This window comes from Macaca mulatta, chromosome 2 (assembly GCF_049350105.2).
Source record: "Macaca mulatta isolate MMU2019108-1 chromosome 2, T2T-MMU8v2.0, whole genome shotgun sequence".
NCBI classification, from domain to species: domain Eukaryota; kingdom Metazoa; phylum Chordata; class Mammalia; order Primates; family Cercopithecidae; genus Macaca; species Macaca mulatta.
The window spans coordinates 48,992,183-49,064,271 of NC_133407.1; positions in this window are offsets into that span (position 1 = coordinate 48,992,183).

Below are 72,089 nucleotides of genomic sequence, written 5' to 3' on the forward strand. Positions count from 1 at the left end.
TCAGGTTTAGCTAAAGAAAAACTTACTGAAATACAAAAATAGGTCTAAACTAATATAATTTTTTAAACTAAATCTGATAAATAATATACAATAATGTTGTTTTTGTCTGCCAGTCTGCTAAAGCTGCCATGAAATATTACCACGGACTGGGTGGCTTAACGAATCGAAATGTATTTCCTCACATTTCTGGAAGATGGAAGTCCAAGATGAAGTTGTTAGAGGGTTTGGTTTCTCCTGTGTCCTCTCTCCTTGGTTTGCAGATGACAGCCTTCCTGCTTATGATTTCACATGGCATTACTCTGACCTTGCACACTCCTGATGTCTCATCCTCTTCTTTTAAGGACAACAGTCTTATTGGAATAATGCTCCACCATTAGAAAATACTGAATTTAACTTTAATTACCACTTGAAAGGCCCTAGCTCCAATTATAGTCATACTGGGGCCAGGGCTTCTATCTTGGGGAGTATACAATTCGGTCCAAAACAGCACCTTTTATCAGAGTAAAATGCCTAAGCAGATATATTAACAAAAACCTCATTTTATTTTTTCCCAATTTTCAACCTTTAGAATATCAGTTGATTTATAGAGATAAATCATGATTTATTCAGTAAAAATCATAAATTCAGGATGTGTTAAGAATTACAAATATAGCTAAGAATGAAGATGTCAAAGCAGAAAATGAAAGTTCTAATTAATCAAGTATTTTTTATCAGGTTATATGAAAGAGTCAAGGAGTTAATAAAAATGTAAAAATCCATCATGTATTAAAATTTACAGGATATAAACATAAAATATACAATTAGTATTATGATAGTAGATACATCAAGGAAGATGAAAATAATTGACATAAACTAATGTATAGAAATGGCATAATCTACATTCATAACCCTTCAAAAAAAAGTATTGCACATATATATAAAAATGCTTTTCAAAGCATCCATGAAAGGGTATGAAATGGCCTCATAAGAACTGATTAAATCTGTATAACTTATTAACTCTTGAAGTTAATAATATTCAATCTAATTTAAACTCTTTACTAAATGTATAGTAGATTCTTTGCCCTTATGAGTTATTTTCCAATGAATAATATCCAAAATACAACTAACAAGTCGCAGTTTGTGACTCCTACAGATATGCATACAAAAAATAAACAAATAAATAAAAGATAAACAATATTTGACACTATAAACAATAAAATCATTTGGAGTTCAAAGATGAAATAAAACATGATGGACTAGAATGGTCAATAACAGTGCTTTAAAATGGTTAGATTTTAAGGTTACTGAGTGATGGATTGGAGTATTTATAACACTTTTACAAAAGAGAGGAACATAGTAAAGTTATCTAGTTTTTATTATATTTTATTTTATTAGCTCCCTTATAAGGAGACTAATTATTAGACTAGTGTAATTGGATCAATGTTTCAGAAAGTAAAATAATCAGGACTTTGAATACCTCATTTCAGAAGTCAAATTGTATCCTGAAGGAATGAACACGTTGAAAATTTTAGTAGAAAAATATCCACAATGAACACTTCATCGAGGATTATATATTCATTCCCTCTTTTTCTAATATCAATAGCCAATTTTTCCTAGGCAAACTACTGTTCCTGGACTCTTAGACCACTGATCCAAAGTAAATGTGGGGTTCATCTAATCTTCCAGGCTCCTGGTATGGGCATCAGTACCAATTATTGCATTGCAACTCCTTGACCCACAATGAACTCTGGAGGCAGACAAGGCCGGTATAAAAGAGTGCAGGGAAATTAATAGAGAATCTCATTCTCCTAGGCTTTCTCAGCTATGAAGATGAAAACGAACAGATTCCTGAGTCAGCAACACAACCTGCTTGAGAATGAGTTCAACACAGAACAGAGCATAACTGAGACATGGGAAAAACAGCTTTCGGGTAACAGATTTTTGAGCACCTTGATACATCTGAGCCTGAATACAATTTTGCCACAGAGATGAGTTATAGCAACTAATAAATTCTCTTTTGGGCTTTATGTCAGTTTTCAGAATGTTTTCTGACTCTTGCAACCAAAAGAGGTCTTATTAACTCACTAATAAAATGAACATGCAGGATTGTGTCAAAAAACAAAATCTGTAACTATGGAAAGGGAAGACCCTCCGTTACAAAGTGAGTATTACTCCAGTGATTTACCACTGAAAAAAGAAAGCACTTCCTCAGTGTGGCACTTTCCTGAGAGCGAATGAGGGGTAGAGTAGGAAAACCATGGAATAGAGAATTAGTTTAACAGACAGCATTGGAAAGCAAAATAAATGACTTCAGAAAATTACCACTAAACATGAGGCCTCAGCCATGAGTCCAGGAAAAGTGGTCAGCCATAAATTTGTGGTAGAAACATGTAGTTTACTGTTAAAAACATAGATTTTAAATGTAGCAAACATGATTAGAATCTAAAAGAAACCAAACAGACAAATGTCTTGAATAAATGTAAGTGTTTGGGAGGTAATGTCGTTTTTTGCACACAAAACAGAAGCATGAAATCTGTGGTTCAGAGCATGAAAGTGGATGCAATGACTTTACAAGAATTGATTAAATCTGGAAAACTAGTATTTTGCATCAAATATTTCTCCTATCCATTCTATAAACAAAGTACATAGAATTCACTCTAAGCTCAGCCTTTAAAAGGAGACTTTAAATGATAAATTTAAATTGAAAAATTATTGTCAAAGGAATTTTGAAAAAAAAAAAGATCAGGTAAACAGATTTCATGTGAGCATTTAACATGAAAGATTTTAACAAATTATCTTCCACTATGCTGCTGAAAATTTGCTATTTTGTCTAACACTAACCTAGGAAAGTAGGTAAGAACAACCCAATTTGGCCCTCAAAAAAGCATAACTTGTTAAAAGCAATGAGATTACAAAGTAGAAGCAAACAAATAGTAAGACAAGAATATAAATGCCACTGAATCTCTAGATAATTTGGTCCAATTTGAAGACTGAGCCAAACATATTTATATTGCTTAACTCTCTGGTTTAATTTAATTAGGACCAAAAAGAAAGAAGGAGAAGAATGGAAATAAATGGAGAAAAGAAGGAAAAAAGGGAAAGAAGGAGGGAAGAAAAGAAAAGAGAGGGAGTGGGAAAGGAAGGAAGGAAGGAAGGAAGGAAGGAAGGAAGGAAGGAAGGAAGGAAGGAAGGAAAGAAGGAAGGGACATTTCAATCCTTGCTTTGGAAAATCAAATATATTTATTTACTTGCAAAACCTCTGAGTGAGAAAGATGAGCTACATTAAAAGGTAATGGCGTCTTTAAGGACACTATCCCTTCGACAAGCATAGTAGAAAGGTATTTACTAAAGTAAGTTTTTCTCATTGCCTTCCACAGTACCCAGTGCCAGAAGTTTCATAAAAGTATACAAAGGTATGAATTGAAGTGGGCTCTGGAAAGTTTTAAAAATAAATTTAGCTCCCGTAGGGCTCAAAAAATCTAAATTTTTACATACATAATATGTATATTTACATGTGTGTATAGATTTAGATACATACATGTAAAGACACATATTACGGATGTAAAAATATCTATATATATACATATATGACTATACAGATACATATTATGTATACATACATATACATACACATACATAGATAGGTATATGTAAGTGCATACACATATTATGTATACATATATTTTTGTATACGTAAATATATACATTTTTGAACCCTATACATGTATATGCATATGCACACGTGTACATGCATGTATACATACACATATGTGTATGTATACATTCATACATACACATAATATGTATGTACATATGGATCAAAAAAAGAATCATAGCAATTTGTTCTAGAAGAACTAGAAATAGAAAATGAAAAACCTCAAATAAGGAAGTTCATCCAAAAATGGATATTTTTTGTAACATGAGAATTTTGAATAACTGAGACAAAGTGTCATGACAACTTATGTCATTGCTGAGGAATAAAGTTAGCATTTTGTTTATTTGTTTTTTTTCATTTTTAACATTTGCTTTGGTTTCTATTTTGCACATGCCAAATAAGGCAATGAGTTGGGGATGCCAGGAACAAGAAAGTGAAAAGAGAGTGCTCCCTAATCCAATCCCATCCATTTAGTTTTGAGCAGTCTAGAGATACCAGTCTTTTAAAGGAAGCTGAAAAAGTGGTATCATTTGGAATTTTAAAAGACAAAGGTTAAGGAGCAAATGGAGCTGCCCTTGACCAAGTCAACCACATAATTAAGAAGAGTGTTTTCCTTTCCGTTTCTGTGAGGAACATAACTTAGTTTGAACAAAGTGATTGTATAAGAAAATGCACTACTATATATGACTTCAAAGCTTTTGTGCTTTAGGAGTTTCCAAAAAGCTGAAACCTACACACACACACACACACACACACACAAACACACACACACACACACGCAAAAGAGAGAATTCTTACAAGGAAAAGATGCTCCCATGACAGGGATGAGTCATATCTCCCACCAAAAATAGTTTCTGGGAAGCGGAAAAGGAGGTCAGAGTGAAAGAATAAGGAGGACCCTACTTGATCACACTTTAGACATGGTAGAGACTCCCAGGAATAATTAATCAGTCCTTGAGTGAAGACCCCACAAGGATGCAGATGGGGACCACATGCAGCAAAATGTGGATATTAGTGGCATGGCCCAAAGCCAGTGAATCTCAGAAAAATGTCTATTTTTTAATAGCCATTAGTTAACAAATCACAGTAAAATGTATAGTTACGCTTTTCATAGGAAAAAAAGTATTAATGGAATCAGATATCTTTCACAAAGATTTGAACAAATGATAAACAACTAGAATGTACTGGAAAGAAACATTTGTTTTGGTACCGATATATATTAACAAACATAAGCATATTATTTATCTATTGTAGGTAACTGAAAAGTACAATCCATCCGTGCTTGCTTAAATTTAGTCTTCAGTAGATAGTTTACTTTCCTGACAACTCTGCATTTAGAAAAAGTTTGGCTTCTTTCAAAACTGCTGACATGCTCTCAACCATCAACAATATATCTTCTGTAGATAGTTATACCACAGACATAAATATAAATGTAGGCAAAAATAAAATGCCAACTCAGACATGCCTTGAGTTTTTTAGTATTTTTCTGATGTATTTCAATGTATTCATCTTCAGAGTAAATTTTCTTTCCATATTTTAACCTTCACAGTTAAAGTCGAACTTCCAAAAATATTGGACTTATGAAACAATTCACTCTAAGTGTGAATCATTTCTTGAAAAATTTTGATTAAACAGGAAATAAATTTTTAGGATTAAAATGAAACTCCTCCGCACATTTGACTCCCACTTTCTCCCCAAGGCAACAGTCGACTCAAGACCTTTTCTGTGTGTCAAGTCCAGCCAGAAATACAGATAGAGAAATCAGTAAGTAGCCAGGAGCTGTTTGAGCTTCAAAACTGTTCTACATGCACTGTGAAACTGCCCATTCAACAAGCTAGATAGAATCATTACGGGAAAGGACTATGGCATATTCTTATGCCCCCTTCAGTGTTAGAAAACTAGCCTCTAAGTTCCTTCCCTATTTTGGTGCAAATTTCAGGTATTCGGGATACCTTATCTCTAGTTAATAAAAAAAAATTGTTAATTAGACATAATCTGGTTAAAAGCATTTAAATAACTCTTAAGTAATACAAATATAGCTGACATTGTATCTTTACTTTTACCAGATCTATAAAAAAGAAGAGGAAACATACATGGTCTAAAGAAGGAGAAACAAGCTAAAGACGAGGAACAAAAATGACCATAGGAAGCCAGACTAGAGTAAGAAGAGACTGTCACTTTTAAAAGAGTTTCTCTATATTCCAGAAATGTGTATAGTACCTGTATATCCCTTTTGAGATTGTTTTGGAGAAATTGTTCCAACTAAATAAAAAATCAGTCAGAAATGGTTTGCAGAATATGGGGTGAAAATTTGGAATAACACGCCTGAGAATAACCAGAACGTATGTTGAAAAATATATTTAAAAATATGTTTGAGTTCATCAAAGAGATAATATGAGAAATAATTAAAGAGTTAAGATCAAGAAACAAAGGTAACCTAGATCAATGAACTCAGATTTCAGGGCCAATTCTCCCATCACAGCACCTGGCATTTCTAGCAGAGGTGTTTGAAAAGCAGAGCAACGAAACAGCCAAAATGATCTTGAAGCTACTCAGAGTAATTCTTCCACTCAGGAAAAAAAAAAAAAAAAAGCATATTTCCATGTCATTTAGAATAAAAACCACAATTCTTTGAATAGTCCACAAGGTTTAACATAAGGGTGATGTCTTAGACCTTTCAGCAGGTCACAAGACTGGGAACTTGGGAACTGGATTTGAGGGAAGGATAAAGTGGGAGAAAGCTATAGTAAAACGCATAGTCTTTGGGTTGAGACACAAAAGGTCTACTCCTAGGAATAAGGAGTAAAAAGTAAGAAATTGGCTGATCCTGGGAAGAACTGAAGAATTAAATCTACGTGACTCTACTGATTTCATCTGGGATGCTGGATTTCCTCACAGCCTTAGAGAGAAGCTGAGAATCAAACAAGTGAGCTTCATTCTCTACTTCTGGGAGTTGGATAATATGTATGTTAGTTCTGTTTACTCCATTCCCTATGTTTCTTTAGTCTTCTTCTGTACTTGCCTTTCTCTGATGTCTCAGTATTTCACATGATAGTTTCTAACCTGATATTTACCCATCTTTAATCTCAATTATTGTATTTTTCAGTTTTGAAATTTTAAAATTTTTTATAAAGTTTTTAGTTCCCTCTCAAACTTCTCAAGCTTGCCATGTATTTTAGACACGTATGAATACTTTTATTTTAAAATATTTGAGAACACCATTATCTGGATATACTATATGTTTATCTCTACATTTTTTCTCTCAATTTTAAAATATCGTAAACAAAAACTATGGAGATAAATTAAGGCATAGACCTAACATGACCATTATCGAGCCAAAAATTTAATAAGCATTACAAACCACCAGTATGAGAAATACAACCTAGGCACATTATATTAAGACTAATAAAAACTAATAACAAAGAAAAATCTTAAGGTCAGGCTGACAAAAAAGAAAACAAAACATATAACATTTTAACCTTGTGTAAACCTAAGAAGCTAATCCTTCACGAAACAAAAATTTGCAGAGCTAAAAGAGTAGGAGATTTTAATAGACCACTCTCATTTGCTCATAAAGCCAGCAGGCGTAAAAATCAGTAAGAATACAGACAACTTGAATAATATGCTGAAACGATTAGATCCAGTAACCATTGCCTATCACAATAATCCACTGAAGTAGGTACTAGTATTTATATCCCCTTATGTAGATGAAAAAAGTATGGCTTAGAGAGATTAAGGTGCTAGATTGATCAGCTAGTGAGTAGCAGAACTAAAATGCAAACATAAAGCTCATGTTCTTACATGCTGCACAATCCTGCCTCCTACAGAGACATGAATAAATAGTCACAAATATGTAGATTTACTTTATACTGCTTCAGAATGAAGAAATGTGAGACTGCTTTTTTTCCTAAGTACAGCCTTGACTTTGAACTCCCTCATAGCATGAAAGGAAGGTGCCTGCTTTTTCTACTCCCACTTATCCTTGAGATAACCACATACAAAGTCCTCCACAGAATGGAAGAAAGGTTTTACTTGGGGAAGTAAAAGAATATTTCACTAATACGGTGAAGTTGGTGTCTTGATCTGATTTCTGCTGCTGTAACAGAACACCACAGACTAGGTAATTTATAAAGAAAAGTTCATTTGGCCCACAGTTCTGAAGTCCGGAAAGTCCAAAGGTATGACAAAGGCTTCTTGCAAGGGTTTTCATTCTATATCATAACATGGCAGAAAAGCAAAAGAATTAAAGAGACCACAAAAGCAAGCTGAGCTCACTGTTATAACATCCCTCTCTTGCAAAAAAACAAACTTCCATAATAAACGCATTAATCCATTTATGAGGGCTCCACCCTCATGAACCTATCACCTCTTAAAGACCCAACCTCTTAATCATGTTACATTGGCAATTGAGTTTCCAACACTTGAGCTCATGGGGGACACATTCAAATCATAGCAGATGTATTAAATGTCTGTTTTATTAAAAGGTATTGCAGGAAACTAGAATTAACAGGCAAAAATCCAGAAGGCAGCAAAAACCAGGCAGTGTGGCTGAATCATTAGACCAGCAAGAGATGAGAAGAAACATACAAAGAAGGAAAAAAGAGAAAAGACTGGAAACATTAATTGGGGTCATACTGATATCATACGGAAAAGTTTGAACATTTTCCTATAAACATTGGTTCCCAAATTTTTCGTAAATTAGGAGTCCTTTTTTTCCCTTCAGAAATAATTGTGAGCTTAGTGTGCCTATATTGCTTGGGCAGCATCCTCTCCTTTGGGGAGCTAACCTTTCCACTTTCCATTGGAAAAACCAAGCGGACTTCATTCCTCCCATCCCCAGCTCCCAACCCCATATACATTCCATGAGTAAACAAATAAGCCAGACCCTTCTCTAGACTTTTTCTTTTATCTTTTCTTTCTTTCTTTCTTTCTTTTTTTTCAGCTGGAGCAGTAGTGAGGAAAAGTGCTCTCTTAAACTTGAATTAGAAGCTGTGAGGACAATGGAAGCTGCAACTCTTTGCAACCGTATTTCCAACCATATGAATAAAGTCTTCTCCACTAGGCCAGTGAAGACTGAGAAGCAGAGCTCAAATAAGGCAAGAGAGAGGCCTAAAGACCAAACCTGAGGGTTTAAGCCTCTAAATTCAGCCATTATATAGAAGTCCTTTCTTATCTATATTTGTGACAAAGTTTGGAAAACATATATGAGACATGTTGTTTTTCTGGTATAAATACAATGCTTGATATGCTTTCAAATTTCTGATATCCTTATAATAAAATTATTCTTCTTCATGGCATCAGTGGTCCATGTTTTGAAATAGAATAAATGGGAATCTAACAAAATTATAAAGTCAAATAAAATGGCTAGCTTTATTTCTAAGGCCAATATGTATTTTAACAAAGTAATTATGGTCCTTTTTATATGAATTCAGTATCATCTGACTTCACTCCTTTCCTCTCAATTTTTGTCAGAAAGATATTTATATATTTAACTTATTTGTTGGCACAGAGCTGTAAGGGATGTTTAACATAATTCTCAATTATCCTGTCAAAAAAGAACTGATTTAGTTCAACCGCATAGACACATATCTTAATAGAATTATTTTCAGTATGTTAAAAATTGAGAAGTTTTTTCAATAAAGCTAAAATCTATAGGGATGTGGTTGTAATTCACCCAGACCATTGCAAAATCATGTTTCATGTCAGTGTTTCATCTCCCTGCTATTCTAAGCAATTTTTTAAATTCAAAGTCAACATTCTGTGAAATTATTCATTTTGAGAATCAAAAGTCATCCCTTGTCAGATGCTTGGTTTCTCGGGAAACAAAATGTTGAAGTTCTTTGATTTTGCCATCTTTAATTTTCTAAAGTGGAGCAGATGTTCTCTGGATATAATAGAAATGTATCTAAGTGAATCTTTCCTTTCTAAATATAAACTTCCAGAAGTGTTTTTCTTTATGCGAAAAAAAATTTTGCCATAATTGTTTGTCATAAGTATGAGGATGAAACTTTGTCAACAAAGAGAAATTTGATTAAATAAAGATTTAAAGTGTTACTGTTGTTACTGTTGACGTTGTATTTGTGATTACTTTGAGCCTATACCTTTATATAATCATTATTATATCAAAGATCTGATGCTTAATTTTCTACGTTATTTATAAGAAGCCCTTGAGGACAATAAGCAAGATGACAAAAGATACAACATCAAGTCTCTGAGAAACCTGTTTCTTCAGAGATATTTATTTTGTCACCAAGTGCTATCAATTATCTTTACATCTTTCACAATTCCCCTTTCATATTTTGCTCCCTATCTGATTAAACTACCACTCCTATAGGTTTTCAGACATTTTCTATTTCACTGTCATCACTGCCACAGCAGCCTCATTACTCATCCTGCCTCTTCTCAACTTACTACATACCACAGCTAGATTCATCTTTCCCAACTACTGTTTTAACTGAATAAACTTTGCCACCACACAACATATTTCTAAAAATACAAATGATTGGCCAGACGCAGTGGCTCACGCCTGTAATCCTAGCAATTTGGGAGGCCGAGGCGGGTGGATCACCTGATGTTAGAAGTTTGAGACCAGTCTGGCCAACATGGTAAAACTCCCTCTCTACTAAAAATACAAAAAAAAAAAAAAAAAAAAAAACAATTAGCCAGGTGTGGTGGCATAAGCCTGTAATCCCAGCTTCTCGGGAGGCTGAGGCAGGAGAATCGCTCGAAACTCGGAGGCAGAGGTTGCAGTGAGCCAAGATCTCACCACTGCACTCCAGCCTGGGCAACAGAGCAAGATTCTGTCTCAAAATAAATAAATAAATAAAACAAAACAAAACAAAATCAAATTTCCTCCTAGTCTCTTATTTGAAGACTTCCTCTAAATCATGTCAGTTTGTCACTTCTAAAAGATACATGTCCTTTTCCAGTGCTTTCTTCTTTCTTATTCCCTTCTTTTGCCACCCAATTGCTAGCATCTCCACATATTGCATATCCAGCTATACTTTAGGGTTTAGGAAATATTAACATTCTGCAGGACATTTAATCTCACTCTCTCCAGCTTTTATTGGCCATAGCTTTCTCATTACAGACTTTAAAAAAATATTTTGTAAATATTTGTGTAAATATCTTTTATTATGTGGTAAGCTTTAAAATAATTCATTATAATTCTCATGGTATTAACACTTGTGTTCTATAAATATATCAAATTATTGAAACATTAAGAATAGATGATCTTTTAATCTATGCATTAAGCTACTAGGAGAAAATAAGGTTTCCAAGCCAAATGTCACAACTTAAACCTTAATTAATTAGCTTCAAAATTTTGCTTTCAGTAATTTCCAGAAGATACATATGTAATTTATCTTTAAAAAATATTATCCGAATGAATAGGTTTGTACAGATGTGCCAGAAAAAATTATTTTCATGGTCATAGACACATCTTGAATATTTCATTCCATTTATATGTCCCCATTTCAACTGTATGACTCAGAGAATTTGTTAAATCTATTTGCTATTTCTCTTACTTCTTTTAGGTCAGATGTAAATTACCAGATACCTTACAAACCCCTGACTGGCATTATCCAAATAATGTAAAATGGGAAATTTGAGTTTCATATTCAAAACACTGTCCTTTAGACCCCAATTCAATTACGCCTCCTCTCACCTTGGTAACTGAGAATTCCAGGTTTCCATTATCAAAAGTTCCTTTAGTTTACCTGTCACTGCAGATTCTGTCAACCGGCTGCAACTAAGGAACATTGGCAATACTGACAAAAATGGTTTCCAACAGCTAATACTAAAGGCATGGTTTTAAAAAATCTTTTTAAAGTCATTACAAAGCTGCCTTAATCCTTCTGGTGCAAGGTAGGATATAAATGATGTCATCTTATTTGTTTCCTTAGGGAAGGAATATATGCAGTTCATTTTTCCATAATTTGGAAAGTATATTACTTATTTATTTTCTCTTGTGGGGCTTTATCTTTCTTTGCTGGCAAAAAATAGTTGAAGATACAACTTTCTCTGTAGCATACAAATTATGAAATCTGTATTTCTTCCTACAAACAGTAAAATATGGTTCAATATCACGATAGCACAAAAATAAAAATACATATCAGTGAGATGGCAAAGAGTGTGAAATTCCTAGAGAGGTACTAAGAGCCTTTAGGAGGCCCAAATTCTATTGATTGAACCGTTTTCCAACCCTCACCAACGTTTTCTCCTGTGAATTAATTATGATGACTGGGCAACTGCAGCCCCATAGAGTAGTCACCTCCAACAAAATGCATCCAGGCTACAAAGCAGACAAGATCTCCTTAACTTTCCTCCAGACAGAAAAGTCTGCCTTCCCAGTCATTTTCTCCAATTAGAAGAAGTGGAAAAGCCTTTGGCTTAGGAGAGATTTATTCTAGAGTTCCTGAAGAAGATCACATGTGAAATGAGTATTTTTTAAAAAGACCAAAAAACAATTAATTTTGAGGAGTCTTAATAAATTTGATTGATATCTGAGACCTAACATCTTACAATCCAGCTGTCTGACAGGAAACAATAACTACCCATTTATCTATTCAATAAATATTTATTAAATGCCTAAAATGTTTCAGGTAATGTTCAGTGAAGAAAGCAGAGGATGGTTCCTGCTGACACAGAACTCAGTATTTAGCGGGAAAGATATTTTCGCATATTAACACATAATCCCCTCCATTATCTGGGACTCTTTCTCACATCTCAGATATTGACTTTTTTTACTGCCAGACACCTGTGTTCATTACATATCTCCCTCTTTCTCCTACTCTTACATCTTCTTAGTAATCAGCTTTCGTTGATCCTAACTCCTTAAGCTTACGCTGACAATTAGGAGACTCCATATCCCCTCATGAGATTGGCGGTACCTAGAACTAAATTTTAAAACAATACATACGCCTGTAGTCCCAGCTACTCGGGAGGCTGAGGCAGGAAAATCACTGAACCCGGGAAGCGGAGGTTGCAGTGAGCCAAGATCGCGCCATTGCATTCCAGCCTGGTGACAGAGAGAGACTCCGACTTAAAAACAAAAAAAACAACAACAAAAAAAGACAATACGTAATCTGTTTTCTGACTACATACACACATTTTAACTTGCGCTCTTGTCAAGGCAGGGCAACATAAGATGAGTTTAACTTTCAGTGGACCTTATACCAATAGTTCTGCATTTTTCTTGTCTCCTCCTTTTCTCTTTTTACTAAGGTCTCATTTATTTTCTATAAATGACTCAAGATTCTTTCCATTTTCCCTTGATGACAGAAGTCGTCTTTTCTCTGCCCTATCAGCCACTCTATACAAAGAGAAGAAATAATTTCCAGATGGAAACTGTGGCAGATTATGTTTTGTGCTTGTTTGCCAATCACACCACTTTGGTAACTAAATATATCCAAAGCCTATCAGCTTTCCTGAAAATTTAAAGCTAAAAAAAATAGACTCAACTCTAAAGTGAGGTTTGAGATTATGTACCAATGTATTGAAGAACTTTCAGCTCTCAGCCCAAGAACTCCCCAAAATATGAAGGGAAACAGAGCTCACTAGACGGAAACCTAAGAATGGCATAACTATACTGGGAAGTAGGCATGTTTTTTATTACACAAATGCGTTATTGATTTGGTGTACCGGTGCATGCCAGGCACTGACAAAATAAAGGTAAAAAGTTCTTGTAGTTTCATGTTCTAGTCTTAGAAACAACTGATAAATGTGTAAACATATACAAATACCTATATTCTCTGTTTCCAACTTTAAAGTGCATTGAGTTTGTAATGTTTAAATAACCTATGAATTGTAATTCCAGATAAGGACATAAAGAAAATTTTACCAACAAAAGGAGAAAAAATTAACACTACATATCTACTCTGTATCTGCATTAAGTGTTTCATTTAATCTTCCCATCAATAACAAAAATAATGATACCTGCTGATTAAAAAATTGTATGTTGGTTCTTTGAACTTTGTTGAAACTTATGTCAAGATCTAGAACCTGAACAATTTTTATAAATGTTTGTTTTCTAGGTTCACTTTACCTTAATGTTTTTGCTCAATGATTTGTAGTTTTGATAATATTTATATTATATTTATTATATTATAAACTTAACATATATGGAAAAACATTTTTAATGGTTGGTTACTTATAGGATGATCTATCAATGGGAATAATACATAAGAGTTATTAAACATCAAGTGAATTGGTCAGCTTCTCTTATAGTTTAGTTAATACTTGCTTTGTGTATTTCGTGGTTATCTCATTAAGTTCACATAAGTTTAGACTTTTCACCTGTGATCTTGGTTAAGTGAATTTAATTCCTTTGTCTCAGTTTCCTCCCCTATAAATTTGAGGTATTTGACTCTGCCAGGTGCCCAGAGCTACTATCATCCTAGATTCACTTTAAATTTTCTATTGGAGGTAGCTGAGGTCACGTAAATTAAGACCCAAAATCCAAATAAATGCTGTCTTATTATGGCTAAGAAATCTCCAAGTACACGTCTCCTCTGCCTTCAAGATCCTGTTCCACCAAGGACTCATGATCAGACGTATATATCTTCATAGTCTCTTGCTCTGCTTTTTTATCAGATTCACCCACTGAAGGTATGATATTTAAGAATTGTGGAAGTGTTTCCAATCTGAGTTTCCACTCTGCTCAGTTCCTAGGACTTTTTACACTGTCCTCTTCCTGGGAGACTATCAATAGCCCATCTCTATACCCCCTGATATTTGAAACTCACCAGCTCAGCTATTGACTAAGGCTATTTTTTTTAAAATTGTGACATATTTGTGTATACATACACACACGTATATATGTGAAGTTATTTTTTGCATTTCCCAAAAACTTCTTGGTGTGTGCTATACAAGGAGAGATTATTTTCTGAACAGCTAAGCTTCTATTCCCAAAAATGGAAGCTTTTTTACATTGTACCCTGCTATCTTCTTACTCTTATCTGCTGCACTGTAGGAAATGATTGATTGAAATTGATATAACTATACCTAAGCAGTAATTTATACATTAGAATCTTATACGTGCTTCATTATAACTTTCACATTGTCTTTTGTTTTCTAACAAGTTATAGTAACTTTTCTGTAATATTTTCTTTAGAAATAAAACATAACTACATTATCTCATTGGTATAATATTTCCTTGCCTCACGTAAGTTCCAATATAAAGTGAGCCTCTAACCAGATATTGTCTTTGACAAATATTTTGCTTATGCCATAAGTTTCCTAGTCACTAAAGTGTGTGTATGTGTGTGTGCATGTGTGTGTATAGGGACTTGTGGTACAATGGGGTGAAGAAGTTTGGAGATTTGTAATCTATGGAATCTCTACTTCATTTACATCTATACACACACACAAACACACATGCATACATATATACATAGATGGTGATGATAATGATGAAAACAATCATGGCACAACATTGGATGGAAATAATGCAAATGAAGAAAAAAATTGTTTTGCCCATAACACTTTGATAAATCATTAAAAAAATTTTCAGATGTCAGCGGAACTTCCCAATGGAATAAATAATAAATGTCCATACGGCTATTTGAGTCTTTCAGTAGGCCCATATAACTAAACACCAAAATGACATCTAATAATTTTTATTAGAATAATTTATAATGAATTATACATTATACAGTGAAGTCCTCCAGGTCTTTAAAGTTCACATATCTAATTTTCTGGATATTTAATATCACCAAATTTGTGTGTATGTATAGCTAGACAGACAGATATGTGTATACTGTATTTAAGTGCATACATACACACATAAATACACATGCATATGTTTTTAATTATATATTACTTTTTACATATATGTATCTTAATTGTTTTTATTTTATTATTTCTCTTGTTGCCACATCATTGACAATCATTTTTTTTTATTATTGGTACGCCAGATCATAATCCTACAGTTTTCATTAAGAACAACCAGATAACCATGATTTTTAGAATTCTAAATAAGCCAGATTAAATTTAGTGAGAAAATGTGAGGGCAGTATCTGAGTTTTATTGCGTGAAATAGGTGAACATCTCTTTGGTTATATGCAAGCCTCTATCACTTAAATTTTAGTTTTTGGAAAAACCTAAAAGTGTATTTGAATTCAATAGTAGCTTTAAAACACTATGTTTCTGCAAGTAGCAAATGACACACAGGAAAAGAAACAGAACAGCAAAAACCTTTTAATCAGCAAAATTTTCTGTTTACTGATAATTCATTGCCAGAAAGTAAAGTGTCCCTTGAAGATTAAGATAATAGTTATACATTGATAGATGTCAGTGGATAATGGAATTGTGTACTCTCATTACCATTGCTCAAGCTGCTAAACCTTTAGCCAAAAATAAACAAAATGACCTTTTGGTCATTTGTTAAATTGTAATGAAGGAAAAATTCTGTGAGAATTGTCTAAGACATTTCTTGGAATGGGGACATTTTCCCATTTTTCATTCCAAGATGTCAAAGCAATTAATCATTATTTTCCACAGCTGAGACATGCTTTAATACATTAAAGAGTTTTCTGTAGCAACAATTGACTGAAAAGTACTGAAGATATAAATAAAATGTAATTAATTTGGCAAAAAAAAAAGCCTGAAAATGTTTGGAGATGTTGGAGATATGACTTTTACCAGTTTAGAAGAACAGTGTAATTCTGGAGAGCAGAATGTTTGCTTATGAATTCCAGACTCTAACTTCTTACGCATTTATATCCAAGAAAATGTCAAGAAAAGAAAATCCAAGATTTATGTACGTTTCATTTTTGATATCACAAATTTTATCCATTTTTATGAAGTATCCCTCATAAAGTTTATCTTTTCATAACACTTAAAGCCCTCAATATAACTTTCCCCTAACTCATACAGATAAAATAAAATTCTACTTAGAAATATTTCCTCCTTGCCTCACTCCAGAAAGCCATGCTGGTGAGAGAGGAAAAGATTTTACAGATTTTCCAGGGATTGTGTTTAAAGTCACAGTTGAAAGGAAACAAACCTATTTTCCCTGCAACATTCTTCCAAGACATCCTAATTATTAACGTATCCTATGCATTGTCACTGATAAATGAGGCTAACTGCTCAAAAGGTTAATTTTTAGACCTTCTCTCATATTAAGATTTAAGGCAATAAATTATACATGTTATTTTAGCTTTAAACAAATGTTACATGGTACTATCTACATATAGTTCAAAATTGCTATTAATACAAATTTTAAATTTTTTTTCTAAAACCATTGGATGTATTTGATTATTCTGCACCATGTCTTATCAGAAAGAAAATAGCAAATGTATAAAAGCATTCATCTTAAAATCCTACGTTTTTATCCCATGAAATGTTCAACTAATATTGGAGTCTCAAAAATACTTGACTAGCTGTGATGGTTAATTCTGTGTCAACTTGATTGGATTGAAGGATTTAAAGTATTGTTTCTGGGTGTGTCTGTGAGAGGGTTGCCAGAGGAGATTAACATTTGAGTCAGTGGACTGGAAGAGGCAGACCCACCCTCAATTTGAGTGGGCACTATACAATTGGCCACCAGTGCAGCTGGAAAAAGCAGGCAGAAGAAGGTGGAATGAGCTGATTTGCCGAGTCTGGCTTTCATCTTTTCCCTGTGCTGGATGCTTTCTGCCCTTGAACATCAGACTCCAGGTTCTTTGGCTTTTGGACTCTTAGACTTACACCAGGGGTTTTCCAGGGGCTCTCAGGCCTTAGGCCACAGACTGCAGGCTGCGTTGTGGGCTTCCCTACTTCTGAGGTTTTGGGACTCAGACTGAGCCAGTCCTGGCTTCCTTGCTCCTCAGCTTGCAGATGGCCTATCATGGGACTTTACCTTGTGATCCTGTAGTCAATTCTCCTTAGTAAACTCCCTTTCATATATCCATATATCCTATTAGTTCTGTCCTTCTAGAGAACCTTGACTAACACACTGGCAAACTGCAAATGAACAGTAGGACAACTGAGGCAAATATTTAAAGTAGAGTTACTTAACAAATTCCTCATCAAGTAATTGCAGAGCTTGCAATTTAATCTAGAAGCAATGACTCAAAAACCATAATTTGCCAATCTACCACAATTCCACTTTAATTAGGTTAAAGAATGAAGGATCTCGTTTTGCATATAATATTTCTCATATTTTTATATTTTACTATATTCTGTCTATACTTTTATCAATATTAATTTTTTAGAACAGACTATTAATTTGAGATAACTTTGTTTAAGAGTTTTAATTTATACAACAAGCCAATCTAGGAAAGAGCTACCAGGCCAACATTTTAATTTTTAGATAACTGGGGACTGAGATAAGCAAGAATCAGAACATGATTAAACAATGTGAACGCTAATGCTTTCCTAAGTCACTTATAATATCTTTCTTCTAGCTTTTCCAAGTGTGTTCTAAGGAATCCATAAATACAGAACTTGTTCTGAATGTCAAGTAACTAAAACAAGGAGTCCTTTATCACTGAAGGGTTTGTAGAAGTTAGAGGAGAGAAATAAGCAGGCTGGATAAGTCAGGAATATTCTTGAAGATAATGAAGCTCTAGGAAAAAAAGAGTGAAATTAAATTTGGTGGACAAGGAGAATTCAGGACCACAATTCTGCATAGAACCCAATAGACTAAGAATATGGTGAGTAGACCTCTGTGGGTTGACTGGGTTAATCAAATGATATCCCAGATCCCAGAATGACACTTTCCCATCTAATATATTCCCTGAGTATATGTCAGTGGCCTTACATTTACTGGTCCTGATAATTAATTAAATAATATCAAATATATTCTTATAAATTCTACCCTTAAATGAGGTGGAACAAGATAAAGCAGGATTTCTACTTATTGTTTTTGAAAATTGTTTTTTAGTCACAAATTTCATACGCTCAAATCTTCTTATCTATTGCCCTACCCAAATAATTATCATTGTCATCAACTAGAAATATTAATAATTTATTAAGTTCTTTCAAAAAATAAGTATGAAGAATTGAAGAAAGAAAAGATAATAGATTGACTTTGTTTGAAGAGGTTACTTTGTTTTGTTTATTTCTGGATCAATGTTTTAAATGTTTTCTTAAGTAGAAAGGAAAATAACAGCAGGAGTTGGGCATACAAATTGTTCACATATGCATTAAAATTAACAAAACTTATATGAACTACATTAAAAATATGAAGCAATCACTCATTTGTGAATCCTTCATACAACAATTGTTTAATGAGTAACAACCATGTGTCAGGCACCATACTGAGCATCAATGATAGAACAAGAGTAGTTTCAGCCCTCCTCTGAGACCAGAAGCTCAGAGTCTAGTTCTGTGAGACAGAACAAATTTTCATGCAAGTAATTAAAATTTCACTAACTGGCTGAAGCAATAAAATCATTAATCATGTCATACAGCAAAAGCTTCAAGATATACAGTTAATCCTTTGGTCCTGTGGTGCATCAATTCAATGCTTTCACCAGCTTTTCCATTCTGCTCCACTACCCTTATGGCATTGGCTTTGGGACTCTTTTTTTTTTTTTTTTTTTTTGAGACGGAGTCTCACACTGTCACCAGAGCTGGAGTGCAGTGGCATGATCTCGGCTCACTGCAACCTCCACCTCCCAAGTTCAAGCAATTCTCCTGCCTCAAAGCAGCTGGGATTACAGGTGCCTGCCACCACGCCCAGCTAATTTTTTGTATTTTTAGTAGAGATTAAGTTTCACCATGTTGGCCAGGCTGGTTTCGAACTCCTGACCTCGTGATCTGCCCACATCAGCCTCCCAAAGTGCTGGGATTACAGGCGTGAGCCACGGCGCCTGGCCACGGGACTTCTTGCCATATTGTTGTATGGCTGTTGCAGAGGAGTAGCATGAGCTGGTTTTTCTCATTCGCCAGAATCTTTTATCTGAAAGCAAAATATTTTCCTTATTTCCATCTAATTTCCTAGAACTTGTCCTGTATTAGTACAGGGCAATTGGGAAAGCAAGTACCTTAATATGTAAGATGACTAGCTTTAACCTATCATGATTACTCTCCTGGGACTGTGCAAAATATTTTGTTTACAAAATCCTGGTTGTCTTAGAAAGGAAGAAAAAGGATAATGCCCATCCCCTACTCTACCTTAATTAACTTCTTGAAGAAGAGAAATTTTTCATTTTAGTGGTAGAAATTCATGGTGTTCTAAAATGGGGTGTTTCAAAGCTTCCAGAAAGTTGAGAATTGAGAAGCTGTGGTCTTATTTTAAAATTATATTCATTTATTTATTTTAAAATGTGCATAAAGCTAAGACTATATATGAAAAAAAATCTATCCCCTTTCTCAAAGTTTGAAAAGTACTTCATGTAATAAATTACATACTTGTGTTAATCTACTAAGCAAACCAATTGCAAAATATCCCAAAGCCAGTTCCTCTTGCTTTATCAGGAACACATTTTCATAGCTGGTTAGCAAAAAAGAGTGAGGCGCCATAGAAATATGTAGAACATTAGCTATAAAACAACAACAACAAAAAAAAATCCAAGAGAACACAATAGAAATACGTGGTATCAAAAGTGTATCTTTTTATTTTAATCTGTGTGAATAAATGGGTTAGCATTTGTCGTTAAAAAGTATGTATAAGGCCATGTACAACCATTCTTTAAGGATTTTCTGAAACTACATTCTCGTTTATTATATTACATGGGAGAATCTAATCATGCTACAGTAAGAAACAATGCTAATGTCCCAGTAGTTTAGCAAAATAAAACTTTATTTCTCATGCATATGAATTCTGCATTAGGTCCAACCAATTTTTCAGGGCCTCTGTGTTCTAAATGGATACTCAGCATTAAAAGCTGTTTCAAGCTGATGGCATCTCTGTGTGAACTCGTGCTACCCAGATGATGGTAGCACAGGAAGATAGCATGAAGAAATGACCACCAGCACTTAAACACTTCTTCCCAGAAGTTTACAAACATCCAATTCATTGAAGCAAATCACATGGCTTTGCTAGATTTCAAAGGGTTATGTACTCAAAAGAAATGGAAAACACACACAAAAAAACAAAAAAAAAAGAAAAGAAAAACACAAAATCTTCATGAACTTTTGTATTATCTAGGACGTTTAATTTAAAAAATTGTACAATCACATTTCTGAAGTTTCTATGACTTTTTTTTTCCATCTGACATTCTTGAGTTGAACCCAATACATGCCATATTTGAATGTAGAACTATGCATTAATTTAATTCAGTGCACATTGATTGAATACTTTTTAAGGCCCAGCCAGTGGGAAATCATATGTAGATTAACATCTCTGTAAAGTCTTCTCGTTCCACTTTCCTAAATTTTACTCATCTTTCAAGTCTCTTTTTGGGTCCTGTATACCTGAAGTGCATTATAGCACAATAATAAAAGCACAGATTCTAGATTCAGAAAAGCCTGGGTATGAATTCAAGTGCACTTATTAACTTAGTAACTGAATCATCTTTTAAAACATCTAAATCTGCTGGACCTCAATGTGCAGAATTATAGTATCTACCTCAGGAGATTGTTCTCAGGATTGAACAACATAAGTAGAACCTCAGAGACCATATTTATTTAATATGTCCTTTCTTTCAGGTACTGTACAAGAAGAATGCCATAAGTATCAGTGTCTGACAATTGTTAGCTATTATTTTCAATAAGATTATTTTTTATGATTTCCACTTTCTTAGCAGGCCTGCTGCTACTATGATGCAAAATTGTTTTCTTTTCTCATTGTCAGAATTCCAGAAATTGAAGATATGAAAAAAAAACCTCAATAGATTCTGTCCTCACTAATTTTGTCATTTATAAACTAAAATATTGTTTCAAGTTTAAAATAAAGGGTATGAAGCTTTTGTAAGACATCTAAAGTTAGCCAGGTGATAAACATTTGTGTGCAAATGTATGGTGGGATTTCATCTACACAATAGTAACAATTGTTCTTTAGATGCTTATTCATAAACTACCTTATGGTTTTCAAATATGCTCAAGTTTGTGAATATCATCATTAAAATTTAGATAAAGTTACTAAAAGATGGGTATCCTGTTCTGTTTATTATATATCTTTCAGCACCATATAATAGGTGCACACATATTTGACTAAGGATTTGTTCTATGTTCTAGTCAATAGCAGACTTTCAGGACTACTCTGTCAGTATGACCCTCCTACCATCAGGCTGTGCTGGCTCTGTAGGGCTAGCCAATATCCTTAAAATCCATATTTGGTGAAATCTAGTAAAATAATTGATCTAGATACAAATAATATTCCCCACAGTATTTCATTGGCTGATTCCAGCCAATTCCAGTTATCAATAGAAGCTCCAGAGTTCTGTGGCCCCAGAAATGGGAAGAAGGGGTGTAATCTTCACCCTCCCAAACTCAAAGAGATCCCTGAACTAAATGGGAACTGAAAAACTTTACAATATCAAAAAAGGATATCATGAAACTTTACAATATCAAAAAAGGATATCAACTTTGTTTCTTGGATCTTGATTCAAATCTTAGAACAGAATTTAAAAAAATGATACAGTCAGTGACATTTGTACACACTGTGGCCAGGGAAAGTGAAATCCTAGTTTTGTCCCAATAATCATTGATGATGAAGTGGTCAACTCATGGGGGAAAGTGAGAGTGCTGTTTAAAAGGCCAAATGAATGTGAGGCAGTCAAAAACCAGGCAATGTCTAATTCTGTCTGATTTGCTTTTAGATTTCTTCTTGTATAGCTATCAAACTAAAAGTATGTTAAAAAAAATTACCATTCTAACATAGTTGTTATTACTTCTTTTCAAATAATTTTGCTACCTTTGCCTTGGACTCTCCAGAACCGTCATTATGTGTAAAATAAATACAGTCCTTAATATTTCAATATCTCTAGCCTATCTATACTATGTCTGTGAGGTAAGCTGTTTCCTGATGATATGGTTCAGACATTAAAATGCACACTGACTTATAATCCCATGCCATTCACCAGGATTTGAAATGAACACAAAACCTTTTCAGTCTACCTTTCCCTTAGAGCAAGATCTAACTTCCTAATTCCAGAAGCATTTAAAAATTACACTGAAGAGGATAGAAATGTAAGTATGTGGAGAATGTGCAGATTCATTCAAATACAACAGGAATGTTTTCAAGCATATTTTAAATTTAATAGAGTTCCTATTCAAACTCAGTAAAATCATTTATGACTATTAAGCTGAATGCTAACATTATTGGTTCTACAAACAAATCCAAACCAATTTAGCAAAGAAACCTTACAGCAGGAGGGAAAAGGACTTACTGGGAAAATTTTAAATAGGTCAGTTTTACTGGAAAAATACTGAATAGAATAATCTACTTTTTTCCAGTAGGAAACAGGTCTTATAAATAGCCTAAATGGCTTTATGAAAGATAGAATATTCAGGCAAATGTATCTCCTTATACTTGCCCAAGAAACTAGCAAATCTTCAGTATAAACAGACCCAACAGAAAACATCCAATAGGTGCATTGTATCATTTTAACTGTCTCCCCAAACCACAGACATGTAACTATCCACAGTCAAACAGAGTAACTGAGAGCATTATTTCATATTTGTTTTACATTAAAAATGAACTGTTATAGTGGGCTTGTTCATAAACATTGTTCCTATTAAATACACACATATATGCTTAATATTTGGCAAAGTTAGCTTGTCTAATATATAAATGCAAACTTAATAAAGACCAAAATAACTGTTTTGTTTAATTTTTACTTTGTTATATATTTACTTATCTTTGCAAATTAAATATATCAAAAGTTATTTTACATTACCTTGAAGACATAGGTTATGGAACATTAACAATGGTTATACTGAACTGTCACCCCAAATCATATCGTTTAATTAAATGCATTACTTTTCATTCATTTCTCTCAAAATACCTGTGTATACTTTATATAGCTATCTAACAATTCACATAAATAACATGTCAGCCTTCATACAAAATTACTTATTGAATCAGTGGATGTTTTGACTTTCACACCACTTTCTGGTTCCCGAGATTATTACTCCTATCTTTGTTTTATTTGCGTTCTTCCTCTAATTATCTCCTCATCACTGGGACCCTCTTTGCTCTGTCCTCTGTTCTTTTCTCAGTCTATGTAGATTCTGTGACAGCTGTCACATTTCGGCTGTGGAATGATGACCTTTACACCAGTCTTCTGATCTCCACACCTCAAGAGCCAGCTGCATTGTAGATGTTTCCATTTAGGTGCCCCCCAAACACCTCTGGTCTCCACACATCCACAAAGAAGTCCTCATCTGCTTTCCCCACCCCACTCCCATTTGCCACCAGCATCATCACCCAATCAGGAACTCAACCCATATTTCATCCTTCCTTATTTTATCCCCACATTCAATTCATAACAAAGTCCACCTCTCTATCCTCCTAACATCTTTCTATCTCCTTTCCTACCCCATTTTCATCAATACCTCCTTCATTTAGGCATCATTATCATAGCCTTGAATATTTTCCTGCCATGATTAAAATCAATAAACAGTTCCCCAAAGGCTTTTTAAAACCATTTGTGTTACTACAATTGGCTCACAAGTTTTCCTCAAGATACACCCTACTTGTACTTCTAGCCTACTTTCCAGAAACAGCTCACTTCAATAATGCACATGAAGTCACTTGCTGATCCTCTACAAGGCAATTCTCTCTTGCCTGTCTTCCTGTGCTCATGCAGTCCTCTCTTCATGAACACCCTTCCCCATCTTCTTCTTGGCTAGAATAATTCTGACTCCTTCATTAAAAGGCAGGCTTGTAATAGATATCCTCTAATTAAGCATTTGTCTATCTTGTCCTACTAGAATTTTATGTCTTTGCTCTCGTATCTTTGTTTTCGGCCCTTACCCAAAGCAATTATTATGTAGTAAATATGTTCTTTTAATGCTAAAAAATTCTAACCAAGTAGTCTGACTTGAGCAAATTGTTTCACCTCCCTTTGCATCAGTTTCCTTACTGGTAAAATAAGGATATTTAATAACATCTGCCTTACAGTATCTTTGGGAGAAATAAACTCAGTTAATAGACATAAAGCATTTATAAACATACTTGGTACATAATAAGTTATAAATAGTTATTAAATATTATTATCATTATTGTAAGAATTATTGTTATTTCTTTGCTATTCCTATTCAGCCCCATCTTCTGGAGTTGTTCACTGAACACTTAGTGCATTGTTTTCCTTGCAGAACCTCCAACACTCTCCTGTGTGGCTTTCCTCTTTATAGCAGCACTAAACACCCTTAGTTTTCAGCAGCATTCAACACTCCTTTCTAGCATTCCTAACCACGTTCAACTTCCTTTCTACGCTCAACATACCACTCATTTGAATAAACACTTCAACACTACAGCATAGACGATAAGAAAGCAGCTTCTACAGCCAGACAGGTTGGGTCTGAGTTCTGGCTTCTCCATTTTTAACTTTTTAATGAAAAAAAGTTATTTAATTTCTCTGTGCCATAGCTTTATTTATCAAATAGGACTGAGAATAGTATTTACCTCATAAGATCACTGTAGGGTTAAATGAATTAGTAGTTTTTACTACTACTAAGTTTACTTAGAATATTACATGAGAATAGTATGCACTTAATAAATCATAGGAGTAATACATCCATTCAAGTGGCACAGCCCACTCTATCTGGAAACATCATTGCCTTATATACCTTTGGAATATGGTCACTTATGCCAAGTCACTCTTTCAAAACTACAACATCAGTAAAATATATACTTTTTGTCAGAATACAAGACCTGCAAGGGACATGAGAAATGGAACTTCCAAGGCCTTGTTTGATGAAGAAATAAGGGCACATATTTATTAGTTAGTTTGTCTTGTTTAACTGAGCTAGTTCATTAAGCTTCTATACCAATCCTCAATGTCTGATCTTTGAACAGTGCTGGCAAATTTTATTGCACACAGAGAGAACACTGGCCTTCTGATACATACCAGACCATCATTGCACATAGGAAATTGCTGGCCTTCTAGTGTCCATCAAACAATCATAGGTAATGCTGACCTTCCACTGGGCACCAGACTAATATAGCACAAAGGGAGAAAGGCCAATAGAGGGAAGTAGTTAAAAGCACAGAGCCTTGGCAACTCACCAAGTTCTCTGTGCCCACATTTCTTCTTCATACGGAGGATATCAGAAGTGTGGAACCAATAGCTTGTGGGAGTTAAAATAAACTAATATGAATAATAATACATATAAAGACTTTGAACCGCACTCTGCATGTAGTAGCAGTATTAAACTTTTCCTTTCTGTTATTGTAAACACATAGAGCTACATGAACATTACTAAAATTTATTTGTTATTACTTCAGTGTCACCACTGCATATCTTGTACTAAAATTCAAAATACCTCCTACCTTTCTTGAAGAACCATAGAAACTAGGAACCGATGCCCTTTCTACTCTAAATAATTTAAAAATAAGTCATCATATTCATGCCTTATGAAAATGAAGATTAGTTTTACCTAGGTAGTTCATCTGCCTTAAGATTCTGGAAGGCAGTAAGTCATTTATCAAGGTAGTAGTACCAGAAATAAAATCACCATGAAGCTAATGAAGCTTAAATTTCTGAACCCTTCAATTTTACAGGCTCCTCTGAAATGTGGGAGAGTTTAAAAATACGTTCACTGAATACCTTTTTTACAATTTTCAAGAGTTGTATATTTTATGTTCTCTTTTTAAAAAAATAAAATATACAAAATTTTATGTGGTGCATATCCCAGAAAACATGGATTTATTCTTAGGTAATACTGACATCACTGGCATATCTCTACACAAGTGGGATACGAAAAACTTCTATGGCAGTGATCCCTTCCACATTGGGAATATGGGAAGATTTTCATTTTTTCGTTTGAAGCCACAGCTATCATTTCAAGAAAATTATTATCCTAGTACCTCAGATGGAGCCTCATCATCCCTGACATAATCACAAGCCTTGTGCTTTGTGCATTGTTTTCCTGCAGCCTATAGATTTGGCAGACCAATTGAAGATGTACTTTAGGTCAACTGCATTGTAGTTATTTTGTGCATCCTGCCACCAATAGCCTACTATAGCTGCTGTTTGATTACCCTGTTTTCGTGATGATTTTAGAGTTCTCAGAGAAGCACTTGTCCCTGTGGGCATTTTCACAAGACAGTATTGATCCTGAAGCCAAGAATTACATTTTGCACAAGCATGTGCAGACATACACATACATAGAGAATTCACTGCATTTTCCGTTGCCTTCCTTTGAATTCTTTGTACTATGTAGAAAATATCCATCTACCCGATATTTCTATTACCACTTCTGACACTGACACTACAATCTTTGAGCTGTTAAATTAAAGACATCCATCATGAAACATTCTATGCATTTGCAATGAAAAGTATGAGACGTCTTAGTCCACAAACTGTTATGTATTAAATTGGAGCTCCCCCTGTTATCCTCTTGCCTGTACCAGGCATTAGAAAACTCAGAACTAGATGCAGGCTACTATTGCATTGTGAAGTATTATTCTCTTCTGGTTATTATTACTCAGATACTGTCAATCACACCATTAAAACAATCTTGCATCTGCAAAAGTTGCTCCAGGGAAGCATCAACAATTCCATTACTGTGAAAGGTATTGGAAGTTTGTTTGTGGTTAGCTGCCGGCTCCTGTTCAGCTGGTTACGTACTCAGATTCTACAGGCCTCGCAGAAAAAGTGTTTATTGCTGAATAAGAAACAAGGAATTTGTCATAACATAAGAAACAGAGGAGAAGGAGAATCTTCTTGACTGAAAATTCTATTTCTTTAATGCTAGCCTATAGGCAATGTTATCATATGGAATCAATCCCTGAAACTTCGTCTTGCCCTTATGGAGCATTTCATTATTGTTGAACTGAATGCTGTTACATGGTTTCTCCAAATTCAAGTAGCCGCAAGTTAGAAAACACATTACTATCAATGTACCAAGAATGGTCTGTAAAACAATTATTTCCATGGTTCTGCTTAATCTAAAGAATTAGAGAATCAAGAAATATTTTTAGAAGTAAATTTTCCCAGCCAGGCACAGTGGCTCACGCCTGTAATCCCAGGACTTTGGGAGGCCAAGGTGGGTGGATCATGAGGTCAGGAGTTCGAGACCAGCCTGACCAACATAGTAAAACCCCGTCTCTACTCAAAATACAAAAATTAGCCAGGCATGATGGCACATGCCTGTAATCCCAGCTACTCAGGAGGCTGAAGCAGGAGAATCGCTTGAACCTGGGAGGCGGAGGTTGCAGTGAGCCCAAGTTCGTGCCACCGCACTCCAGCCTGGGCAATAGAGCAAGACTCTGTCTCAAAAAAAAAGGAAATTTCCCCATATATTAATATTCATTGTAACTGTTAATTTTAAGTGTCAACTTGACGGAGCTACAGAAAACCCAGATATTTGGTCTAGCATTATTATCAGCATGTCTGATGATGGTGTTTCTGGATGAGATCAACATTTGAATCAGTAGACTGAGTAAAGTCTTCCGTAATGTAAGAAGTCCTCATTCAGTCAGCTGAGGGCCTAAAGAGAAAAAAAGGCTGACTTTCCCTCTGGTAAGAAGAAATTCCTCCTGCCTGATTGCCTTGAACTGGAACATCAGTTCTTGCCTGCTTTTGGACTCAAACTGAAATGTCAGCTTTTTCTGAGTCTCAAGCCTGTTGGCATTTGAAATGTAACTACACCATCAGCTCTCCTGGATCTCCAGCTAACTGAATGAATATCTTGGGTCTTCTCAGCTTCCCTAACTACATTAGCTAATTCCACAAAATAAATCTCCTTACACACACATATACACACACTCATATTCATAAACTCTGTTTCTCTGATGAACCCTAATATGCTCGTATTTTCATAATTATCAGACTTTGCTAATTCTTTGCAACAAAAGAAACCTTCTAGACATACAAAGAGAGAGACTAATGTGATAGATCAGCATGTTCAAGCTTGTCTAATTTCCTTTGTATTTTCCCTTGTATACCTTTTTTTGGTCTAAATATCTAGAAGCCTCATTGTTGCTACATGCATGCTCTACCCTGGTGGCCCCTTGGAATTGCTAGGTATACATCTTTGTAACTTCAAAGAGCTATGAGAACACACTTAAGTTTGAGTTATATCTGAATCTGCGGGGTCAAAGGTGTCCTTTACATATTAAAACACCACACAGGAGTGACTTGCCTTTTAAACTTTTAATGAAGTTTTCTCCTCTCATTTGAAGAACATTTTTACAATTAAAAAATTGTACCTCTACATAAGTCATATTCCTGGGAGTATACGATGTGCATATATATAATGCATAAATATTGTATATATAAAATATGTATTTAAATGTATTTATATTATACATATATTTAAATGCATTTATGAGAAATAAAATAACTATATATTCATATCAAATTTTATTGTTTATGTTATATTACTCTATATTGATTATATATTATTTATATTATTAATATATGATATATATTAACATATAATATGCAGTATATTATATATTACTAATATACTATGTCAATATATGAATATGACCACTTTTCCCAGAGCCTGAGACTTGGTCAACCCAACTGACATCATCACAACCAATCCCCACCCACACGAGCTTATAGGTGGAGCCCCCTGCTTACACAAAGCAGCAGTGCTACAACATTCAAGAACAAGAGAGATACAAAGCTATCCATGGTGGGCTGAGTGATGAGGTTCTGCCCTGAAAACATTCCCACAGACAGCTGCAAAACCGTTTCCCACAGCCCTCAATCACATTGTGGTCTGGAGAGAAACTACAGTGTGTGCCTGAACTAGAAATCATGAGCCTCTGGAACAGGGATGAGATAGAGAAAGTGCAGTGCAGTTCACCTCCACCTCTGTCCATCTCTGCGCCCCTCCCCCCTCCACACACACGCACGCACACACACACACACACACACACACACACACACACACACACATGCAGACCTTCATCAGGGCTGGTGCCTGCACTCACCATTGGGGTATTCATGAGCAAACTAGGGGCTCCAGCTCTCACTAGCTGTGTCTCCTCACTCCTGTAGAACAGGAAGATCAGGACACCAGTTAGTCCACTGTGTCACCAATCACTAGAAACCAAAAAGAGCACTTCATAGTAAACAAAGATCAGGTACATATGTATCTGCTGGTCTCACAGATGGCTTTTACCCATAATCACCATATACTGGCCTATAGATCGAACTGCAATATAAAACTGGACGAAAGTGTATAGGGCTATAGAAGCAAAGCCAAAAATTCCTACCCAATGTATGCTATAGTCACATCCTCTCAGGAGGGAGAGAAGGAAAAGAAAAAGTAACTCCTATCACATTAAAGTAATTACAAAACTTAAAAGTGCCAGCCTCTCAAGATGAGAAGAAACCAGCATAAGAACTCTGGCACCACCAAAAAATCTGCATGTTGTGATGCCACCAGAGAGTCATACTAGCTCTTTAGCCATGGACCCTAAACGAAATGGAAACTCAGAAATAACAGATAAAGAATTCAAAGTATGGAAGGCAAGGAAGTTCAAAGAGATCCAAGTCAAAGTCGAAAATCAATATAAAGAAACTACTAAAGCAATCCAGGAAATAAACAAAGAGACAAACATTTTTTAAAAGTCAGTCAAAATTATTGGAATTAAAAAATTCATTTAAGGAATTGCAAAATACAATGGAAAGATTTATCAATAGACTAGACCAAGCAGAAGAAAGAATTCCAGAGTATGAAGCCTGCTCATTTGACCTAACCCAAACATAAAAAATAATTTTAAAAAAATAATAATCTTCAAGAAAATGAGATTATGTAAAGCAACCAAACCTACAAATTATTAGAATTTCTGAGGGAAAAAGAGAATGGAAAAACAACGTGGAAAACATATTTGAGGAAATAATTCAAAAAAATGTCCCTAATCTCATAGAGATATAGACATCTAGGTATAAGAAATCCAAAGTACATGTGTGAGATAATTTGCATCAAGATGAACATCAGTAAGGCATATAGTCACCAGGCTGTCCAAGATCAAACAAAACAAAACAAAAGAAAACTTTGAGGGCTGCTAGAGAAAAGGGTCAGATTACATAAAAAGGGAACAACTTCAGATTGAGAGTGTAGTTCTCAGGAGAAATCTTCCAAGCCAGAAGAGACTGGGAGACTATTTTCAGCGTTCCTAAAAAGAAAAATGTCCAGCCAAGAATTGAGTGTCTCATCAAACCAAGCTTCATAAGCAAAGCAGGAATAAAATCTTTTCCAGATAAACAACGGCTAGGGAAATCCATTTCCATTAGGTCAGTCCTACAAGAGATCCTTAAGGGAGTTATAAACATGGAAGTCAAAGAATGACAACTACTTCTACCAAAACACCCTTAAGGACGTAACCCACGTACCCTAAAAAGCAACTACACAATCTAGACTATAAAGCAACCAGCTAACAACATCACGATATGATCAGAATCCCACATATCAATATTAACCTTTAATATAATGGTTTATACAATGCACTTAATAGGCACAGAGTGGAAAGTTAAATAAAACAACAACTAACCAACTGCTGTTCAGGGGACCCCTCTCACAAGAAATGACACCCATAGGCTCAAATTAAGTTTTGGAGTAATATCTATCACACACAGAGAGAACAAAAAAGAGCAGGGGTCACTATCTGTATATCAGATAAGATGAACTTTAAATCAACAACAGTAAAAAAGTACAAACAAGGACATTATGTAATGATAAAGGATTCAATTCAACAAGACTTAACTATCCTAATATACATACCCAACATGAGAGCACCCAGAATCATAAAACCAAAAGACTTACACAGTCACACAATAAGAGTAAGGAACTTTAACACACCACTAACAGTTTTAACTAGACCATCAGGTCAGAAAACTAACAAAGAAATTCTGGACTTAAAATTAACATTTGACCAATCAGACCTAATAGACATCTACAGAACACCCCAACAAATAAACATAGAATATACATTCTTCTCACCTGCACATGGAACTTACTCTACAATCAACCATATGCTCAGACACAAAGCAAGTCTCAGCAAATTTTAAAACACTGAAATTATACCAAGTATACTCTCAGACAACAGTGAAATAAAAACATAAATTAATACCAAGAAGATCTCTCAAATCCACACAATTACATGAAAATTAAGCAACTTGTTTTTTAAGGACTTTTGCATAAACCATGAAATTGAGGCAACAATCAAAAAAGTATTTTGAACCAATTAAACAAAGACACAACACACTAAAATCTCTGGGATGTGGCAAAAGCAGTGTTAGGAGGAAAGTTTATAATAAAAGCAGGGTTAAGAGGAAAGTTTATAGCACTAAACACCTAAAGAAGTTAAAAAGATCTCAGATTAGCAATAAGAAATCATACCTAGAGGAACTAGAGACACAAGAAAAAGTGAACTCCAAAGCTAGGAGAAGAAAATAAATAACTAAAATTGGAGCAAAACTTAATATAACTGGCCGGGCACAGGGGCTCACACTTGTAATCCCAGCACTTTGGGAGGTCGAGGCTGGTGGATCACCTGAGGTCAGGAGTTTGAGACGAGACTGGCTAACATGGTGAAACCTTGCCTCTACTAAAAAAAAACAAAATTAACCAGGTGTGGTGGTGCATGCCTATAATCCCAGCTATTCAGGAGGCTGAGGTAGGAGAATTGCTTGAACCTGGGAGGAGGAGGTTGCAGTGAGCCTAGATCGTGCCACTGCACTCCAGCCTAGTCAACAGAGGAGCAAAACTCCGTCTCAAAAAAACAAACAAACAAACAAACAAAACACTGAATATAATGGAGACCCAAAAATCCATATAAAGTTCAATAAAGCCAAAAGTTGATGTTCTGAAAGGATAAACAAGATAAATAGACCACTGGTGAGATTAGCAAAGAAAAAGAGAAAATTCAAATAAGCTCAATCAGAAAAAGAAAAAGTGACATTACAAGTGATATGAAAAAAATATAAAAGATCTTCAGAGACTATGATGAACTCATCTATGCACACAAAATCGAAAATATAAAGAAAAAGTATAAATTCCTGAAAACACAGAACCACTTAAGACTGATATAAGAAGAAACTGAAATCCTGAATAGACCAATAAGTTCCAAAATGGAATCAGTAATTAAAAACCTACCAACCAGAAAAAAAGCCTTGGACCAAGTGGATTAACAGCTGAATTCTGTCAGATGTACAAAGAAGAGCTAATACCAATGCTAGTAAAACTATTCCAATAAATCAAAGAGGACGGACTCCTCCCTAAGTCATTTTATGAAGCCAGCAACATTCTGATATCAAAACCTGGCAGATACTATACAGAAACTTTCAGGCCAATACCTCTGAATGAGCATAGATGCCAAAAATCCTCAACAACATATTAGCAAACCAAATTTAGTAGCATATTGAAATGTCAATTAATCACGATCAAGTAGACTTCATTCCTGAAACGAAGGTTGGTTCAACAAATGCAAATCAATAAGTATGATTCACCACATAAACAGAATAAAAAGCAAAAACGGATGATAATCCTAATAGATGCAGAAAAAGCTCTCAATAAAATTCAATATCTCTTCATGATAAAAACCCTCAACAAGCCAATCATCAAAGGAACAAATCCACAAATCTACAGTCAACATCATACTGAATGGGCAAAACCTAGAAATATTCCCCTTAAAATATGGAACAAGACAAAGATGCCCACTCTCACCACTCCCAATCAACATAGTAATAACAGCTGTAGCCAAAGCAATCAGGCAAGGGGAAGAAATAAAAGGCAACTAAACAGGAAGATAAGAAAACAACTTACCTCTCTTTACTGATGACATAATTCTTATTTAGAAAACCCTAAAGACTCCATCAAAGGCCTCCTAGAACTAATAAATGAGTTCAGTAAAGTTTTAGGGTACAAAATCAATGTACAAAATTCAGTAGCATTTCTTTCTTTTTTTTTTTTTTTTTTTTTTTTTTAAGTCTTGCTCTATCACCCAGGCTGGAGTGCAGTGGCATGATCTCGGCTCACTGCAGGGTCCGCTTTCGAGTTCCAGCGATTCTCCTGGCTCAGCCACCAAGGTGGCTAGGATTACAGGCATGCACCACCACACCTGGCTAATTTTTGTATTTTCAGTAGAGACATGGTTTCACCATGTTGGCCAGGCAGGTCTCGAACTCCTGACCTCAGGGGATCTGCCCGCCTTGACCTCCCAAAGTGCTGGGAATACAGACGTGAACCTGAATAGCAAAACAATCCTAAACAAATGAAAGAAAAAAAAAAAGCTGGAGGTATCACATTACCCAAATTCAAACTATAGCACAAGGCTACAGTAACCAAAACAGCATTGCAGTGGTATGAAAACAGACACATAGACCAATGGAACAGAATACAGCACTCAAAAGTAACTCCATACCTCAACAAAGTCAACAAAAATAAGCAATGGGGAACTTATTTGGTTTTGATGTGTGTCCCCTCCAAATCTTATGTTCAAATGTGATCCTCTATGTTGAAGGTGGGGCCTACCTTTCATAACATGCAAAAACTAGCTCAAGATGGATTAAAGACTTAGATGTTAGATGTCAAACTATAAAATTATCTGACTAAAAGTTAGGAAATACCTTTCTTGACCTCTGCCTTAGCAAAGAATTTATAATTAAGTTCTCAAAAGCAATGCAACAAGAAATTTGGCAATTGGGACCTAATTAAACCAAAGATATTCTACACAGCAAAAGAAACTATCAACAGAGTAAACAGACAACCTACAGAACGAGAGAAAATATTTGCAAACTATGCATCCAATAGAGGTCTAATTTCCAGAATCTAAGGAACTTAAACAGATCAACAAGCAAAAACCAAATCAACCCACTAAAAAGTGAGCAAAGAACAGGAACAGATATTTCTCAAAAGGAGACATATAAGCAGCTAACAAACATAAGAAAAAATGCTTATCACTAATCATCACAGAAATGCAGATCAAAATCACAATGAGATATCATCTCAAACCAATCAGAATGGCTGTTATTAAAACATCAAAATGTAACAAATGCTGGTAAGGTTGTGGAGAAAAGGAAACGCTATACGCTGTTGGTGAGAATGTAAGTTGTTAAGCCACTGTGGAAAGTGGTTCAGAGATATCTTTAAAAACCAAAAAGAGAACAACTACTCAAACCAGCAATCCCATTGCTGGGTATGTATCCAAAGGATGATAAAGCATTCTACCAAAAAGACACATGAATTCTTATGTTCATCTCAGCACTATTTACAATAGCAAAGGCATGGGATCAACTTAGGTGCCCAACGAAGGAGGATTGGAGAAAGAAAAATTGCTACATATACACCATGGAATACTATTCAGCAATAAAAAAAGAATGAAATCATGCCCCTGGCAGCAACATAGATGGAGCTGGAGGCCATTATCGTATGCAAATTAATGCAGAAACAGAAAACCCAAAGAGTACGTGTTCTCCCTTGAGTGTGGGAGCTAAACATTGCGCCCTTGTGGACATAAAACAATAGTGTCTGTGAAAACAATAGACACTGGAGACTACAAGAATAGGGAGGGAGAAAAGAGTCCAAAACCTAACTGCTGAGTACTATGCTTACTACCTGGGTAGCAAGATACCTTTGTAACAAACATATTCATATATCCCTGAATTCAAAATAAAAGTTGAAGAGAAAAAGAAAACCCTTTTTAAAATCCCAATATATTAATAATATATAAAATATCATTATCTATTTGGTATATTATTTACATTGAATGGTTTAAATTTTATATATTTATTATGTTATACATATTTATATCAATTATAGTTTATTTATTATTTATGTATTACATATAATACATATTTATCATTACATACTAATGTATAATATATTATGTAATATATAAAATAATAGACTGTATATGCCATATTATAATGTTTATGAGAAAACACTGAAAACTTGAAAACAAACAATTATCTCTGTTGTGTGCCATCTTAGTGAGCAGGAGATCTTGTACCAAATGAAGGAAGTTAAAAGTCTAGTTGAGGTTTTATCATGAGAACCTGTAAGATGAAAAAAGAAGGAAGCTGTGTTTATGGGCCTAATTCCTGGTTATAAAGCTGGAAAAAGACAGAAAAGCTATTTCTTCTTATTTCCTATCTTTCTTTCACTTTACTCTATCTGAAATAGTTCCCCAAGACACTTGTTTCTTTCTATCTTCATACTTTGTTTTCTTTTTCTTTCTGATACAACTATCTAATCTACTTCATATTTTTGTTCATTCTTTGTTTGTTTGCCTATCTTTGTTCCCTGGAGAACAAGCACTCTGAGAACAATGACTTCATTTTTCTTTACTGCCGAATCTGTAGTGCTTTGCAGGGTGTTGGACACAGGTGCTGAATGAATAAATGAATGAATGAATGAATGAATGAATGAATGAATGAATGAATGAATGGAATCCCTTACTCAGGTTGACTCAGCTGTAGCTTTCCTCCTACTTGGTTTTAGGTCCTGTGTTCCCAAAAGACAAATGTGAAATCTTTAAACTCTCTCATTCCACTGATAGGTCAACAGTGTAAAATTCCCTCAGGTTTACCTTTTATGTCACCTTTGGAAAATTTGATCATTGGTGCTGGATCTGTTATATAAAATGATGTTATTGCCTTAGGGAGTTTTTCAAGGAAGTACTGAGTCACTAGATATTTATTTGATTTTAGGCCAATCACTTAGCTATTTGCTTCAGATATTTTGTTAAGGTAGTACAAAATGGACTAAGACACCTGCTACTGTCCTTAAAATTCTTAACACAATTATTTTGGAAAACTTGGCCCTGTGGCTTAGACATTTCCCTCAAACCATGTCACTATGACTACAAAACAGTGAAAAACACACTAATTTCTCTGTCAAAAGAAAGAGAAGGAAAACTCTATTTACTTTATAAATGCTTAATTATAGAAGCCTTGAGCCAGTCAAAGAATGTTGGTTTCTATATTAAACATAGCCCTCTTTGCCTTTTTCATTTATAAAGTAAAGATGCATTAGAATTTGCAAATATAGAAAGATTTGCAGGTCATTTTTTCTTTACCTTACCAATGTCATGATAAATTAAAAATTAATTTTTAAATGCTAAGAATAAGCACTCTTTCATTTACTTTTAGCTTTATTGTGCTAGAAGCTTGACTTTATCACAAACTACTCAATAATAACATTATTTTCGTTTGGACTTTTTTTACTAAAGACAAGTCAATGAATTTAGCTACCCAGACCTGAATGAACCTTTTAAGGAAACCCCAATATGCTCTACAATAGGTGATGTCACCTTCTTTGCAACAAATAATTGGCTACGACGGCTAATGGCCTATAACAGGGTATGCCCAAGAGAGCATACTAGAAAAAAACATACTAGAAAGAAAGTTACCACCCTATTGGAACCACTTCTTGAGAGGCTTGAAATAAGTGTGTGTGTGTGTGTGTGTGTGTGTGTGTGTGTGTGTGTGTGTGTGTGTAGAAAGAGGGAGAGGGGTCAATCTTTATCAACAGAGAGAGAAGATTAGCTTTATTACCACAGGGAAGGCATGATAAAGCAAGAAGTGATGAGAATTTGTATTAGTCTGTTTTCTCCAGAGAAACAGAACTAATGGGAGATCTATACATGTGTGTATGTGTGTGTACTGTAAGGTATGGATTTTCCAGAGAAACAGAATAAGACACGTGTGTGTGTATACATAAGTGTATATACACAGACACTCATATATATGAGTCTTCATATATATCTCAATATATATGAGTGTCTGTGTATATACATGCCAATCACTATACATATAAAGAGATTTATTATAAAGAATTTGCTCATATATGTAAAAAGATTTATTGTAAGAAATTTTCTCACATGGTTATGCAGGCTGAGAATTCTCAAGATTTGTAGTTGGTGAGCTAAAATCCCCAGAAAGTCAATGGTTTAGTTTCTGAGTCCAAGTGCCTGAGAACCAAGAGACCAGGTGGTGCTAGGTCTAGTCTGTGTTCAAGTCCAAAGGCAGGAGGAGACCAATGCCCCAGGCAAATGGAGAGAATTATCTCTTAGTCTTTGTTTTATTCAGGCCTTAATGGATTAAATGAGGCCCATCCATGCTGGGGAGGGCAATCTATTTTACTCGGTCTACTCATTCAAATGTTAATCTCATATAGAAATACCCTCACAGACACAGCCAGAATAATGATTAACCAAATATCTAGGCATCCCATGGCACAGTAAAGTTGACATGTAAAACTAACCATCACAACATCTAATGTTTTGAACAAAGATTACGACTAGGTGACAGAGCAGAAGCACCATTATATTGGACAAATACCGCTATTTTAAGTTAAAGCTTCTTTTTAGCCTTATGCATTTTAAGAAAATTATTTTTTTAACTATAAGCAACCAGAAAAAGCAAACAGTAAACATAAATAAAACAGCTTGAGCACAAAGGAAGGTAGAGTAAAATTTTTTTGTGTAATTGTCAAACATTACCTTTATACAATGGGCCCCAGTAAAACAGTGGGCCTTAATAAGCACATTCTTTCCCTTCAGGTGCACTAAAATAGGAAAGCTAAAAGCAGACTGGGTGGGGGTAGAGGGGGGGAGGTTTGCCTGCAGCTGCAGAAAAATGTATGGGAACAAACACGTAACTCTCCCTCCCAAATAAGCACAACAAAAAACATAAAAGCAGTCCAAGCTTCTAATAAACTCTCCCACCCTAAATCCTTAAAAACTCTTAGTCTGTAAAATACTGTGCCTCTAATCTAACTCAGCTAAAAGTTCCCCTCAGGTTTGTTTTCTCTAAAATAAACCTGTCAGTTAAGACAAGCCACCTTTTGTGTTTCTTTCCTCTTTCTTGAATTCTTACACTAGGTACCTGCGACCCTTGCTGGGTCATTCTACTCTCCATGTGTCCTAGTTGTGTGACTGGGTTAAATTATGTTTGTTAAGCTCATTTTCTATCCATTTATTAATTCAGCTGATATCTATCAAGCAAATACTACATGCCATATGTCTTATGGATGATGCAATAGTGATCAATAAAGATAAGTTCTCTACCCATATGAATTTGAATGGAGTGAAGGAAACAGTAAAACAGGAAATAATCTTTTTAATTGCTGTATTAGGGGAAATGACATACCTCTGAGATAATATTATCCAGGAAGAAAATCTAGGTTAGTGTCCTTTATTAAGGGAGTAAGTTGCTTATGCTTTTTATATCACATTTCCTATTCACTTTTTAAAAAAATTGTACATTTTTGTTTATTTTAGTGTGAAAAAGCTTACCTTTTAGGTGAGTGTGTGAGTACAGTTCATATCTGTGGGTTCCACATCTGTAGATTCAACCAACCACGGATTAAAAATATTTTATAGAAATGATGGTTGCATCTGCACTAAACATGTACAGACTTTTTGTCTTGTCATTATTCCCTAAACAAAACAGTATAACAACTATTTTACACAGCATTTTCATTGTATTAGGTATTATAAGTAACCAGAGATGATTTGAAGTATATGGGAAAATGTACATAGGACATAAGGAAATACTACACCATTTTATATGAGGGACTTAACTTGTGCATCCATGGATTTTGGCATTCACTGTAGTTCCTGGAATCAATCCCTCATGGATACCAAGAGACAACTAAATACACACACACACACACACACACACACACATATATGTGTGTGTGTGAATGTGTATATATATACATAGATGTGTATATATATATATACACACATCTAAAATACAATTCTTGAGTAGCAATCTTTCCTCTCTCATTTTCAAATTCCCATTGTGTGGTGGGTTTATGTACTAATAAAAACTTTGATGATTTAGAATTTCACACACACACACACACACACACACATATATATACATATACACATGTAGCTTAAAACACAAATTTATTATATTCCAATTTAGATGTCCAGGATAGGTCCTCAGCAGGCCAAATCTAGTATGTTGGCCACCTTTGTTCTATTCTGGATGTTCTAAGAGAGAATCCTTTTTTTCTCTCTCTCTCTCATTCAGGTTGTTGGCAGAATTTAGAATGTAGTTCCCTGTGGTTGTAGGACAGAGGTCCCCATTTTTGTACTGGCTATCAGCTAAGAATCCTTCCCAGTTTCTAGATGCCACCTACATTCCTTGGCTCATGGACCCTTTCCTCCATCTTCATATCCAGCAAAGGCAGATTAAGTCCCTCTCACGTCATACTTGTATGAGCTACACTCTGCCTACCTTTTCCACTTTTAAGAGACCATATGATTATATTAGGCCCATCCAGAAAATCCAGGATAATATTCCCATCACAGGATCAGCTGATTAACAGCCTTAATTCTATCTGCAATCTGATTTCCCTTTTTCCATGTAACATATATATTCACAGCCATAACACCAAGATGCAAAGACCACGGGAGCCCAAATCCTGCCCACCACATGGGAAAGAAGGATCTTGGCAGGTCTGTCAGACACCTTCCTGGAAAGTTATATCCTTACAAGAAACAGTAACATTATGATTTTTCTGACAGGGCTATATTTCAGTGGATAAGAATGACTTAGCCTCCTTTTCTGAGAAGCACTTTATAAAATCATTTGACCTCTTCTGTTGTGTTTCCCACTTATCAAGCTGCCTTCCAATAGGTCAGCTATCTGTAATTTTCCATACTACAAAGGAATTTGCAGGGCATGACCATCAATTTTCCTCTGTAATCTTATATTGTTCATTGTGAATTAATAGATTGTCATGCACCTAGGTGAGCAAGTCTACCCTCTGAGATATAGATAAAGTCTTACCGTACTGACCAATGAAAAGGAAGGTTGCAAATAATACAATGCTTAATAGTCACTAACCTCTAGAGAAGGACTTCTCAAGCTTTAAGTGTATACAGATATCACCATACAGTGCTACTGCTGCTGCTCCATAAGCCATGCAAGACTTGAGAGATTCTTGACAAAGTGCAATCTTCAGTCAAGTAGCATCATCTGAGAACTTGTTAGAAATGCAGAGGCTTAGCCCTTACTCCAGATCGACTGATCAGTACAGCTGTAAGTGAGAAGCACTGCTCTAAGATCAGTACTTTTTAAAGGACCAGCAGTATTGGCATCATCTGGGAACTTGTTGGAAATGTAAATTCTCAAACCCCACTCCAGATCTATTGAATCAGAATCCCTGGAAGATTCTGACTCAATAGAATCAGTGGTCTGTGTTGTCACAGCCCTACAAATGATGCTGATGCAGGCTAAGTCAAGGAACTGCTGGTCTAGAGTAATGGTTCTCAAACTTTGCTGCACATTGGAATCAGCAGAACAGTTTTTAAAATTGCTGATAGCCATATCATGTCTTACAAATTAACTCAAAATGCCTGAGGGTAGAAGACAGACATCAGTACTTTTAAAAGATCCCAGGTGTTTTCAAAGACCAGTCAAGCTTTGGAACCATTACTTAAATTCACCAGTGTAAATGGCAACTCTGGCAGCTGTTCTCTGTTATCTCCATGTCAGAATCACCTAGTTGATGCCATGATCCCATTTCCAGAGATGCTGACTGAATAAGTCTGGGTATCAAAATTATTTTTCCTCTTAATTTTTTTTTATTTTACAACAATAAAAACTCACTATTTTTGATACACTGTTCTATGAGTCTTTATAAATGCACTGAGTCATGTTTCCTGGTACACAGCTCCTGAAGCACTTGGAATTTTCAAAGTGATGACTGGTGGCTTATGGGTTTCTAGATAGCCCCAAGATGGAGGGAACTGTTTGCCGTGAGAATGAATCATGTGATTACAGAGTTGTAGTATTCAACCCCACCTCTTGATCTCCAGGGAGGGAAGAGGAAGTAAAGGTTGAGTAAATCATCAATAGTCAGTGATTCCATCAATCATGTCTACATGAAAAAACCTCCAAAAATAAACAAAAACACAGGGTTTAGAGAGCTTCTAGGTTGCTGAACACATGGAGGTTCTGGAAGGATGGTGCAGCCAGAGAAGACATGGAAGCTCCACGCCTGTTTTCTCATACCTTACACTCTGCATCTCTTCCATCTGGCTGTGCATCTTTATCCTTTGTAATATCCTTTACAATAAATGGGCAAATGTATGTGTTTCCTTGAGTTTTATAAGCCACTCTAGCAAATTAACCTGAGGAGGGGGGTGCAGTAGTCTCTGATTTATGGCCAGTGAGTTAGAAGAACAGATCACAACCTGGGACTTGCGACTGGCATCTAAAGTGGGGGCAGTCTTGCAAGACTGAGCTCTGTGAGATCTGACACTATCCAAGCAGATCGTGTCAGAGTTGAGTTAATACCAAGGTGGTATCTGCCAGAGAATTGCTGGGCTTATGGGGAAAAATTTCCACAAATACGATGTCAAAAGCGTTCTGGAAGTATCAAGAATGTTGAGCGGTGTGTGACAATGGAAAAAACACTGTTTTATCTTCCTATTTTCACAGAACCATATACTTTAAATTTCTCTAGCAATAACTTAAGAGTAAGAGCTGGTTTCCTAGAGGGTTTTCTCTGATCTTCTCCACCATCAGCTTTAAGTCTTCGCTTTATATTATGCCTTAGAGTGGCTGTATTTTCAAATTCTTGTCTCACTCCCAGCAGTACTGCAGTCTTACATGCTACACGACCTTCTTAATCTAATTGTGCAGGACATGTAGAGAGTGTTTTGTTTTGTTCTAATTAAAAACAAAATAAAAAGTCTTAGAACGGCACCATGTCCCTGCGTTTTGAGGACGTGGTCTTCTCAATCCTCCCACCTCACTCCCAGCTGTGGTTTGGGGTCAAGTTGGAACGCCTGCCTCCTGTACCAGTGGCAGCATGTTTTTTTCTAATCTTCAACCCCCGTCTTCAATGGGTTGTCACCAATTGTTCTGAGTAGATTAAACTCTTGTTCTATGACGGATACGGGGCGGCAAGAGTCCAGGTGAAATTTTGCACCATCACACAATGGCTATCGTTCCCTTCCTCCAGGCTTGCACTGTCAGAGATGCTTTATCAGAACCCTTACCAGCCTTTATTGATACATGCTGGGATCCCTGGAGAAGAATATGCAAGGGAATAAGATTGTTCCTCTCTCTGTGACCTCCAGTGGCTTCATAATATTTTACCAACCCACATTTATGCTCCGCCAATTTGTTATCTGTTTTAGCTGAATTATTCTTACTAGTATCTTCTTATAACATCTACCCAAAGAAAGTAGATGCTATCCCGACAGATGCCTGACTCTTTTTGTATTTTATCCTCGTTAACCACCCTACAAACTCAGCTCTCTGAGGGGTTCAAGAAAAGCCATGAACTTGTAGTTTGTTCATTTCTTTTTGCTCTAAAGGGTGTGTGTGTGACACTAATTCCAGCTCTCTACATTCCAAAGCAGAAACCGGAAGTCTTGATTTTTAAAAGTATTTCAGGTGATTTTAATGTGCATCCAAGTTTGAAAACCATGGACTTTTAGGAATAATCTTTGAAGGCAACGATATTCCTCAAGTCAGAAAATGTGTGCCTTGCCTTTTGCTGTTCGTGTTATATGACTCAAAATATAAATGGGAGATCCTACTGTTAGTAGGTTAATTAATGGCACTAAGTTAATTTGCTTCTCAGTGTTTTCTTCCCATTTTACCTGTTTGGTTCAGGACTTTTTATGAGGCTATTAGCTTGATTTTATCACATTGACATTCCTGGATTTATTGCCAAACTAAGTGTATATTTTCTAGCTCCAAAACAAACAAACACACAAAAGACAAAGAAAGGAAAAGATGAAGAAAAGATAATAACTCGAATGTACTCATACATTTTTCAAACCAGAGAATGATCAAACAAAAAAATTAGTGGAAACTGAAGAAACAAATGAGAAGGGAATGCGTAGCACACGTGTTCTGTAATCAGCTTGTCATACACACATTTGAAGAAGGAATATGTCAGGTATGTATTTTTCAAAGTCAATATACTAGACATAAAATGAGAAATGGCCAACTTCATAAAATTACACATTTCTTTTCCATTATAAGAATACTGGAATAAAAATTAAAAGTCAGAATTGCCTTATTTGAAACAAACAAAAAAAAGACTCAAAATGAATGATCATATAAAATATTCTTTATATTGTTCTGCACTGTGTTTCACAAGTAGAACTTCCAGTGTTAGCCATTCTTGTTTCTTTGAAAATTGAGACCTAGGCTGGGCACGGTGGCTCATGCCTGTAATCCCAGCACTTTGAGAGGCCAAGGCGGGAGGATGATTTGAGGTCAAGAGTTCAAGACCGGCTTGGCCAACATGACAAAACCCAGTCTCTAATAAAAATACAAAAATTAGCTGAGTATAGTGGCATGCACCTTTAATCCCAGCTACTCGGGAGGCTGAGGCAGGAAAATCACTTGAACCCGGGAGGCAGAGGTGGCAGTGAGCCAAGATCACACCACTGCACTCCAGCCTGGGCAACAGAGTAAGGCTCAGTCTCAAAAACAAAAAGAAAGGAAAGAAGGAAGGAAGGAAGGAAGGAAGGAAGGAAGGAAGGAAGCAAGCAAGCAAGCAAAGGAAAGAAGGAAAGAAAGAAAGAGAAAATTGAGACCTTTTAGTTAATTTCCTAGAGAAATTATTTTTGAGAAATTACTAAAATTTCCCTTATTATTCTCCTTTCAGTATTTATATTACTATATCAGAGGTACTATTTCTTAATATACTAACATTCTCAGGTTTGGAAACTTCCCAGATTCTTCCATCTTCACATATATAGTGTGAACTCAGAAAAGACAATTATCTGACAAACGTCTAACCAGTATTGTAGGAGCATCTAAAGACACTAAAGAAGAATTACAAAACAAAAATCATTAGGATTTTTCTGACTGTTTAATTATTTTGCTTCTACCTCTATTCCTTGTCAATCTAACACAGAAACACACACACACACATGCACACACACAAACACACAGATGGCTACCCACATTTATTTACAGATAACTGATTTATGTGCCTGGAAATATTTAAACGTGAAATGTAACCTCTAATTTTACATACAGTGCACTTTCTTCCTCCTGGATGCTATTCTATTTCACACTGCAGGTACACACCTAATCATGGTTGTATATGGAAAATGCATAACAAAGGGAAAGTATTAGAAATTCTGAAACATGTTTCTTTATTTCCAATTTCAACAAACCTCCATTTTCACCTAGCTGTCTAGTCATATGCTTACTATTTCAAATTTGAGCAATTGCTATATAGTGTAATCTAGGCTGGCTTAATTCCAGGAGTCATTGATGTTGTAAACACAGCTTAAAATAACATCCCAAAGTAGCAAAACACTGCTGAAATTACATTTGTTAAAAGTAGTACCTTTGGTAGGCTCATGCTTTAACTGATATCAACAATGCCCGAGAATGTGGAAGTCAATGAACCAAAAAAGGAGCATTACCAATTAGTGCGTTTACAATCTGTGAACAATTTGGAAACAGGTTTCCAAATGTAGACAAGAACACTAAAAACATTCAAGAAACTGCTGATGAACAAACCCTGGGGTGTGTAGCTACAGTTGGGAATTTACCATCACCGTCTGTTCACACTAGGTCTTCTCAGCCACAGAGAATTGATATATCATGTCAAGATGTATACATTTTATTTTTGTTGATTAAAATTTCACTAGTTATTAAGGTGGATTTATTAGGTGAAAATAAATAAAACTATATCTATCCAAAAGATGTACACATGAACACACATAGTTCTCTTTCTTTGTGCCAGCCAGACAGTTGCATCTGGCTGACTGCATTCTAGAGATCAGAGTGCATCCAAAGGTTCACAGGCCTCCACGGAAGTATGGGTTAAAAAGGCAATTCAATCTAGCTTCAAGTTGGCAGAGTCAGATCAGTCCAAACTTTTCTCAGCAATCCACATAGGTGAGAGATTGCAATATTGAGCTCTGAACAAAGGTAGTAAGAATACAGAGAATGATTTTCTGTAGCCCACTGATACTGGTTCCAGATAACCGTTGTGTACTTCTTCCTGACTGCATTGGGAGCTTGAATTCAACTATGAAAGGAGAGTTTACAACATGAAAAATAACAAATCAGGTTTGTTTATTTGTTTCTCCCAGAGAGCTAGTTTGTTAGCATGCTTTTAGAATGAATGTTTACAATAAAAATGACATGAATGTCAGTCAATAAAACTTTTACAGACATGCTGTACATTTGTGTTGAAATTTTGGAGAAGCTTATGCTATGAAAAACTCAAGCCCCTCACTGAAGAAGAAATACATTAGAAGGTCTATTTAAGGTGATATCCACAGACCAAAGCTTATTCTTATTTGCTCAATGTAACACGGTTTCTATGGATGAAAATGCTCTATAAAATAGCTATATTTGCTAATTAACAGGTTGGTAACAATTTGCAATAAAAAGTAGAAAAGTACCTGAAATGATAGTGAAATTCAGTCCTTTTTAATTATCTTTTTTTCTACATCCTGATGCACATTTTCTCCTTTCAAAATAAATGTGCTGCTCTTTGCCTGGAAGTACCAAGCTATAAACCTGAAGGCCAGAAAATTTGTGGTTCAGATGAGAAAGTCTGGAAAAGCTGCCTAAGTGAACACTGTGTATTTTCTTTGCATGCGATGATAGAAACTTCATGTTTATCCTCCGATTTTCACTTTCTAGGCCAACACAATCTTGCAGCCTCTATTTTTCTTGATTCTTGTCCTGAGCTAACCTCAAGGTGACTAAAGAAATCTTGGAATCCTGTAATTGAAGTTATACATAATGTTCAGAACTGGGAAATATTCTGGTAACATTTGTGAGAGTTACCCTGAGTTCAAGCTTTCCATTAATGTATCAGATGCGATACTAGAAAATGAATTCAGTCATTAAAAAAGCCTGCTGGAAAAAGTCAGCTTTAATCTTGGAGAAAATCACTCGTGTTTCAACCAAGCAGCAGTTGAAGTTAAAAGTGCACTGGAAATAAGAGACACCAGAATTTCTTTTCAAGGACTCTGGAAATTTTTAATATCCAGATAATAATCCACATTTTTAATATTTAGAATGTTAAAATTAATCAAAATTAAGTTAGATGATTTGAGTTTAGTAAGGCTGTAAACAAATGAAAATCATCAAAAACAGAAAACCAGAAAGCTTTTAGATGTTTAAAGTTTGTCCTTAGGGTGTAATTAGCAATGTTATTTATCAAATATTATGGCAAAATTTTTCAAAGCAAATCATTCAGAACATTGTTTTACACATTCTACATCTTTGCTACACCTGAAGTTATGATATGAAAACAACACTCTTTGATAACATTTGTGTATACCATACATATAATATTTTAGATAAATTATGAAGTGATAAATTACTCTTGATTCCTATTAAACACATATATTAAAGTACTAGAAATGAAATAAATTGCTAACTTTGTAAATGTATGTGTAAAGTTTTTAGTTTTTGTAATTTTAAAAAATATATAATATTTCAAGTCAGTTACTAGACTTGAGCATGCTATATATACAGGAGTAGAGAAAGACAAAGGAGGGCTCCATTGTACACCCACAATGTGTAACAGTGTGTCTCTTACTTCTTAAAATCCCTGTTTGTTGATGCGCAAATTTGGGGAAAAAGATCTATGCAAAGTTTAAAAAAAAATGCAACGAACTCCACTAGTGAACCAATATCCCCACTGAACCATTCTAGATGTCCACATGCCTAGTTCTCGTAGACATACCTAAGTCCAGAAATGCTAGAAGTTGCAAGAATTCTAGTCTAGGCATTGATAAAGAAAAGACTGCAAAATATATTGTGGATTCCCTAAGGCCTACATTTGAATGGACTTAGCCACAGACAAAGCTCTAGGTTCCTCTTTTAGCTTTTCCATATTGACTTCTGGGCTAGGGATAGTGAAAACTTACATCATATAATTTATTTTAGAGAAATAAAATTAGCAAAATTGGTGCAGTAAGACCTCTGAACATTCTCTCCTTTGTAAAAGCTTTGAGCAACTGGCAAAAATTAGCTTTGTCAGAAATCTGGAAATTAACCAAAGACTTGCAGTAATCTGGAGAGTATTTGGTGAGAAATATGGTTTAATCTCAATAAAAAGAGCAAGCTTTGTGACATTTTAACTTGCCCTATTTTCAGCCCACCCTCCAGCTCCATGGTTGCCTCGAAAATCAATAGCCCACAATTACAATGAACACCAGCAGTCATGCAGCGTCAGAAGAGGAAGAATGGGATTGGAGCTCTGTCAGAGTCTCATTCTCATAGGACTGTGGCACATTAGAAGATCTGATTTGCAATGTTGTGTTTATTTGATCTGTCTATGAACTCACTCATGAAAAGACAAAAATAACACGATTCCAAATCTAAAGCACTCAAACCATACTACTATGAATATATCTAAAGTATTGAAATCCATAGAAAGTAGACAAATTCATAAAAACAAGGTATATAATAGTGGCTGTCAAGGGCTGGTGACATGAGGAAAAGGGAAATTGTTTAATTGGTACAGAATTTCAGATTTGCAAGACGACAAGTTCTGAAGACTTGTTTTATAACAATGTGAATATCCTTAACGCTATTGAAATATGTACTTAAAATGGTTAACATGGTAAATTTTATGTAATGTGTTTTTTTCCCACAATAATAAAAAAATAGGAAAAACTAATCCCTTAATCCCTGCGTTTTTGTTTTTGTTTTTGGTTTTGGTTTTTTTTGCAGAAATTAACAATGTAATCCTTAAGAAAATGTGGAATAACAAGAGACTCCAAAAAATCAAAACAATATTGATAAAAAACAAAGAGAACCTACATATCCTGATTTCAAAACTTACTATGAGACTTTTGTAGTAAAGATAGTGTGATACTGGCATAAAGACAGACATACGTATCAATCAAACAGAAATAAGGTTCCAGAAATGAACCCCTATTTTTACTGGCAGCTGACTTCAATAGTAGTACTGAGACAATTCAATGTAGAAGGAACAGTCTTTTCAATAACTACTACTAAGACAACGGGATATTCACATGCCAAAGAATGAAGTTGTATATCAACCTCATCCCTGTATAAAATTTAACGCAAAATGAATTAATAAATAAAAAGGCCTAAAACTATAACAATCTTAAAAGACAATAGATATGTAAATCTTTGTGATCTTGGATTAGCTAATAGTATTTTAGATATGACACTTAAAACACAGAAACAAAAGAAAAAAAGAGACAAATTGGACTTCAACAAAACTAAAAACCTTTAAGCATAAAGGGACGCTATTGAGAAATGGAAAAAACAATCCACAGAATGGGGAAAAGCATTTGCAAATATACATACATATTTTTCATGTGATTCATGTTTTTTCCTCTCCCTAGGTGAGAAATATTAATTCCTTCATTAAAATTTTTGACAATTTTTGTTGACTATATGTCAATACAAATAATATGTCAATAAAAATGGTTCCATCAAGAACAACTAATTCTGTAATCCCAGCACTTTGGGAAGCTGAGGTGGGTGGATCACAAGGTCAGGAGATCGAGACCATCCTGACCAACATGGTGAAACCATGTATCTACTAAAAATACAAAAATTAGCCGAGTGTGGTGGCATACATCTGTAGTCCCAGCTACTCAGGAGGCTGAGGCAAGAGAATTGCTCGAAGCTGGGAGGCGGAGGTTGCACTGAGCCAAGATTGCGCCATTGCACTCCAGCCTGGGCAACAGAGTAAGACTGTCTCAAAAAAAAAAAAAAAAATTAATTCCCGGAATAAGGGAAGAAGTTCATATATTTCATATACTATTAAATTCACCCATTTAAAGCATGCAATGCATGTATTTTTAGTACATTCACAGAATTGCGGAACCATAACAAAACTCTAATTTTAGACAGTTTTTTTCCTAAAAGAAGCACTTGTATTTATTATCATTTATTCCCCAACTGCCCACCCAACTTACTCAACCCTAGTAATCTACTTTCTGTCTTTTTTCCTGAATATATATATGCGTATATATTTGACAAGAGTTTAGTACAGGGAATATACAAATAACAAATCATCAATAAAAAATTAATCCAATTTTAAAATGAGTAAATGATTTGAACAGACATTGCTACAAAAAGATATACAAAGGAACAATAAGCACATGAAATACACTCAACATCATTAGTCATTGGGGAAACGCAAATTCACAACACAATGAGATTCCAATTCACCCTCATTGGGGTGACTGTAATTTTTTAAAAAGAAAAACAAGAAGTTTTGTTAGCGACATGGAGAAATTGGGACTCTTACACATTGCTGGTTCCTACAACATTGGAAAAATGAGGCAGTTGCTTTGGAAAACAGTTTGGCAGTTCCTCTGAAAGTTAAACACAGTTGTCACATGATCCAGAAATTCTACGTTAAGGTATTTACCCGAGAACTGAAAACATATGTTCACACACATAAAAAAATATGCAAGTGTTCACAGTAGCATTATTCATAAAAGCCTAAATGTGGAAACAACCCAAATGTCCATCAGCTGATAAATGCATAAAATATGGTATATTTGAGGCCGGGCGTGGTGGCTCACGTTTGTAATCCCGGCACTTTGGGAGGCTGAGGTGGGCGGATCACGAGGTCAGGAGATCCAGACCATCCTGGCTAACACGGTGAAACCCCATCTCTACTAAAAATACAAAAAAAATTAGCCGGTCGTGATGGCAGGGGCCTGTAGTCCCAGCTTTACTCGGGAGGCTGAGGCAGGAGAACGGTGTGAACCTGGGAGGCGGAGCTTGCAGTGAGCCGAGATTGAGCCACAGCACTCCAGCCTGGGCCAGAGAGCAAGACTCAGCCTCAAAAAAAAAATAAATAAAATATGGTATATTTGTACAATGGAATAATATTCAGCCACAGAAAGAATGAAGTACTGAAACATACTACAATGGGAATGAACATTGAAAATTTCAATTAACTGAAAGGAACCCATCACAAAAGGCCATGTAGTATATTTGTCCATTTATGTAAAATTCCCAGAATAGAGAAATCAGGAAAAAAGACAGAAAGTAGATTAGTAAGGTTGGGTAAGTTGGGTGGGGAGTTGGGGAATGACTGAAAACGGATACAAGTGCTTCTTTTAGGAAAAATGAAAATTTTCTAAAATTAGAGTTTTGTTGTGGTTCCACAGTTCTGTGAATATACTAAAAAGCATTGAGTTGTATGCTTCAAATGGGTGAATTTCATAGTATACGAAATATATGAACTTACTCCCGTCTTCCATGAATTAATCATTTTTGATAGAAGCATTTTTATTGACATATATACTGAAATATAGTCAATAAAAGTGATCAAAAACGTTAATGAAGAAATTAGTATTTCTCAAGTGGGGAGAGGAAAAAACATGAATAAGAAACAAAAAAGAAGTTGTTAGAAAGAATTGCAAAACTTAGCCTAAAGAAGAATAATGAAGGGGTGGCCTGCCCCTCCACACCTGTGGGTGTTTCTCGTTAGGTGGAACAAGAGACTTGAGAAAAGAAATGAGACACAGAGACAAAGTATAGAGAAAGAAAAAGTGGGCCCAGGGGACCGGCGCTCAGCATACAGAGGACCCACGCCGGCACCGGTCTCTGAGTTCCCTTAGTATTTATTGATAATTATCTTTACCATCTTAGAAAAAGGGAAGTGGCAGGATAATAGGATCATGTAGGGAGAAGGTCAGCAGTAAGACATATGAATAAAGAGCTCTGTGACACGAATAAGTTTTAGGAAAAGTGCTGTGCCTTGATATGCATATGTAAACATCTCCATAAACCTTTTTAGTGCATAAAGAGCAGCATTGTGCTAGCAAGTCCCACCTTTCGCCCTAAGGCGGTTTTCTCCCATCTTAGTAAATAGAACCTACAATCGGGTTTTACACCGAGATGTTCCATTGCTCAGGGAAAGGCAGGAGACAGATGCTTTTCTCTATCTCAACTGCGAAGAGGCCTTCTTTCCTCTTGTAATAGTCCTCCTCAGCATAGACCCTTCACGGGTGTCAGGCTGGGGGATGATCAGGTCTTTCCCTTCCCACGAGGCCATATTTCAGACTATCACATGGGGAGAAACCTTGGACAATACCTAGCTTTCCTAGGCAGAGGTCCCTGCGACCTTTGGCAGTGTACATGTCCCTGGGTACTTGAGATTAAGAGAATGGTGATGACTTTTCACAAGCATGCTGCCTTCAGGCACTTGTTTAACAAAGCACACCCTGCACAGCCCAAAATCCCTTAAACCTTGAGTCACCACAGCACATGTCTCTTGGAAGTTTACAAGGTTGGGGGTAGGGTCACAGATTAACAGCATCTCAAATACAGAACAAAATGGAGTCTCTTATGTCTACTTCTTTCTATATAGACACACTAATAGTCTGATCTTTCTTTTCCCCACATTGAATCCATAGCTGACCCTAATATTTTGGTTGAACAAGTTATTCAAGATCAGATATGAATCTCTCACTATTTTTAGGAGATAAATTTAGATTTTGTAATCCCTTTTCCAAAAACTGATTCTGCAATTTATCAATATTGATCTCCTTTGGCAGCCTGGAGTGAAGAACATGGAAAATCAGGAAAGCTGTCCAATCAAACACCAAAATGTACTGCAGGACTGCAAGAGTTAAAACACTATGGTTTTGGTCAACATGTTGATCAATGAAAATAATAGAAAGAATGGAACTATGCATTTATTCTATTCCAATTCATGATAAAAAATTATAATAAATTGGCCAGGCACGGTTGTTCATGCCTATAATCCCAGCACTTTGGGAGGCGAGGCGGGCAGATCACAAGGTCCAGGAGATCGAGACCATCCTGGCTAACACGGTGAAACCCCATCTCCATTAAAAATACAAAAAAAAATTAGCCGAGCTTGGTGACAGGCCCTTGTAGTCCCAGCTAATCGAGAGACTGAGGCAGGAGAATGGCGTGAACCTGGGAGGTGGAGCTTGCATTGAGCCAAGACAGAGCGAGACCCCATCTCAAAAAAAAAAAAAAAAAACAAAAAAAAAAAACTGTAAGTAAATTAATCAATAAAGGATAAGCTATTATATAAAGAAATTAGGACAATTGGCTCTTCATTAAAAGAGAAAATATGCTTGATTTCTACCTTAGAGAAACACAAAAGTAATTCTAGCTGGCTTAGTAATGAAAATGTTTTAAAAAAAAAAAAAACTTGTTAAATTTAAATTTGCCTATTTCTGTATCGCTCTGAGAAGTAGCTCTGGGAAGGAAGTAATCAGAAGATTTATGACAATTTCCTCCTACTCCATACTTTTTCATAGGCCCTGAAATACACATTTGTAGTGAAGACTTATTGAATAGATCAAGTCCCTTGGGTTCGTTCAAAACCATTAATTCATAGAAGATTTCAAAATTTAAGTTAAGATAAATAATATGCTAGAGTGTTTCTTACAGAACTTAATATTAATATATATTACTCTGTAATTTAAATAATACTTTAGACATCCCCCCCCCAAAAAAAATAGCCTTTGCAAGGGATATAACTCTCTCCTGAGCTTTTGCATAAGCATCAATCTACATGGCTGTTTTAAAACTTTTATGTTAGGTTCAGGGGACATGAGGAGATTTGTTATATAGCTAAATTGCATATCATGAGGGTTTAGTGTACAAATTATTTCATCAGCAAGGTAATAAGGTTAGTAATCAATAGGGAACTTTATATGATTTGGCTCTGTGTCCCCACCCAAATCTCACCTCTAATTGTAATCCCCACATGTCGAGGGAGGGACCTGGTGGCAGGTGATTGGCTCTTGGTGGCAGTTTTCCCCATGCTGTTCTCATGCTAGTTGTAAGGGGTGTCCTTATTCTGGATAAGGAATGGACAAAGATTTTATGACGAAGACATCAAAAGTAATCGCAACAATAGCAAAAATTGACAAATGGGATTTAATTACATTAAAGAGCTTCTGCACAGCAAGAGAAACTATCATCAGAGCAAATATACAACCAACCGAATGGGAAAACAATTTTGCAATCTATTTGTCTGACAAAGGTCTAATATCCAGAGTCTACAAGAAACTTAAACAAATTTACAAGAAAAAAATCATTACAAAATGGGTAAAGGACACGAACAGACACTTCTCAAAAGACATTCATGTGGCCAACAAATACTTAAAGAAAAGCTCAAAATCACTGATAGTTAGAGAAATGCAAATCAAAACCACAATAAGATACTATCTCATGCCAATCAGAATGGTGATTATTAAAAAGTCAAGAAACAGCAGATACTGGAGAGGTTGAGGAGGAAAAGGAATTATTTGACATTGTTGGGAGTATAAATTAGTTCAATCATTATAGAAGACAGTGTGGTGATTCCTCAAAGATCTAGAGGCAGAAATATCATTTGACCTAGCAATCTTATTATTGGGTATATACCCAAAGGAATATGAATTATTGTATCATAAAAACAGTCATTGTAGCAATATTCACAATAGCAAAGATATGAAATCAACCTATATTCCCATCATTGGTAGACTGGATAAAGAAAATGTGGTACATATACATCATAGAAGGTTATTCAGCCATAAAAAAAGAATAAAATCACTTCCTGTCCAGCAACATGGATGGAACCAGAGGCCATTTAGCAAACTATCACACTAACAAAAAACCAAATTCCGTATTTTCTCACTTATAAGTGGGAAATAAATGATGAGAACACGTGGACACAAAGAGGGAAACAACACAGACTGAGGTGTATCAGATGGTGGAGGTTGGGAGGAGAGAGAGGATCAGGAAAAAGTAACTAATGGGTACTAGGCTTAATATTTGGGTGATGAAATAATCTGTACAATAAACCCCCATGACACACGTTTACACATATAACATACCTGCATATGCATCCTGAACTTAAAATAAAAGTTAAATAAATTTTTGAAGTTCTGTTTTTGTTGATATATAATTCACATACCATAAAATTCACTATTTTAAACTGTAAGAATCTGTGCATTTTAGTATATTTACAATATTGTGCAACCATCACCACCATTAATTCTAGAACGTTTCCACTAGCCAATAAAGGAACTTCATACCAGCCAGTAATCACTCAATTATCTCCTCACCCTGCTCCCTAGCATGTACCAACCACTATCAACTTTCTGTCTCTACAGATGTGTCTATTCTGGACATTTCATATGAATGGAATCATAGACTATGTGATATTTTGTGTGTGGCTTTTTTCACATCGTGTAATATTTTCAGGTTCAACCATGTTTTAGCATGTGTCCATACTTCATTTCTTATTCTGGATCACCAATATTTTATTTCATCGTAATGAATATACATTTTGTTCATTCATTTATCAGTTGATGGACTTTTGAGTTATTTTTACTTTTTGGCTGTTATGAAAACTGTTACTATGGACAACTGCATAGAAGTTCTTATTTGAATTTATGTTTTCAATTCTTTGGGTATATACCTAAGTGGGATTTTTCTGGGTCACATGGTAAATCCATGTTTAACATTTTGAGGAGCTGTCAAACTGTTTTTCAAAGCAGTTGCATCATTTTACGTTTCCATTAGCAATATATGAGGATTCCAATTTCTCCACATCCTCATTGACACTTGTTAATTTCCTTTTTCTTTTTAATAGGTATTAGTGGGTGTAAAGTGTTGTAACATGGTTTTGGTATACATTTTCCTAATGATTAGTGGTGTTGACCATCATAATATGACCTTAATGAATTTTCAATATTTATGTGATCTGTAATGATACTACTTTTTTCATATCTCAAATAGGTACCTTATGTTTTTCTCCCACTTTTCCATTATCAGTCTTGCTAGAGTGTTAGCAACTTTTAAATCTTTTCAAAGAACGCACTTTTAGCTTTCTCAATTTTTGGCTATGTATATTATACATATTTGCTTTAACTTTCATTATTTACTGCATTATCTTATTTCTTTTAGTTCAATTTACTGATTTTATAGCTTCTTGAAATGTAAACCTAGGCCATTTATTTTTAATTTTTCCTACGTTCTAATACCTACATCATAGCTATAATTTTTCCCCCAAAGAACTGCTTCAACTGCATCTTCTGCCCCAACTGATATATTGTATTATTAACATTCAGTCAAAAACGTTTTTTATTTCCATTTTGATTTTTGTTTTGACCCATGGCTATCTGGTAGTTCATTGCTTAATCTAAATGTTTAACTATTATCTAATATTTTTCTGTTGTCTATTTCTAGTACATTTTCACTGTAGTCAGAAATCATACTGTATATGATTTAAATAGTTGGAGACTTATTGAGACTTAAAGTAATTTCCAAGTATAAATAGGTCTGCAAAAGATCTAGAAAGAGTCACACCTTTCCATTTCAAGGGTTGGACTTAAAGAGGAATATTCTACTTTTTGTTCTTCACTGCTTTCAAATGTATTTTAATGACAAATATTGCTTAAAAGTATAACCTTAATGAAAACTGTTCATGAACTCTATGTATGAATATATATTACTATTATATAACAGGTACTACAACGTATAATGTTTATATCACTTGGGAAAAATAAAATTATTGAAAAGATGAATGCAGGTTATGCTCATTAACAATGTGATAAACACACTGGACTTTTGGAAAGTAAGTGGAAATTTCTCCCATATGATATAGCACTGCTTCAGATGCTGTCTCTGAACTTCTTAGAGTTAAACACTGACAGTGAATTGGAATACAGATTTCTCATTGTACTTTGAAATTCCATTATATTTATAGCCATCTCTTCACTCACAAAATGTATCTTCAGGTCCTCTGACTTGTCCTTCTTGTCAACAATTATTTTACTTGTTGATAACACACCACAACTTCAAATAACACAAGGCAATAACAGCGTACAAATAAAAGACAAAGTCATCCACTCTCACTAGTTTTTATGACTCTGAACAAGTTAATCAACACTCTAACCTTCAGATTCCTCATTTGAATGACAAAAATTTACATTGCCAGGACATCAAGACTTCAAAGGAATAACTTAAGTCAAGTATTAAACAGATTGTCTTTCACATGAGTAGTACTCACAAAACCTAAATTATTTCCTTTCAATCCATTCTGACATGTCTTTTATGTTAAACTGAGTTTATTTGTAGCTAAAGTGTACCCTAATGGGGCAAGCAATATTTAGAACTAACTTCCACATTTCAGATTAGGTTAGGTCCTGCTGCAATAACAAATGACACAAAAACCTCAAAGGCTTAAGATAATAAAGGTTATTTTTCTCTCTCACTACATGGTCAGCACAGATTGGCAGGGGGGATTTTGCTTAATGTATTTGCTCATATCTAAACTGATAGATATATGCTTCTAAATTTACACCGGCCATAGAAATGTGGCGCATCATATGGGGGTTTTAAATTCCTTCTCAGAAATGACACACATCATTTATGCTTACATTTTATCACTAAAGCAAGTCACATGACCACATCCAATATCCAAGTGTAGAGACAGAGAAGTGCACTCCTATAATGTGTCCAAAGGCGAAGAGATCTGAAATATCTGTGGTAGGCTAATAACCAGCAAAGCATCTCTCATAGCCTATATTTCAGCTCTCTTGAAAGTATTCAAAAGCATACCCCTGTATAGCCACAAGTATGCATAAAATAGAAAAGATAAACAACATCAAATGTTGGAGAGGATTTGAAACAACGAGAATTCTCTTATGCTGTGCTTATGGGAGTATAAGATGTCATAATCACTTTGGAAAGCTGTTGGACAATTGCTTAAAAAGTTGAATCCACATCTACCTTTTGACACCGTCATTCCATTCCAAGAGAATTGAAAATATATTATCCACAGGAGTGTTGTCAAAGAATGTTCAACTAGATTTACTCATAATGGCCAAAATCAGACTACATATCCATCAATAGGAAAATAGATAAACATGCTACCATATATTTATAAGATGAAAGTTACTCATAATAAAAAGGAACAAACTACTGTTACATCCAACAATGTGGAGGACTATCAAAACATTTTGCTGAATGAAAGAAATCATGAAACGAACATTCTGTATAATCCATTTATATACAGGTTTAGAATGGGCAAAACTAACACTTATACTAATATAAATAATTTGGAGGACATTTCAGTCATATAATTTTTATAACACTTCATTTGACTAACACTATTCATTAACCATTTCAAGACATTCAGGGCTCTGTCCAATTTTTAAGAAGAATTTTAATTTTTAAAAAGAGTTTTGTGGGTACATGGTGTATATATTTATAGGGTCTGCAAAATGTGCTACAAAGGAATGAGATCTAGTCATTTGCCACAATATGGATGGAACTGGAGATCATTATGTTAAGTGAAATGAGCCAGACACAGAAAGATAAACATTGCATGACATTCAGATTTTTAAGGTAGTGTTTTACTTTACTCAAGAAGCTTTGGAACACAGCTATACTGTAACAAACTGAATATTATCAAAAATATCAATGTTACTTTGATGCTATTCCAAAACAGTCACATTTTTATATGTCATATCTTAAAGTCTGTAAAACTCAATGAGTTTTAAGACTTTGGAAAAGTTTGGTCAAATTTTAAAAATAAGAAAACTATATTGAAAAAAAAAGAGCATTGAATCACCTAGATCCTGTCATCTGGTGGGCATTTCCGTCCTGAATTTCATCAGTTACACAGCTATTTAACTATTTACCAGCATCATTTAAGACAAAGCTTGAGCTTGAGAGGACAGGTATGGGTTCTTATTTGGATATGCTATCTAAGTGTTGAACAAAATACAAAATTACCTTCAGCTCTTTTCTCACTTGCTAAACAATAATAAAAGTATCTAGAATAGTGCCTGACACATGATATAAAGCTAATAAATGTCAGTTTCATTCTTGCATATGGAGAACGGTGAATAAATGTATCTTATTCCTTCTCCTTCCTCTCCTCCCTCTTTTCTTCCTCCCTCTATTCCTCATCTCCTCTACCTCTCTCCCTTCCCTATCCTCACTCTACTCCTCTTCCTCTCTCCTCTGTCTTCTCCTTTCCCTCCTTCTCTCTTTCCTCTCTCCCCTCCTCTCTTCTCCCTCTGTTCCTTCATCTCTTTCTTTCTCTCCTCACCTCCTTATATTTCTTCTCCCTCTCCTCTTCCCTCTCATCTATTTTCTCCATCTCTCTCCTTCTCTTTCCTCCCTCTCCTCCTATCTCTTCTCTGTCTCCTTCTTCATCCTCTCCTTCTCTCTCCTCCTTCACCTCCTCTTTCCTCCCTCTTCTCCTCTCTCTTTGCTTCTTCCCCTCTCTCTCCATCTTCTCCTTTTCCTCTTTCTCCTCCTCCTCTGCCTCTTTCCCTCCTCTTATTCTCCCTCTCATCTTGCTTCCCTTTGCTCTTCTCTTGTTTTTGCTTCTGCTCCCTCCTTTCTTATTTTCTGGCCCTTTTTAAATACATGCCATGACAAGTAGTAAGGAAATAAAAGGGAGATTTATTCATAAGACTTTGAAGACTGTCTTTTCTGATTGTCTTTAAATCTGTTACCTGTGGTATTTAGTATTAAAAATAGCAAAAAAACAAAACAAAAAAAAAAGCAAAAATAATGAAAAATGTATTTCTGTTACATAAATCGATTCTAAATAAATTTTAATCATTTAAATTTAAACCCAGAAGGCTTATTCAGATATAGTTTGAACATTTTCTATAAATATGCAAGAATCTCAGATATTCACTCCTTGACTGGGGAAGAAACAAGAATCTCTGGACAGCTGCAAACACTACCATAGGGAGTAGTGTTAGCTGATAGGGAAAATCTATCAGCTCCAACATATTGGATCTAATCTGACATATGCACTTGCTCTTTTTTTCACAGCAAATGCAAAAGTCAGGTTCTTGAGTAAATTTCCATTACATCTATCTTCTGTTTTTGGTATTCTTTCAAGCTGTTTAATCTGAAGAAAATTACAACTGGGATCTAATCTGTTCTATGTATTTTTCATGCACCTCCATTTGGGATTTTTCTGATGTTGACTCATAAGGAGAGCAAGGTTAGACATCTTGGGGAGTAATTTCACAAAAAGATGCTATGTTCTCATAATTATATTAAGGCATACATGTCTTTGAATTTTCCCATTATTGGAGTTCTTAACTTTGATCATTTGATTCAATAGGGTTCCTGCCAGGAAGTTTTACTCGGTGGTTGTTCTTTCATCCTTTATCAGTAAGCATTTTGTGAGGAAATACTTAGAGACTTGTAAATATTTTGCTCCTCTTTAAATTTGCACCCAGTTTTAGCATCCACTGATATTTCTTGGCTGAATTTATTACTGTTACAATTGCTATCCAATTGTGATTTTCCTACTTCTATTATTCTTCCACATTTGTTGACATTATATGAAGGAAAACTATCTCTTCTTTGTTGCTTTCTTTATGGTAGTAAGGACAGATGGATTATTTCATTTCATTGATTAAAATTCATTATTATGAATCTTTCATGAAATTGTCCCAAATTTGGTCAGTGGGAATCTCTTCAAGCTGGCTTTTGTATCCTTTTGACATTAAGAGGAGGTGTCAGCTGGGCTTCCTGGGTCTAGTAGAGGCTCAGAAATCTGTGAAACTCACTCCTTTCCTGCATCAGGACTTACTTTGGTCCTGGATGAATAATATTGAAGGTATATGCTTAAAATATTCCTAACATCAGAATTTTTGCATGTGTTTTCTTCTGCCAAGAAAGCTATAAAACAGGAAAAATTTTACTGTAAGCTTCCCTGTGTCCTCTCTGCCTCTCTCCTTTCCCCCTCCCCTGAAACTAAAAGGAATGTTAAAAGCCCATTTTTCTGTGACCAGCAGACCTTATCTATGCTCCCAATTCCAATTCCTTGTAAACACAATTTGTAAAATCCTGTGAGTTCCTGTCTCCTTTGCCATGCCTCTGTAGGTTCATAAAGAAGATACAACTTGAGTTACAGTTCCGGTTTTCCTCAAGATCTGAGACATGTTAATTGTCATTGTTTCTCGCTCTGGTAACATCTTCCTGCTGCACTGATGGAAAAATCTAACACTGGCTACCCGTTCAGGACCCTTTTCACTCTGTGGAAGCTTTGTACTGTCACTCTGCTCAATAAAGCCTACAGCTTTTCTTCTCTTGCTCTGATCCGTGTCTCTCTCTCTCACCACAGGCTGCCGCCACACCAAATTTTTGGCGTGGCTAAGGTGAGAACCTTTAGCGTTAAAACATGACCCTATCATTCTTTGATGCCTCCATACTTTCTGATACAAAAAAAAAAAAAAAAATGGTCCAAGCTGCTTTTCCTTCCCCAGTCCTGGAAGCAGCCATTTATTTCCTTAGTTCCTTTAAGGAAGAATGCTGGAGAGAAACCAGCATCTGCATATTAGGCATGCTCATTATTATTTAAGAATTGTTATTCTCAGACAGTGTTGAGGAATATGTATTGTAAATGTACACACATTTTTAACCACATTTCCACATTGAAAACTGCCAGTTTAGATACAACTCAAATCCAATACCACAGGTTGTTTTTCTTCTATTTTGTTTTGTTTTGATTTTCTGAGATGGAGTCTCGCTCTGCTGCCCAGGCTGGAGCTCAGTGGTGCAATCTCGGCTCCCTGCAACCTCCGCCTCCTGGGTTCAAGAAATTCTTCTGCCTCAGCCTCCCGAGTAGCTGGAATTTCAGGGACCCACCACCATGCCCAGCTAATTTTTGTAATTTTAGTAGACACAGGGTTTCATCATGTTGGCCAGGCAAGTCTCAAGGATCCTGACCTCAGGTGATCCACCCGCCTCCGCCTCCCAAAGTGTTGGGATTACAGGCGTCAGGCACCGTGCCCGGCCTCAGGTTTTCTATAATACTTTCCCTTTCCATATTTGTAAGTTCCACCGCTGAGAGTGAGAATTGCAGCTGTCATTATACTAAATTAATTTTTTGTTTCAATCCTCCCAAATGCTATGAATCTACCATTGTCACCACTGTCCCTCTTCCCCAGTGTCCCTCTTCTCCCATGCTGAACCATTGCAAACACCACTGCCCTCCTCTCCTAGTGCTCTTCTCATGCTGCTCTGTCTCCAGCTCCCTACACCAGGCTGAGGCCACCAGCACCCACAGCACACCTTCCTCACACTGCTCCACACCCTGCTTTGATAAGATGACTCTCTCATTCAAAATTAAATTAAAAAAAAAAAAAAAGCCAAGGGATTGCAAATCACTTATATTAGCTCAGGTCCCCAAGAAGCAGGTGTTGAGGGCGAATAAAATATATCTATAAGGATTTTATTCAAGGAAACATCTATGTGAGACAAAATAGGGAAGGGACCAGACAAGCCTGGGAGAACTGTCCAAGAATAAACAAGTCTAACTCCAAGTGGAAAAAAGAAGGTGAGAGAGGTTGCGTGGAAGGAACGTTTAGGAAAGAGTTCAGGGGTCCTCAAGCCAAAGCAGGCTACTAGAAGTGTCTTATGACTCCCACAAACCTTTCTGCTTCAGTATCCATCCCTGCCATGCTCAATCATTGGTAGAACAGCTTGTGGGAAGCATGGGATGACTGCAAGACTACAAAGCAGCCCAGGTCTCTCAGTAATGACACTCCCTGTAGTTGGAGGAGTGTCATCTACATTCCCATGGCTGTCCAAAATTAATGTTATTTTTCCCTGATTACAGGTGTTTAATATCATAACTCAGAATAAAGTCAGCACCACATTAAAATAAACCTTCTTAAATAACACTTAAGAGTATAACAAATAAATGACTTGCAAACCACTGGCTCTTTATTTTTTCATCACAACTCAGAAACAAAGCCAGTACCATATTAAGTTAAACCCTTTTCACATAAAGAAGATTTTTGTTTATCAAATTGCTAGACTGGTGGTCTGGTGTTACAAGATGATGCTGAACATGGTAAATGAGCAGGTCTTTCTAAAATGGATAATTTTTTTTTTTTTGCAAGTGTATGTCTTATTTGTGGCCCATAGCATTTGAGAGAACCTTGATTTTTTATTTAGCATGTTTGTGCTTCCTTATGATGTATCCAACTTTCTCAAATAAACAGGTATACAGAACAGGCAGATTTTTCATATTTTGGGAAATGCTAGATAAAAGTGTGGAAGTCATGGCAATAGAGAGCTATTTTACATTACAGAGCTTTATTGAGCAGTTGTAGACATAACTCCTGCCCTTAGAGCTACAATTCAGCATTTTATAGTCTCCTGGATATTACCTTTGAATTTAATCCTAAAATTTTAGCATCAATTTGGGTGGAGGCCATATGTTTAAGCTTCACAAACTCAGCTTAAATTTGGCATAATGCTGAAAAGCCCTGTGGTCCCTAAATATACAAAAATGTTGTACAGTGAATATAGCAAGAAATTTTAGATATAGATATAAAACTAGACACCTGCAGCAAACAGATAAATATATGAAAAAATAAGACACTTGTAATGATTTTCTGATAGAAGTTTTGAAATCTAATTTTCACAAATATCTCTGAAATTTAGTTTAGATCTAAAGAAGTGGGAGAAATACACAGGAGGAAAGAATTAGGGAAGAAACAAAACACGATCCAAGCAGTATCAGTATGATAAAGGAGTTCAACTGTTTCAAAAACATTTATGGTTTACAATTATTTAACATTCGACACATAATGTCGGATGCCTACTATGTGGCAGACACTGTCTTTACATGAGCTGTTCAGAATGGCAACCTCTAGTCACATATATCTATGAAATACTTGAAATATGACCGGTTCACATGAGGAGGTACTTTAAGTGTAAAATACACCCCAATCCCAAAGACAGAGAATGAAAAAATCTTACTAATAATTTACACTGATTATATGTTAAAATGATAATATTTTGGATACAATTGGGTTGAATAAAATATACATTGAACATTAATTTAATCTACTTCTTTGTGCTTCCCTAATGTGGATACTAGATAATTTGAAATAACATAAATGTAAATTTCATTATATTTCCATTGGGAAAAATTGTGACAAGTACTATTGCAGTAGATATTCATGATTTTGGTTAAATACATCTGTCTTTTCATCTTCCTTGGTACCTGATAGGATAGCACAGCCTCCCTCACTTTGAAGTGAAATGTGGCCACCAGGTTTCCTTTAACCAAAGAAATATAAGGAGAAGTGTCACTTCCCTATAAAAGGGCTTTAAAAACCAATGTGCTATTTACTCCTAGCTGCTGTTACCACAGAAACAGATGTTGCAAAGAGGCCTCCATCTTCCTGGTTGCCAGATGACTAAGATTAGAGCCTTTCCACCTGGATTGTGGGTATGTAGTTTGAGGCAGATATAAAGTTTTAATGAAAGTTTCTCCAGAAATGTCTAACAGAAAATAATCAGCCACATACAAGTAAAAAAATAATTATTTAAAAATAATTGTATATCTTGTGCCAAGATCATGGTCTCTCACCCCATGCTCCAATTTCTCTTTGAAGAAATGACTGATTCTGTGGCTAGTGCAGGATGCAGCTCATCTTGTGTAGTGCCAGAAAGTAAGAAAACATGCAGAAGACAAAACAACAGTAGTATGTCAAAAGGACACAGGAGCCAATTGAAAGAGCTCTGAATAGCCAAATTTGGAACAATTGGAGCAAAAAAATAGAATAAAATAAAATAACATAGCACTTCATTATGTTTCTAAATATGAAATAAATATCCATGGACCTATACAGATAAAAATAAATTATTGAAAAAATAAATAAATTGGAGATAAAAGACAGATTTCCTCAACAGAAAAATTTTAAATCATTTGTTCAGACACTACTCTCAGGCTGAGGAGGTGAAACTTAACCTCCCATCCCTGTGGGCTTAGTGATTCGTTTCCAAATAGCACAGTAGGGAGACGCAATTGGTAGGAACAGGCAACTTCACAGTGGAGAAGCCCGGGAAACACTATGTTTTCCAAGTGACCGATTTCAAAATCATCAGTGACAAGTCACATAGATTGCATGTACCATTAATATATAATGTTGAGAGTGGCACAAAATCTCTGTAGTTTTCCTCCCCAAACCATAACCCACTGATACGGTTTGGCTGTGTCCCCACCCAAATCTCATCTTGAATTGTAACTCCCAAAATTCCCATGTGTCATGGGAGGAACCAAGCAGGAGGTGATCGAATTATGGGGACAGGTCTTTCCTGTGCTGTTCTCATGATAGTGAATGAGTCCCATGAGATCTGATGGTTTTAAAAGTGGGAGTTTCCCTGCACAAGCTCTCTCTTTGCCTGCAGCCATCCACAAAAGATGTGACTTGCTCTTCCTTGCCTTCTGTCATGATTGCGAGGCCTCCCCAGCCAACTGGAATTGTAAGTCCATTAAACCTCTTCTTCTTCCCAGTCTCAGGGATGTCTTTATCAGCAACATGAAAATGGACTAATACACCCACCTACCTGAGGAAAACATCAGACAAAACCAAATTGAGGAACATTGTACAAAACACCTGGCCAGTAGCCCCCCAAACTGTAAAGGTCATGAATAAGCAAGGAAAGTCTGAAAAGGGGGCATAGCCCAGAGGAGCCTAAGCAGACACAATAGCTAAATATAATCTACTGTCCTAGACAGGATCTGGAAACAGAAAAAGCCCATTAGAAGAAAGCTAATACAATTTAAATAAAGTTCTGTTAATAAGCAATATAATAATACTGGTTGGTGAGTTGTGACCAATGTGCTATAGTAATAATACAAGATGTTAATGAGGGAAACTGATTGTGGTGTGTATGCAAATTATATGTACCGTCTTTGAAAGTTTTCAGTAATTATAAAACTATTCTAAAATAAATATTTTATTTAGATTTTTAAAATATTGTAGCTACTTTAAAAATGTTCTTATTCCTTAACTGAGACATAGCTAAGCCAAGATTCAAGTCTCTCCCTTTCTGAATAACCTCCTAGGAACTTTGCCTGACCTCAGAGTGCAGGTGTGTCAATTAAAGAAGCTTTCTTCATTAAGACACAACAGGAGCCTTCACTGTGGTGAAATTTTTTTGTGATCATATTGATATTGGTTGTTTTTTAACTTAGATTTGAAAATCGGTGAGATTCTGAGTTATAAGAAATAAGACCAAAATCAGTAAAAAGTAAACATATGAATTTATGTTTGTTACTCTTAGCCCTTCAGTTGGACTATTCCTTCAGCTTTGAGTAGTCCAGCATCTCATCAAATCTGAAGAGAAATTTGCTGATTTCTACCCAGAAAATTTCGTTTCAGTTTATGCCTCTGGGAATCAATTGGATGATGAAAATGGCTCCACTCAAAGGCATTAATTAGTATAAACATAGATAGAGTGTGGAGGCCATGAATGGAAATTCTGTTACAGGCTTAGTATTATATATACTTTTGAATCCACAGCTGTTAACCATTTGACGTTAGCCCAAAGGCTGAAAAGCAATTCCACAGCCAGCCTCATGTACCAAATTCAAATTTCAGTCTAGTAACCTTTGAATGATGACCCACCATCTTTCCTTCTCCGTCCAATTACCTTCTTTCTCTGACTGTCTCTTATTCTCAAATGTTGGTCTTTTTTCATATTTCTCCATGTCCTGGAAAGAAACCTGAAGATGAGAGGTACTCAAGGAAATAGGGTGCCAACAGCTGAGTGGAATGGGATGGGATGTGAAATCTACCCCTACCTCCTAATGTATTGCAGGGCCAGTTCATGGATGGCATTAACTTCGCTGTGTACTCACACAGCTGCAGAGTCATTGAAATGATCCATAGGCTCTATTGCTGCACATATTCAGTTAGACTCCTTTATTGTCCAAGACTGGACAGTAAAATGGGGAAATTATTGTACAAATTCTTTTAATCCACCCAGTCCTCCTTCCCTTTGCCTTTCCTGATTAGTCTCTGAAATTTTTTCATTCTTTACATTACCCCTTTCTTTAAAATCAATATCCCTTACTTTGCATTTGATTCTACATTTATTTTCCTTTACAGTATCATGCATAAATACACAAACACAAATACACACACACACACTTATAAGTTGCAACTAATATTATTTTCCCAGTGAAAAGCTTCTTTGTTTTACTAAACTATATACTAACCTCTGCATAAAATTTCTTTTTTTTTTTTTTTTTTTTTTGAGACGGAGTCCCGCTCTGTCGCCCAGGCTGGAGTGCAGTGGCTGGATCTCAGCTCACTGCAAGCTCCGCCTCCCGAGTTTACGCCATTCTCCTGCCTCAGCCTCCCGAGTAGCTGGGACTACAGGCGCCTGCCACCTCGCCGGGCTAGTTTTTTGTATTTTTTTTTAGTAGAGACGGGGTTTCACCGTGTTAGCCAGGATGGTCTCGATCTCCTGACTTCGTGATCCGCCCGTCTCGGCCTCCCAAAGTGCTGGGATTACAGGCTTGAAAAAAATGTTGTTTGATGCAGAGTTCTAGATGTCATAAGATTATTAAATATATACACTTTCTAAGGTGAGCATTCAGTATTGAACTAAAATTTACAAAAATCATATAAGTGCTACTTGCTTCTAGATAAGAGTTGTTAAATTAAAATCACCTTGTCAAACAGTACTCTCTGCAGATACGTTAACAATGTCCATTTAGAAAATTACATGGGGTTCAAATTATCATTATCATCATAAAGTTCCAAATGAAAAGGTAGATCATTTTTTAAAGCAAGTAACCAGAAAGAAAAACAAAACTTCTGACCATTTATCTATCATCCACTCATTCTGATAAGGTTGAAGTGATTCATCAGAAGTTCAGACCCAAGCCATTCTTCTTGGTTGCAATTAAGCAGAATACATTCCCCATAGATATTACTCAGAACTAAACTTGGACTAAAGATTGTATGTCAGTAGTTTCTTCATTTGACGTTACAGATACCTGTTCCTTTGCCATACATAAATATTTCAGTCATCAATTATTTTCCAAATGTGCCACATAGTTATACTATTGGATTGTATATGATGGAAGATACAGAGAATTGTAAGATGTAATTTCCATCCTTCATGAGGTTATATATCATTTATTATATTATTATCTTATTTCAAAAACAAAAACTTAGCATTACAAATGTTAAGGCATGCAGGTAGATTTAAATAGTAAATTCTATATTGATGTTTATCATTGGAACTCTAACAATTCCCATCCACCTGCATCCACCCAAAAGCATCACATTAAGCAAAAGATACTGAGTAAATATTCAGGGTTATGCATCAGCTATCCTAGTCTTTGATGCACTCCGCTTTTAACCTAGAAGTGGTGGTGAGAAGCAAGGCCTCTGGAGTGTGCCTTGTTCTGTCGCTTAGAAAGTTTTGTGAGCTCAAACACACTGTTTAAACTTAAACTCACTCTGAAGCACATTTTGTCATATAGAAAATTAAGTTAACAATAGAATTTATGCTACTGTTGTGAAGTTTAAAATAGACCAACAACAATATTTAGATTATAGTGTTTGACATATAGTAAGCATCTAATAAACATTAGCTATTATTATTACTGACCCAGTCGTTAACTGCTTCCTTGGACTCAGGAACAACCCTGAGATGAGACACATCATGCTCCTATGGCCAGAATGTGCCTTAGTATAGCAACAAACAAACATTTATCACTATGTTCTGGTAAATGGAGATATATAAGTTCAGAGGAAGGACAAATTACTTTTTCAATCTAGGAAATTATGATGTCTTCCCAACACTACAGAATTTGCTACTTTCCCATAAAAACACATAATTATATTTAAATTATATTTATAATACTTGCTTCAATTATTCAGAATAGACTTCCTTCAGATACAGGTCAAAATGACAGTGTGCTATATTGGTCTAAGACTCCTTTTATAGAAACAATTCTGACATATGAACCACTTTAATATCTTACAATTTGGCTGAAATTAATTTTGTCGTGTTCTTAATGTTAATAACTCACTTTAAACATAATATTTAGTTAACTCTTTGGTCTAAGAGCTTTATGATGGCATTTGGCTAAGGGCCACCTCACGTTCTGATCCAAAGAGAGGTATCACAGAAGATGGGAAATCCGAACTGTAGGAATTCTTATCTTTTTAAGCAGAGCTATCATCAGCAGATCATGCATAAACGTATCAGAGTACTAGTCTATCTGTAAATAATTTAAGCTCTTCCAGCAGCCAACATAAAGAAAAGCTGCACAGATGAGAATGCAGCCTTCTCAAATCAGACAGCAGTGGTTTGGCTTCAAGTGACAAGGATAATTTACATCAGTTTACAAATTAACTGTCAGTATGACAAACATGAAGCCAGTCAGTATGCGACACGGGATATTATTAAATAACTGTCATCTTGTAATATATTTAAATTAGTTAATTTGTTTCAATTCATTAATTTTAAAATTAATCAGTTCTATACATTGTTTTGAAAAAAAAAATTCTGGAAGGATTTTCCTGCAGTGCAACATTGCCCTCCTATGGATTAAAAGCCATCATATGGTATTTCCAATGTTTATAAAAGAAATAGGAAAATTATACTTCTATGGTATAGGTTTTAAAAGATGTAACTAGCTCTCAGAATTCTGAATAGCACTCACAACTGTCCCCAGTATCCCTAATATGACCATATCATATTTGATTTTCTCCTTCCATAGATCAGTTCTGCCCTGAAGACAGTTCACAACTTCAGACTACCCTTTGGTTTTGTGAGGCACAATAATTACAGAAAAATTAGCAACATCATGATGTGTCTGTAGTTATTTCATTGAGTCTGGCCGATACTTAACATACTTACTGGGCATTGGGCATTATCTAAGTTAAAAATTTACAAAGTCTGATAGATATCTGGGAGTTATGCTGAGTTTAGAAATAAAGGAAATTTTCCATTCATTAAGAGAAGAATAAAAGTGTTTGTCGGTTTTATATTCGAGGCTGCCAGATAGCAATAAGCCCAATTCTGCAAGGAATCCAGCTGGAGCTCCTGACAGAGCTTGTGTTAAGTGGTAGCCAAGCAGCTGGACAGAGTCGGAATAACTGGTGAGTCTTAAGATTCTACTTGTCCAGCTAGATGAAGCAGAAAGAAAATGGAAAGGGGTTGGGAAATTAATTTGTTAAGCTATTTGAGGATTTCACTGAACTTTTTGAAATGACCATATTAAGAAAATGTCTTGTGTTTTGGCACATGCGGTGAAAAATAAGTGATCCAATAGCACTCATTTTCATACAATGTGTATAAAAAGAATATTGCTTAATCATTGTAAAATAAATTGCAACTAAGTCTGGGATAAGTTATTTTAACCTCTTGAGTCTCAGTTTCCTCATCTGAAAAACAGTATTATTATTCCTATTTTGCAAGTTTGAGCATATGGATGAGAACTAACACAGGCAAAGTCCCTCACTTAGCATATCTTGAAAGAGAGTGGCAGCTCTACAAAGGGTGGATTACTAAAAAAAAAAAAAAAAAAAAAAAAAACAGCCATAATTGTCAGTGTAGATTTTAGAGTTTGACATGCCCTTTCTCATATATTACTTAATTTCATTTTTTAAAATATAGTACCATTATTAGGGTTACTTCTTCATAGTATGGCATCCCTGGAGTCATCAAAGTGAAGATGAAAGACACCAATGTAGCCTGGAAAATCTTAAGGAACTTAATAGTTGTAGGAAACAAATTAATCATCTCGAGACCAACTTCCAAGAGCAGAAGCTTTCACCAAGATTTTCTGATAAAAATCCACATCCATAACTGAAGGTAATTTCACTTGTCTCCCACTTTAGTTCCTTCTAATCACCATTTTAGAAATCTGCACTTAAAAATGGTTGAGATAGACATTTATAGGAGAAACTGGAGAAGTGATTCTAAGAACTTCATTACAGGTCAAAGTCTTTGTTCTTAGGGCTGTTTTCCAGAAATCTTATCTTTCTCCTGTGGATTCTTAGTATGCTTGGGTATGTATCTCTAGGTTTTCCTTGTTTTACAAGGTTTCAATCACCTTGACCCCAAATATATTGTTTATGTCATATCTATCCTCTTCAAGATATAGCATGTTTAGGTCAGTCCAACACCAGCTTCAAGTGAAAATGGAGAAAGTATTTCAATTACCTAATTATGTTCCAATCACAGAAAGAAGACAAGCAAGTCTTCTGGGGCAGAAGAGAATGAAGCATGTTACCTGCAGCATTTACCATAGATAAATTAAAAATGTTATGGGTAGTCTTAACCTTCTTAGTGGACACTATACAAGAAAATAGAAAGAGAATGTAAGCCAAACTATGAGGTGGTTTGATATAATGAAAGTTGATTTAATGAATCATAAGGCACCGTTCTAAGTCCTTCACATGAATTAACACATTTATTTTTGTTTTGTTATGTTTTGTTTTGTTTTGTTCAACTTTTAAGTTCCAGGGTACATGTGTAGGATGTGTAAGTTTGTTGCGTAAGTAAATGTGTGCCATGGTGGTTTGCTGCACAGATCAACACATCACCTAAGTATTAAGGCCAGCATCCATTAGCTATTCTCCCTGATGTTCTCCCTTCGAAGGGCCTCTGACAGGCACCAGTGTGTGTTGCTCCCACCAATGTGTCCATGTGTTCTCATCATCCAGTTCCCACTTATAAGTGAGAACATGCGGTGTTTGGTTTTCTGTTCCTGCGTTTGTTTGCTGAGGATAATGGCTTCTAGCTCAATCCATGTCCCTGCAAAAGACATAATCTTGTTTTTGTTTTGTTTTGGTTTTTGTTGTTACTTTTAAGGCTGCACAATATTCATAGTGTAAATATACCACATTTTCTTTATTCAGTCTATCATTAATGGGCATTTGGGTTGATTCCGTATCTCTGCTATTGTCAATAGTGCTTCAGTGAACATACATGTACATGTATCTTTATAATGGAATGAATCATATTCCTTTGGGTATATACCCAGTAATAAGATTGCTGGGTCAAATGGTATTTCTGCCTGTAGGTCTTTGAGGAATCGCCACACTGTCTTCCACAATGGGTGAACTAGTTTAGACTTCTAACCTTGCCTTCTTTACTTTGTAATAATCACCATTCTGACTGATGGTAACTCATTGTAGTTTTGATTTGCATTTATCTAATGATCAGTGATACTGATTTTTTTTCATGTGGTTGTGGCCAAATGAATGTCTTCTTTTGAGAAGTGTCTGTTCATGCCCTTTGCCCACTTTTTAATGGGGTTGTTTGTTTTATTCTTGTAAATTTGTTTAAGTCCCTTGTAGACTCCGGATATTAAACCTTTGTCAGATGGACAGATTGCAAAACTGTTCCCCCATTCTGTAGGCTGCCTGTTCACCCTGATGATAGTTTCTTTTGCTGTGCAGAAGCTCTTTAGTTATTAGATCCTGTCTGACAATTTTTGATTATATTACAATTGCTTTTGGCATTTTCATCATGAAATCTTTGCCTGTGTCTATGTTTTGAATGATATTGCCTAGATTTTCTTCTAGGGTTTTTACAGTTTTGGGATTTATGCTTAAGTCTTGATCCATCTTGAGTTCATTTTTGTATAAGGTGTAAGAAGGGGTCAAGTTTCAATTTTCCACATATGACTAGCC